A 72089-nucleotide genomic window follows, 5' to 3' on the forward strand; every position below is an offset into this window, starting at 1 on the left:
TAAAATGTGAAAACTTTGGCTATCAGTTAGCTTAGTACATTAAAAAAAGTCATAAAACTCTAAAAAATGAATGCTAAATTCCCACCTAGAACAGTCTGCCATCAAAGCCTTTGACTTTTACCACAATGCAACACCACTTTGCATTTTAAGGCAAAACTTATAAAGGTAATTAAAAAAATCTAAAGCCTTGAGAGGTTGACAAAGTTATCAGAAAGCTGGATAGAAACCTGATGATATCAAAAACTTACTGAGAAGAGAATACCTAGTATCTGCGACACTAGTGCTCTTTCCTCTTATTAAAACATAACCTGAAATGCCCCTGTGCCCACTGGAAAGCTAGCTAGATTCAAGACAGTGCCCAGCAGCTGCTGTGTCAGCATCAGCAGATCTGCCCTCACTGTGTCCTCATGTGGTACAGTTTGCAGGCCAACATCTCATATCTGCCTTTCGCCCAGTGCTGTTCTTAATTCCTGAAACACTCAAGCCTAGCAGCTCACACTGTACTTCTGCTTGCTTAGCTGAAAATGATGCCAATGCACCTGCTTAAAATAACAGACTGCTATGGACAGCAAAGACCACAACTCTCCAAATATTTACACTGAGTAGTGCAAACTGGTCCAACCACCATGGAGAGCTGTGTGGAGATTTCTTGACCTCCTAAACATAGAGCTCCCATATGATCCAGCAATTCCACTCCTAGGTATTTACCCAAAGGACACAGAAACATCAATTCCAAAGAGCACCTGCACCCCCATGTTTATAGCAGCACTATTTACAATAGCTAAGCTATGGAAACAACCTAAATGCCCAAAAATACATGACTGGATCAAGAAGATGTGGTACATATACACCATGGAATATCACTCAGCATTCAAAAAAGATAAACACATGCAATTTGCAGCAACATGGATGGAGCTGGAAGGGATCATGCTCAGTGAAATAAGCCAAAAAGAAAAATAAAATACAGGATGGTCTCACTCATAGCAGGAATCTAGAAAACTTAAATAAGGGACCGGGAAAAAGAATAACTATAAGAAAGAAAATACCAAAATCAACAAATAACTATGAACGAGAGACACTCTATGGAGGGTGGGGGGTGGGGAGGGGAGGGATTGGGGTCAAAATAAGGGGGTTGCAATTGTATGGGGAATATAAAAATAAAATTTAAATTAAAAAAGTAAATAAATAAGAACAGAGACTAGGTGACCAGGTGACTAGGTGACTAATTCAGACAATGATCACTTTAAAACACTTCGGTGACTTTGCTATCAATGTCCACACTACCCCCACATGCCCTTTCAATTTCACCCCTAGGTATCCACTCAAGGAATACAAAAACATGCATCTGAAGGGATTATATATGCCTCATTCATTGTAGCACTATTTAAAATAGCCGAGCTATGGAAACAACCTATGTTCCCAGGGAAACAAGCAGATTAGAAAGATCTAGTACGTACACACACACACACACACACACACACACACACACACACTTTCCATTTGTGAGAACAAGAATGGAACTGGAAATTATTTTGCCAAATGAAATAGATATAAGCCAAAAGGAGAAAGACAAATACTAGATGGTTTCACTCATATGTGGAATATAGAGAAGCAGAGCAAATGGTCAGATAAAACCAAACCAAAAACAAACACTAGAAATCTGACTGTAGATTTATCAGTACCAAAGGAAGAGAGAGAGGCTATCAGAGTGGAGGGGGGCACAATGGACTATCGTGGAGGAAGATGGGTCGCCTCGCGTTGGGTGTGATGTGGAAACATACACCTGAAGAGATTAGATCCTATTCCCCAGAATCATAGACAGTATTGCAAACCTTGTTAACTCTAAGTAAAAAAAAAAATAAATAAAATAAGTAAGAACAATGAATACAACTCAATCTCAACTTACTCCATGAAGCCTTCTCTTATTCCTCTACCATATAAAATAATATCTCATTTGAATTCTAGTAAGAACCTTTCCTATCTTCAACAACATCACCCTAAATTGCTGTTTGTCCTGATTTCTCCATCAAGATGGTAATCACAGAGCAAAGACTGCACTACAATATCCTATTATACTTTGGGCATAGTAAATTCTAAATATGTAGTAGACTCTAAAGTATTGCCCAGACTGAATTGAATTCTGATTTCATTGATTTGCCAATCTGGTTCCATCGCCAAGAATAGCATCTTACCCAATCAAATTTCTTTCTTGCTATTCTATTCAATGTGCTCTTCTACTCCAGCTAAATCCAACTCCTCTCTGGTCCTGTCCATTTCTTCTTTAATGACTTGCTGGTGTTGTCCTGGTTGGCATAAATAAGAAGAAATAAGAAGCAGCACAGAGCATATGTATAGAATTACTAGAGATATTGAATCCCTGTATTGAATTACTGCAGGAATAATCACCAAGCAGAAATGTAGAATTCCAGTGAGATTTTTTTCTATAATATTTTAATGAAATAAATAGCTCTCAAACATTTTTATACTAACATTTTCAATTCAGCAGGCATCGAATAATCCAGGTGTACAGCTCTGTGCCCAACACCACGATGAAAACCAGAGCAGGATTCAGCTCTAGGGTATCTAGAGTGCTCGCCATCACCCGGGGGGGGGCACCCCCACTCTCTCTGCATGATACCCCCAAGCATCATATAGGTAATTATTTAACACACATCAGAGTATGACCATGATAAACTAATCACAATTCTATTACCCATTGTTTAAATCATATACAACTCAGTTCTCTTACTGAATAGCAAATTGGGAAATAAACCTTTAGAAGGCATAGTCTTAAAGAGAAACTGAAGGACAGATTTGCAATTTTCTTTTCCTCTAAAACCTTTCCATTACTATTTTCTTAAAAAATAAAGATCAGCGAAGTTTGTGGAAAAATAAAATGAAAATAAGTGTAATTTGAAGATTTTCCAGTACTGTCCAGTTTATTCTAAATTATTTAACTCTCTCAATCTTTTTCTTCATGTTGCTATTTAATTTACATCTTAATTATATCTGAGTTACATGACATCATGTTTAGTAACCTTATCAGAAGAGATAATCTACACACACACACACACACACACACACACACATACACTTCACACTTTTTACTGGAGAATGATAATGCTCATAAATATTGTCAGAATTCTCCAGAAAACTGCTTCCCATTTTTTTAAAGAATAAAATTTTAATAACTACTATTTCTAATTTTTCAATCTGTTTCTCCTATCCTGATCCAAATATAAGACCAATATGTGAACTTTATAAAGGGGAGGTGTTGGGTAGGCAATTTCCATGGGCATTTACTCTGTGCCTGCTTTAGACCACAATGCTCATTTTACTCTATTTGCTCAGAAAGAGCTAGTCTGTCAGATTACTATTAAGTAATGAACAGTGACAACAATTCATGGTAAGAGAAAAACTGAATTCAAAGAAAATAAAATACATTCAACGCCTCTTGGGATCTTGGTGTAGATAATCACTCATTTTCATCTTCCCACTAACCCTTCTTTTCACTTCCTATTTCTTCTACACAGGATGTAAACCAAAAAAACTCTTTGTCCTCAACTTTTTGATTTGTGACCTCACTCTATGTACCCCATTGGGCCACACAAAGAGTCACAAACAAAATCATCTCAAGTTCCTCCCCTGAGTAATGATCTCTCTACATTGCTAAATACTTTCATAAAAGGATTAATACATTGGTCCCCTCCAACCCAATCCTTAAAAAATTAAGGAAACAACATAAAAATATATTTCAAACCATTCATTCTTCAAGCAATTCCAACTTTAAGTCCATTTTTTGTATGCATCAGGTGTCATAATTTGTTCTGTAAAATGAGGATTTAAGTATGCAAAGCAGTAGTAAGATTTTATATGGATATACTACATTTCAGAAAGTAGATTCTGAGACCATGTGAGATTTTTAAAAAACTGTTTGGAGGGGTTCCCTGGTGGTGCAAGGGGTTAAGTCTCAGCACTATGAAGCTATAGGCAGCCATTACAGCACAAGTTCAATCCCCAGCCAGGGAAATGACCCACATGGTGCAGCAGACCTCTCCTGTCTCGCCCACTGCTCCCCTCAGCAGTGTATTTCAGTCAATCTGCCTGTTCTGCTCCCCACTCTGTCTCTGCTAAATCCTCTCACTCCCTGTACCTCTGGCCCACATCCCAGCTCTTGTACATATAAATAAACCAAATAAATCTTTCAAAAACAAAATGAATTAAAAAATAAAAAAAAACTGTTTAAAATTTCCTCTACTTTTATAAATTATGGGGGTGATGAAGTTTATAGATATGGGTACACCTTGACTGATGGGGAAAATACTGCCAGACACATTTTCTACATCACAGGTTTTGAGACCTAAATGCAATTCACCCATAGTTCACATGAACTTCAAATATAAAGAGCAACATCTAGAGAAAAATTCAATACAAATTTTAAAAATGGTCAACATTTTGATTTGCATATTCATGGTCATCATGCTTTGTCCTAACTCTGCAGTAGCAGAGAAAGGTGACCTAGAACTTCTGTTATATTTACCACACTTATTTTCCATTCAGATTAGTGTTGACAAGTCCTACACATCATAGAAAATTAAATATTTATTCATTTGATTATGATGTGATTTTAGATTTCCTTGTGTTTGTTCAATGATATAGACATGCATCCCCCAATCAAATACTTTATGGAATATTACTGTACTTGTAATGAATATACTCTAGTTCTTGTTCAATATTGACTCAATAATGGTTTACCATTCCTAATCAATTTAAGTGGAAGGCAAAGGACAGGAGCTTCACTCACTTTCTGGCTTACATTTAAAGTTTAAGTACTTTTGTTTCTAGGTGACCAGATACCTTAACTCACATTTATTTTTGACTGACCTTGAGGAATATGGAAAAATAATTATATACTGTATTGGAAAGGCCTATCAGGAAAGGAAGGATCATATAAGGAATATTAGAATATGTCAGTCTTGTACATAGGGTTGATTTTTTTTTTACTATCATTCTTAAAGTCAGCTGAGACATAACAGAATCTAGAATTTTCATCAGTGGAGCCAAGATTTTATTAAAAATTAAGCTCAAAAATATGACAAGTGCTACATTCAGTGTATCACACCATATACTAAGCATACAAGAAAGGGTTTCAACTGAAAGGAATATAACAAAGTAGGACAATTGCATTATAAGTAATTTTGAAATCAGTGTCTCTTTCTTGGGTGGTAAATGGATCAGAGAAAAAATGAGAAATATTTTAGGATAGTTAGTTCTACATCCAAAGTGTTTTTAAGCATATGGTATACAACTGTTTTATGTAAATTGATGGTGGGAGACCCTGTATTGTATAGACCTTAAATAGTCTTTCTGGACTAAGCATTTATGCTGACTTATTTGCCTATTTATGCCTAGTTACTTTGATCCTTCTCACAGTTCTTTTGGCAAATGCTTATGGTTCCCTGTAGGTAAAATAAAGATAACCTTCTTACTTGTACCCTTACAATATATTTTTCTCCAACTGCTCTTTGTGATTTTTTTTTATACCATTCTGCATTGTAGAGTTGAATCAATTGTGGGGAATGTGCTGAATGTCCATCCATAAGGGAAGAAAGATTAATGACATCTAAATGTGAACAGACAAAAGCAATTTACAAGAGTGAGTGAGGGTCATATTTTATCATAGACAGGTAGCTTATTCCAACTTTGCAAACTGTTACCAAAAATAAACACCACCACAAATTTTTAGGCTTTCCATCCCCATGTAAAATCACTTTGTGTTCTAGACAAATGATGCCTACAATGCTTTAACCCTGAACTCAATCTCTGTATGTTAATGAAGACTGCAATAGATTGTTAAAGTACTTCTTGAAGCAGAAAGCAACAGAAAAAGCATTTTCTTTCCTAATCCACTCCACAGGTTCTGTACTTCACCCAGCACGAAAAGGAGTATCAAATTGTGTTTCTCACTGTGTAGAAAACCTTTAATGCATGGTCTAATAATTTTGCATTTTTTTAATTTTCTTTCACCTTGGACATTGTCCTGGTTCCATTGAACTGTGGCTTCTAATCAGTGTACCATATGGTGCTGGCTTTTATCTTTTGGTAGTCATAATAGAAGGTGTTAGAAAGTATGTCATATGGAAGGGCATTGGTAAAATCTTTCTAGCACAAATCAAAACACAAAAGCATGCATTCCTATGATATTGGATCTCTCCTCACTTTGCTGGTGAGACCTCTAGCATAAAGTCCATTCTAGCACCCACTAAATGACCTGGGTGAAATACTCTCCTTATGCATATTTGAGGTCAGGGCAGAACAGTTAGACATTTGGAATCAAGGTCAATGTATATAAGGATATCTACCACTGCATAGCTGATGATCTAAGATTTAGAGGGATTATCTATCTATCTATCTACCTATCTATCTATCTAATAGATATCTATTATCTATATCTGTAGATATATCTGAATATATAGATATAAATTACCTAGCGCTTGAAGGATTAGCAGTTTACAACAACATCAATTTATTATCTTTGTTTTTATGAGTGAGGAGTAAGTTCAGGCACAGAATGACTGGGTTCTGTGATAACTACAAGACCAACCTTATGGTACCAGCCAGGCTCTCTTCTCAATTAGAGCTTCAGATCCTTTTATAAAACTCATGTGATTGTAGTAGAATTAAGTTCCTTGCAGTAACATTGAGGTCACTATTGTTTTTCAGCCACCAGCTTTGACCTCTTTCAGCTCCTCAAGGTCATCCAGTTTCTTGGGCTGTGCCTTTCCATCTTCGAAGCCCACAAAAGAGATTCTTCCTTCTGCTTATTCCATTTTCCACATTTGTAATCTCTGTTGCCAGGATAAGTCTTCCCCTTTTAAGGGTTAACTTGATGAGGTAGACTCAATGAATATCATCTACTTTCTTAAAGTTAACTCTGAACCAAATAACAAAACTGAATTCTGGGAGGGATATTATACATCACATAATTTTCACAGGTGCCCCTCGGAGTCAAAAGGAGGATATCATACAAGGATGTGGGTCTCTGGGGGTCACCTAAGAATGCTGTCTATTGCATAAGGTTTAAAGGGATGGTAGTGTTGAGAGTCCCAAGAAACCTGGGTAATGAAATCACAGCACAAGACAACACAAGTAGGATATGCTCCAGGAAGAATGACCAGGAAAAGAAGGGATAGAGCATCTTTGGAAATATGGAAGTCCATGAGTATTGACTAAACCTTCATTAAGTTTTAAAACAGGATATTTGACCAGGAATGACAGAGAAAAATTATTCTAGTTCACAATATTTCAATAAATGTTAATATTTGGTTAACTGTAACTTATCATTTCCTTATCAAAAGATGCTAGTACAGCACCCTGTGAATTCGGTGACCAAGCTAGAGCCTGCCTGTTGGGCTAAAGCCAATTTATAAAATATGATCAAGGCTGAATAAATCTAAGACTTCTACACCATTAACATTATCCAAAGAAGCTTCTGGATATTTTTTCAAACTAATAGCCAAACGGAGATCTCCTCAAATAGAGATTACAGATTAAGAGGGATGAAACTAAGGTGGTAAATGATCTGGGTATGAATCTCAGCTCTGTAACTCACTAGCTACATGACCTTGGGCATGAAATTCAACTTCATTTTGCCTTGCATATTTTGGATGTAAATAAAAAAGTCAAAAGTTATCAGGATTATATGAGCAGGAATATATACATGCAAATGTGTGTATGTGAACACAGTTTTAAATGTCTGGAATAGTTAATATGCAGTAAAAATCTGTCATGGTTACCGCTGGTGGTTCATATTCTTCCTAATAATCTGTGGAACTAAAATGTGTGTACTGGTATCTCAAAGAGCAATGATTATGTCACTGTCATAGCACTTTGTAGTCATTTGCCTGCTTATCCACTGAATCTTCTGGATGGCGAGTTTTCCTAAGGAAAGACAGTCAAGCTCCTCATTGAGCTGCACTTCTAGGTCCACAATAGAAACTTTATAAATAAAAGTTGCTTGAATATCACACCTGTCTCAGCAGTAAATATCTTTGCATTTGGCACTTCTAGCTGCTGACTCAGTTTACATTTGCATGTCTTACTATCTGAACTTGAATTTGTTTGGGGAGCAAAGTGCCATGCTCATTGATCCCCCCTTCCTTGTGGTACAGTTCTGACCAACAGATGTAGAGGGAAAAAAAAAAACGGGACTTTACTGTCCAGAATGGGGACTTGAAGAAGGAGGAGGACAGCCATTTTGTGACTCTGAGGCACTGACTAGAAAGGAAAAGACACAAGCTTAAGATGGGGGTGTGGGAAGATGGGGATCTGGGGCACTGGGACCTTGGCCATCTGAAGCAACACTGGTCAGCCTACCCCAGGATTTCCTGATATGTGAGAAAAATAAAGGCCCATTTGGTTAAACTGCATCAGATTTGTGTTACATGCTGCCAGGCACAAACACTAACTGATACATCAGTTTATTCAGCAGCAAAGGCCAAAGATCACCAAAGAGCTTGCAGAATACAGTTAATCCATATTAATGGCATCCTTCTGCCACTCAATAATACATAATTGGATGTGGAGCCACTGTGCAAGTAACTTGAGTGGGGGTGAAAGGAAGCAAACAAAGAATAATGCCTAAGGAAACGTTTAAGCATAACTTCAAGCAATATGGAGTAATCATCCATTGCTGGGCAACAGAGAGAGGTTTCAATTTAGCATCTCATTTCGCATATGATGTGCTATATAATTCAATCAGGCTGCTACAGAAAGGGAACCGCAAACAAAAAAGTGTAAGTGTGGCCAGAGATCTCAAGGGAATAGTAGGGGAAGAGATATTCCTCATAGTCAAGATGCAATAGCTCCTTTATGCAAATACACACCTCACACATTTGTGTAATGCCTTGTGTGTTTGTATATCCCTGCACACATATTAAGTGGTTTGAAATTCAGAATATCAATGTATTAAGAACACAGAGCTAGAACAAATTGCCTGGGTTTAAAATTCCACCTCTGCAATTTACTAGCTGTGCGTTCTCTTTTTTTTGAGCCTCAATTTCCTTATCTGTGCAAGGTTTAGAATAAACTACCCACAGGACTAATATAAGCATAGTATGAGTACATAGGATAGGGCTTGGTGTAGTCGTGTATGTATTAGCCACCATTATTTTTGCAATGCCATAGAAGTAAAGATGCTTTCAGTAGTTCAGGTTCATCAGAGTGGGCTTATTAACATATCTGTTTTTATGTAGATAAATGGAAAATACACTATGCTGGAATGCTAGTTTACATGTAGCAAGTATTTATGATTTTTTAAAAGTATCAGCAGCATCCATAAAACAGCCACCACTTATTGAATATTTACTAGGTGCTAGGACTGCGCTGGACAATTCACTTGCATTATCTCATTTAATCCTCACAACATCCATATACTACATTACTATGAGCCCTAGAAAGAACAAGGAACTTGCCTGTGGTAACAAAACAAGTAAGGAGAGGAATCAGAATACAAATCTGGCAATCAGCTGAAGCAACACAGAATCAGAATACAAATCTAATTCTCAGTTTCCAGAACCTGAATGTTTGTGCTTATTTCTGTTATTTTCACCTTTCAAACTATTTATTTCACACTATTTATTATATGCCCCACCTGAAAGATCAAAGGTTCTCATTTAGGAAACTCAAATAATTTTCGATTAATACAGAGGAATATTCAAACTAATTTTTATGAGCAAATCTGTTATTTACCATTGATCTCTTTTATGTACAGAGAAAAGTCATGCCAGGGAAAGTCAGAAAACAAACAATAGCTAGGTTGAAAATGCAAAACCTATAGTATTTATGCAAACCAATATTGGATGAAAAACAGTTCTTATGCTTCACGGAAGGAACAGTCAGTTCACAATAATTGGGTACAATAAACTTTCTAATAAACTTCTTCATATACACACACTTTTCTCGAACCAAGAAGCCCTGAGTTGCCTTGCCTGTTATCTACTGAGCTTGCTCTTGTGCAGTGGCCAATATAATTGCCTTAATAATGTGTCTAAACCAATGACATTTACTCAAGAGTATGACCTGACATCCATTCCACACTCCATTCATTATGGAGTGAGTGTGTTTGGCCAGATCTATATGAGCCGTTAAGAAAGGGCTGATTTTTTTTTCTAATCAGTGTTAATGGTGATCTCTTTTAACAGTGGAGGTCCAGAATGGTGTTATTTTGTTCACCATGTATGTAATACCTAGGAAATACCTGGTGCATAGAAGGTGCTAAATAAGTGTTTGATTAAAACAAAGAACAAAAACAACCTGAATGGTTTGCTAAAAAAAGAAAGGGAAAAATGACTCCTCATTCTTCTCTCTTTTCCTTCGCTTTGCACAGTTTAGGGGTGATGCTCCTTCCTCGGTGACCTCACCCCAAATATCTACTCACTGTCAAGACAACGGAAGGCCCAGGCCTCATGTACTATTCCATCCAGAGTGCACAAGTAGACGTGTGCAGCATAACAAACCACGAGATTAGATCCCGTGTGAGCTCCCTTTTGCATAATAAAATCCCACATGTTAAAATGCGAATTTATTTTAAGCTCGGGAAGTGCTGACCATATGCCTCAGTGGCTGAGGAGATGGCTACTTAATAGATAATCTGCAATGCAAGCCAAAGAACTAATCACGGCCATCTGATCATCATGCCCCATCAAAAACCAGAAATGAGGTGCCAGGGACCAGAGCCAGAAACTGCCAACACAACTCCCAGGCAGGGAGAGACTAGGAGCCTCAAGGATGGGGTGATACAATGAGCATCTCCCCACCCTCACAATAATAATACAACAATAGCAATAATAATAAAGCTGCAGTAGGAAGAGCTTTCCATGAAACATACACTCCACTAAAGCTGTCATTGCTGCAATCGTATCAATATTTAATTCTCTCTTATTGGGGCAACTGATGAGGACATTGATTCCCTAGGACAGTATGATATTTTCCCAAATCTACATCCTGCACTGTGGGGCTTCTTCTTCTGTTCTGTTGATAGAGTCCAAGTTCGTGACTAATATCCTAGAGAAAATGGCACATGGCAGATGCTAAGCAATGCATGTGAATTGAATGACTGTGTGACAGAGAGGTCAAATATCTTCAAACATTTTACTTAAGATAGACAAGCAAAAGATAAATGTGGAAAACAAGGAAATCCTAGAACTATCGAGCACATTTTTTCAGAAGCAGACATTTAAAGACCTCACCAAACACATTATCATTTTACTTCTCTGGGCTGTCAGCTGATTGGTTATTTAACTTGAGGAATCTACCACATTATCTTAAGTAATGTGATCTGTGCCATGTTAAACACAGGAAGCCATAACAACCTCTGGTCTTTCAAGTGAATATCACATTATACATATCCTTTAATACAACATACTTTGGCCTTGGGGCAAGAGCTGAGGGGGACAGCAGAGGGTCATGACCTAGATTTTAGATGTGTCAATTTCCTCACTGTATTAAACCCATGACCTCTGCCACATGAAATAAGATACCTGGTCTAAGTCTTTTCTTGTGCTTTAGCACTTTGATGATTCCAGAAGTGTGTTCCAATAGGAAATGGGTAAGATAGGAAAAAACAATGCTCACTTCATAAATGCACCCTGTGAAAAAGACTGATTTAGTCAACACACCCCCTCAAGGTTTCTCAAGGTAATATGTATGATTTATAAGCAGTTGCTAAAGTAGTGAGTTGATTATTATATTATGCTCATGAATCTCACCTGAAAAACCATTTGAGAGAATTTAGATCTAGCTGACTTGCAATCAATTGAATAGTTTAATTTAATGAAGAGTCACTATAAGAAGTAGAATACAATCTACATACCTAACTCTTTATTTTCAGTGAAAAAAGTAGCAAAGATGTAACTAAAATGTTTTGAATGTAGTATTTTTTTTAAAAGAATGTTTTTTTTTTTTTTTTAAGAGGCATGTATTTTTATTTATTTATTTATTTGTTTGTTTGTTTGTACATGCACTGGGTATAGTCCGAAACGCGGAGGGTGAGAGAATTCACCAGAGCCAGAGTGGGGAACAGAGCAGGCAGAAGGACCAAAGTACACGGCTGAGGGGAGCAGCGGGCGGCAGGAGAGGTCTGCGCGCCATGTGGGACCCTCCTCTGGTGGCCGGGGAGCAGCCGGGGATCGAACCAGCACCGTAGAGGCCGCGGGCAGCCTCGCAACCCAGCGCTCAACCGCTGCGCCACCGGGGAGGCCCTGAATGTAGTATTTTAACATGAATATAAATAAAATAGGAAATTAATTAGCTAGACATTTTAGTCTGAGTTACTGACATGTATTGCAAATGACTTCTTAAAACAGATTAAAAATACTGCTGTCTTTAAATCAAATTTCAGATCCTTTGAAGCTGTAACATCTCATCAGTATTGTACACTAGAAACTAATTTTAATAACAGTTGTTATAAATAAAAGTTTAGTTTTTAAAATTATCTATCACTAGGTCTTATGAATACACCCACTTGGCTTGATAACTGAAGAAATATAAATGGGATTATCTAAAATATAATTCTCAAGAATAGGAAAGATAATGGCATATTCACATTCAAGCTATGATGATACCTCATGAAATGACATCCACAGACACTGAGGACTATTGAGAAAATGATAATCAGAAAAATTTTTTCAACAACCTATTTGTGTATCATTAGAATCACTGACTGATTGATTGATTCATTCTTCATTGATCAATTCATTCAATCAACAACTTTTATATGAATGCCTGTTATTCAACAGAGAAAAAAGGGTATCACAAGTCAAAACTCAAAAAATGCTAAGATCATACCTCCTCAGAAAGTCAGCTACATAAACAACTTTAACGCACATTATTGATTAACCAGAGGAGCTTATTAACTAGCCATCTGAGACAGAAGATAAGAATATCTATTTGTATATATGTATGTATATACATATGTGTGTGTATATATATATATACACACACACACACACACACACACACATATTAAATTACATGCACAATGGCCCTACTTTCCAAATAAGTTTATATTTTGAGGAAGTTGGATTAGAACATCAACATGGGAATGGGGGGTGCAGCAACTCAGTCTATGACAATTTCTTATATTTATATGTTTTTACATCTGCTTTCTGCAATTATTATTGTTCTGTATATTTTAGATTCTACTATATAATTTACTTCCTATTTAAAATAATTTCCATATTTAGAAGAATTTCAAATCAAGAAAAATATGTAACAGTTGATTTTCTATTGATCTACCCTATTGATCTTCAAAACTTTTGGAAATTTTCCTGAAGCTGTGAGATCATGAGGCCACTGAAGAAGATTATTTCGTGGAGCCCAGGAGGATTTCAGCAGCGGCCTGGTGTGCCCTACTCCTGACATTTGAGAAAAGGGAACTCACCAAAGGAAAGGGAACAATTACACTAGCATCCTGGACAGGTCAGAGTTTGTTCGAAGGATATTAGATTTTCCATCCACTCTCACTTGTTGAAGTTTTTTCTAACCAGAAGTCCAAGGAAGGTCTTTTCTAGAAACTGACTTCTATTTTCCAGTAGATAAAATCATAACCTTGATACTCATCTCTTGCATATAATATTCTCTTTCTCATTTGTATTGCACCTAATCTGTGAAACAGTTGTCACTAAATCCATCTTTCCCATTAGATCTTGGTGCTCAGAGTGACAAACCACACTAACCCCACATGACTAATACATCCCACATGATAGAAAATTCCAGATAAAACATCCTGCCTGTCCCCACGCCCCATCCTCCCTCTAGTCCACCACACTCAAGAGCATCTTCTTATTCTTGATACTCCATCTGATGTCCCTGTTGAGAGGTAAATAAAAAGCTGAAATAGAAATAAAATCAGATGCATAGTAACCATCAATCAGTGCCAGTAGGCAAAGGGAAAAATATTAAACAATTTCTGCATAAGAAATTACCAAAAGCTAGGCCTCACTGGCAGTGTGGGGGTTAAACTCTCATCATTATCAAGCTATCATCAGCCACTATGGCATGAGTTCAATCTCCAGTCAGGGAGTTAACCCCATGGTGCAGCAGACCTCTCTTGTCTCGCCCACTGCTCCCCTCAGCAGTATATTCAGTGGATCTGCCTGCTCTGCTACCCACTCTGTCTCTGGTGAATCCTCTCACCCCTGCACCTCTTGCCTATGCCACAGTTATGGTGTGCATAATAAAGAAAATAAATCTTAAAAAAAAAGAAATTACCAAAAGCTTTAATTACTAAAGGAGATAAAACAATGCCCTATGACTGGACAGAGTAAGGACAGTTCTTCAGGTGCCAAGGAGAGTTTCTGTACCTGGTTAGGATTGATACAATGCAAGCCAAGCCCTATACAGGCACTTTGGGAATAGAGCTGAGTCTAAAGCTCTCTTTCAAAAGCTAAGACCAACTTCTCTCACCAGCAGAGCAATGGACATTAGCCCGAGTATGGCTGTCTCTATTGTTTTAAACACTTGTCACCTTCATCCTGAAGTTAAAGAAACAGAACGCAGAGATGGGACTACCTTGAGATATTTCTGACTTCAGCAGCATATCAAAGGCATCAGGGAGATATTGACTTTTGTTTTATTTTTCATTAAAATCTTTCCAGTGACAGAAAAAGTATATCTTTTTTTCACTCTACCCAGTCATTTATTTTTATTCTTGCCCCTAAAACCTCTCCAAAGTTACCTGGTTTACTCTGTGAATATGGGTTGCTCTTATCAAAATCCACAAAAAATATTCTTCCCTACTCACTAATACCTGTGAATTAATTAAAAGTTGTCCACCAGCCTAGAAGGTGGGATACCATATATATAACGTGCCTACAAGTGGATTTGCTAAATAGCTCTGGGAAAGTGTCTCCTGTTATAAATGTAGCATTATGTAATCCACCCAAAATAATGATAATAGAACTGAAGCAGCATTAATTAGGACCAAATTTATCTACTTAGACCTCCTACGTAACATTATCTTCATGTAATTTTAGTTTGTGGTCTAAGATAATGGTTTCTATATAAAAAGTAATTGTAACAGCTTTGCAGTTATATGTGTTCACTCTTAAAGCCCACAGATCCCGTACACAGAACAAAGAGAAGGACTAAAATATTAACCAAAGAAAAGATTCAGGCTGATGCAGCATAGACAAATGTTTGTTACAATTTCTGTTTTCCAACAGGAAACCTAAACAGTACCTCTAATAATTTGGTCTAAGGGCTACTTGAAAAATAAATCAACTACAGAGTAGATAAATTTTACATTGATAATTTGAACTATATGAAAAAGAACAATATTGAGAACTTTTAGAAATGCTGCTGTGTAATATTTACCTATCCACAAAACGTTTCAGGACACTCTTAGTTAGGACAGGCAAGTGGGATGGGGTAAGACCCGAAAATGAGGACTACTGTAGGGATATCAGAGAAAAGAAAAGGCAATTCTTCTAGACAAGAATAAGAATGTCACGACAGGTTTTAAAATGGCAATGTAGCTCTTCAGTACTGGTTTCTAAATAGCTCTTATTTTGGGTCCCTTTTGAAGATACACATGGATGATGCTAAAATGCCTATGAAAGTGACTACAGCTTTCTTTTTTAAATACACTTATCTCAAACTGTATAGATTCAGAGTTCATCATAACCTCCTGACTATGGGACGCTGACCCTAGTCCACCAAGGGATGGGGAAGAGAGGGGAGTGGTGTGTAAGATATCGAGAATGTCATGATGGCTGATGCCCCTTGTCAATACAGAAGCCACCAGGAATTAAGCAAAAGCTGTTTTACTAATTTCCGAATGCCTCTGTGGCAGAGGACTGGCTCTGTAACTGGCTCGGGGAAGTGACTAATTGATCTAGCTCAGTTTTGAACTTGTGACCATGACCTTCTTGTAATCACCCCTCGTACCTTGGAGTTGGGTATAATACTCATTCATCTTGAAAGGTGATTTAGAACCCTCTCCTCTCCCTCTGAGCACTTCAGTGCATGCCTTGGGACTTCCAGGGACCTAGCAAAATCCAGAAAAGTCAGATACCTAAAACACCCAACCTCTGTGTTCTATAGACATTCTATGGCTTCTGAAATCTCAGTCTCACAACCTCACTCTTCTATTAGTAAGAAATCTAAGGCACAAGATGCAATGGCAGATCTTTTGAGTTTATGTCTATTGTTCTTGCTCACAGCTGCATCACAGTTCTGTGCTCTAGTTACATTTAAACTTGTCAGTAGGCCCAATCTGTCAAGAAAAAGCGAGAACAACCCAAAAACCCTCCACAACCTAGTACATAAACAGGGACTAAGGTGGGAGGAAACTGAGAAAGCATTTATCCCTACAATATATTGAAGCCAAGCAAATATTTCTATTTTTTTGCTATTTGAAATCTGGAAATGGCTGAGGGTGAGTGACAAAGACCCCCACATAGGCCTACCTAGGGAAATAGCATAGCAAACTCATTGAAAGTACAGACACTATGGCCAGAAACCTCAGTTTAACTTTCAGCTTTGTTATTTACTAGCTGTGTGACCTAGGCAGTTTACTTAATCCCTTGTGTCTCAGAGTTACACAAAACAGTCTAAAAATGGTAATTATAAGATAAATATAAGTCCTGTTCCTTTATCTAACCCTTCTACCTAAAACCCACTAAGCATTAATTTTTAAAATTTACCTACTGTGAAGACTGTACATTTCATAACTTTATTGCATTTTTTATGTTAACATTTTCATTTGCTTACAGATCTATTTTTAAAATTATTACAGGTCACAGTTTTTGTGGTCTTCTTTTATATTCCTTTAATTTTTAATATTCTAAGAGCCTGGAAAAAATGGACATGTCTTAACCCTTCTAGATCTTGGAAGGGCTGGAAGGGACTGAGGAATTCACAGAAGCTTAGCTTCTTCATCTATAGCACAGGATAACTTTTAATGTCTGCTATTAATGAACTTTTTAGTAGCAATTAAATAAATTAGTGCATATATAAAGCATCTGCCCAGGGTCTCACACAGAGAGGGCCCTCAATAAATTACTGTTCCTGTTATCCTTCCAAAAGGAAAAAACACACTTTAGTCCCAGTCCCCTGATTAACCAGCATATTCCCAAGTTCGGGGAAGGGATGGTAAGAGACAATTTTAAAAACTTATATCTACTTTCCGTGTCCAGAGTCTCTTCAGATAGGATAGGAAATGAGCTGTACATATGAACTTTACTTTCTTCTTGATAGTTAGGAATTGTGGCAAAGAACTCATAAAAGACAAAAATGGAGATTTAGAGATAAAATGGATGGCACTGAAAATATCATAGAAAGTGGCACTGACTTAGAGACCTAGGTCTTAAGTACAGTCACAATCTTGGAAAGAAGTCAGGAAAGGCTGAGGGTAGGCTCTACACTTATATTCAAATCACAGGCCCCCTTCTCTGTTAATAAATACATATTCTTGTAGAAGCTTATCAACATGAGTGCTAAAAACATGCCTTGATTTTAAGAAGAATTGCAAATGTTGAAATTTAAAATGAAGACATTTAAAAGGAAGCATCCATAAAATGAGGCCCACAGCCAGAGGACACTCCATACAATAAATTTCTTCCAGGAGCATCCATCAGTATTGTTTGCAATGGACATAAGGACATGTCATCCCTGTAACAATGTACCAGGACTCCAAACGATGCTGGATTCAGAAGACCCTCGGTTATAAAGTAACCACTGCCCAACTGCAGACTCATAAAGTTGGTTGACTATATCCCTTAAGGACTTTATCCTTCCCTTGGCTATAGGAGGAGTGCCTTCTGTTCTTTTGCCATTTTCAGTGACAGGTATCTCCTGCATAATGACATTTCAGTCAATGTCAGACCATTTTGATCTTGGCGGTGCCAGGATTTCTGAGGTAGTGAAGTAGTGCTGAGGTACTACCACCATGACAGGTACAACCTCTGCTTGCTATGTCTCCTCCAAGCATCCTCTCACTTGTGTTTGATTTACACTCGTATTGTCCTGATCTTCATGATCCTAAGGGTATAAAATCACTGCTAATGCTCTGTTTGCACAACCACCACATTGCCTAAAGACTCATTTCTCAAACAATATGCCTATCGTTAAGCAACACAGACTTTATGATGGACAGAGGACAGTAAAAATAATTTTAGTATCAGGTAGAGTAAAACATATGAAAGATAGGTTTATTAATTTCAAAATAAGCATTGATTATGATGTCTTGCTTTTGGGGGTTACCATTTTGCTTCTCTGATTGCACCTACGCTGCTGTGCTCCTGCCTAGCAAGATTATTTTATTCTTTTCAAACATTCTGTTGGTGCCAAAAGAAGATATTACCCTTGCAAGGGAATGCACAAAAATAAAAATGGTGTATATCTCATTTTTGTGACTTTTTTTAATATGCAAGCTCAAAGTGCTTAGTAAGTTAGCACCCCTTGTCTGATGCAGAGGACAGCCTGGTGATTAGACCTATAGTAGTTTGTCAATAATAACTTCTGTTTCCTTTCTGTCATCAATTGAGCTGGGCCTTTACTTCATTAGAGTCTTTTCAAATTCATCATTGCCACAGATCATCTCTCCACATTACTGTATCCATTATCTATACAGCAAGTTCATCCACTTTCCCCAGCAGTTTATGAGCAAAAAACGAAACAAATAAAAAAGGCTTACTTTTCCATACATCACTGTGATTTATGCTGATATAAGAGCCTAAGTATTTATATTTTCTTTGGTCTTTCTATTTGCTTAACATATGAAGGAGGAAAGTTAATATTCTCCTGAAAAAGTCTGTTCTGGTCTCTACTGATTTGAACATAAAGTTCAAAAGGAGATGGTATCTTATAAAGACTCTAAGCTTTCTGCATTAAATTAACAATACTAATCTCTGTGTTTCACATGGTTCTTACTCAGAGCAGTTTTATAGACATTAAGTGAAAATGCCAAAGCTGTCTTTTAGATGAAAGCAATAATGGATACTTCTTTAGACATCCCTTTAGGTCTTTTTAAAGGATACACTTCAACTAGTGGTGGAGAAAGTGGGGCAGGGGAGCTACAAACAGGGGAGATTCCTTTCTTTACTTCCCCTCAACTCCAAAGCTTTCTAAACCTCTCTTACATGGGAGAAACAAGAAGAGAAGAGAGAAGAGAGAAAATTAGAAGGAGTAAACACATGGACAACTATTGATAAAGGAACAAAAAATAAAAGATATAAAAAATAAGTCATCATTATCCTGGGAATTCAGGAAAGAAGACACCTGTATCATGAGACAATGCAGCTCTACAAGCTGGCCAGCCCCATTCCCACACAAATAATGACAAAGAAAAGAGACAAAATCAACAACTGGCCCAGACAACTGTGTATGTGAGAGGCAGAGGCAGTCTGACATGAAAGGGATTCTGAAATGAAGGGACAGAAATGTCCCTGATTCTGTAGACCTGTTTTAGTCTATTTGGCCCCAGTAATAAAATACCACAATGGGGGGTATGGGGGGAGCTGATAAATCACAAACATTTCTTTCCATTGGTTGGAAAAGCCAAGGTCATGGTGTTTGGCAGACGTGGTTGGTGACTTGTGAGGGCTGTTTCCTGGCTCACAGGCTGGCCTCAGTGAAGGGAGTCAGGGAGCTTGCTGAGGTCTCTTTTGTAAGAACATTAATCACATTCATGAAAGTTCTACCCTCATGACCTAACCACCGTCCAAAAGCCCTGCTTCCAGGGCCTCCCCTAGTGGCGCAGCAGTTGAGCGCTGGGCTGGGAAGCTGCCTGCAGTCTCTGCAGCGCAGGTTCGATCCCTGGCCACTGGTGAGTGTCCCACATGGCGTGGCAGATCTCTCTTGCCGCCCCCTGCTCCCCTCAGCAGTGTATTTTGTCAGTCTGTCTGCTCTGCTCCCTGCTCTAGCTCTGGTGAATCCTCTCACCCTCCCGCGCTTCTGATTGTATCCAGTGCTTGTATAAATAAATAAATAAATCTTAAAAAAAAAAAAAAAAAAAAAAGAAAAAGAAAGGTTAGAGTCAACACCAACTCACTGGGTACCATCTTAGGGTGGGGAGTTCAGGAAGGATGCTGGAGAAACACTGGGCTAGAAAATCACAGGCACAGTCTGTCCAGGGTACTGTGTAGTTCCATTTAATGGCAATGTACACCAAACTGACTGTATGTTTTTTTTTTTTTTTTATAGAGGCATGTTTTTTATTTATTTATTTATTATATTTGTTTGTTTTTTGTTTATACATGCACTGGGTACAGTCAGAAGCGCGGGAGGGTGAGAGAATTCACCAGAGCCAGAGCGGGGAGCAGAGCAGGCAGAAGGACCGAAGGACACTGCTGAGGGGAGCAGCGGGCGGCAGGAGAGGTCTGCGCACCATGTGGGATCCTCCTCCGGTGGCCGGGGAGCAGCCGGGGATCGAACCGGCGCCGCAGAGGCCGCGGGCAGCTTCGCAACCCAGCGCTCAACCGCTGCGCCACCGGGGAGGCCCTGACTGTATGTTTTTTAATTAAAATTTTAAATCCATGATGATGGCTGAGGCAGTCAGCAGATAAGTCTTTTGTCCACAAAAGAGATGAAACAATAATTACCACTTCTTTATTCCATAAATTGCTGAATGTGGGACAAGGTATGGGAGGAAAAATTCTCATAAGACATGGTAAATGATGTTTCTATTAACTTTTTAAGGAAAGAATCAAGTTGTACTCACACTGATTGTATGTGATGAAAGCACTGAAGTACCTGATAGGAAGAGAGAAAGTCCTGGTATAGCACGAGCTACATGCTGGGCACCATCAAATAGAGGTTCACACTCAACGTACTGTCACTTCCAGTTTGTGTGTGCTTGAATAGTTTGATTTATACTTTACACTATTCATTCTTATCCCATTCCTACTCACTCTCATAAAAGACAATAGAAATTAATGATCCATAAAGAGAAATCTTAAATTTCATATAATACTCACAAATTCACATTTATACTAGAACCTTAAGAGATGACTCTTCTACTTCATGGCAAGATCTTGCTTTCAGTCAGGTGGTAAGTACAGGAAACAATGATATACTCAGATCAGATGTGAGAGGGCCCTAAGTAATGTGAAATTATCAAGATGCTATCATGTATCAGATTATAGTCTATATTTTTTAAATGATATTCACCCTAGATCTAGTATGTGGACTTTTAATATCTTATGTATTAAGGCATGCATGAGAGGGGAAGTAAGTGCATTTTATGATTCAGCGAGCAGGAAGAATGATGTGCTTCTTCCATTTGGATGTGCATACGCATGGAATAATTTTTTCAACCATTAAATGCAAACATAAAACATACTAAATGTAGAACTAAGTTTGGAACTGAAGTAAACAAAATAAAACAAATAAAAAATTTAAGACTCAAAAATTTCAAAAGTATTCAGGAATGTATAATCATATTACTGTCACTAAAGTGACTGCAAATGTCTTTACTACATATGCAAAGAAATAATACTTCAGTATCATTCTAAAATTTAATGAATAAAAATGTATTACTTTAATAAAAATATTACATATTTACATCTATCTCAGTATATCATAAAATAATATTTTAGTAGTGAAGTTAGGTGTATCATTTAAAGATTCATAAACATGACAGGAGTATATGCTGTCTGTATTTTCATTTTTTTAACTAGTAAGGCAGGTAACTGACTACATGACATTCACTGCTATTGACTGTAGTAAACTAACTCCCATGTAAGTCAACATGTTTTTATTTTCATGTGGGAAAAGAAGAATGGGCTTGGGAATATATAATCATAAATGACTATTTGTAAATGGCCAGGAAGTTAAATATGTCATTTTATCCAAATATATCTAAAATTAATCAAAGGACAAGGCAGCTAAGAAGGATATTACATTTCAAGTTGAGCAATGCTAGTTCTAAAACAAAAAGTGGAAGCATTGTCTAAATAACTTTAACCTTTTCTCAGTCTGCTTCAGTCATGTAATCCCGAACAGCTGACGGAAAAATATTTCCTTGGCAAATAAAGCCATCTTGGAGGACAATGTCTGAGGAATGTTTATTAGGTTTGTTAATCTGGTTTGCCTTGGGAACGGGAGACAAAACTAAAACTAATGCGCTTTTGTGATCTGTATATACATACATATGCATGTCTTCCTTCTTCCTCTCTTCTCCTCACCCCCTTCTGTATCCTTATTGATGAATCACCTGTAATATGTCAGGTTCCCCATTTTTTTTTCAAGTCATCTCCTAAACATGAATCCCTTAACACTCACATAGCACTTACCATCAAGCCAATATTATTCAATGTGTTTTCTATGTGTGACTCATTTAACGTTCACGATAGTAGTATGAAATAAGGTTATTACTTTCTCCATTTTAGTTGAAGAAGTTGAGACATAGGAAGATTGAAAAATAAATCTGTTGGTTACCAAACCAGTTTTTAAATTAGATGGTCTGGTCCATGGTCCCAATACTCACCCTTTAAGCTTTTACTGAGGATGAAGCCAAGATTCAGAGAAGCCAAATTTCATGTGTATTTATATTTTATTTTTACTCGGGTACCATAATCCCAACACCATTCTTTTGTCCAACAAGGAACTGTTAATGCATATTAACCCCAAAGTTGAAAGACATTTGGGTAAGTTCTTCTGTCTCTTTTTGTTCTGTTACAGAAAGGGGTGTATTTGGAGAAAGATGGAGATTTTCAAAATAAAATGTATGTGCTATTAGTTTTTGTGAAAACTTTATTTTTTAGAACATATTCCACTTTTCATGACAATACTAATTTAAGTAATTATTAGTTGTTAAGTATTCTATTATTCCATTAATAGTATGTGTCTATGCAAAAGTATTTGTTATTTTGTGTGTAAAATCTCAATAACTGAAAAGATTCTGGTTCTTCCACTGGTAGATCAATACATTAGCTTTACTTAAGATTTGTTACCACGTTAACAAGTCATACATCTGAAATGGGATGAGACAGCGATACACCAAACGTTTCTTAAAGCTTAATATACCATTTTCATTCAACTTAGATTATAAAACCAATCATCTTAAACTCTGACCTCAACATTAACTGATAAAATTAGACAATGTAAATAAAAATGAGTAAAAAGTTGTTTTTTTTTTCAATTTTTAATATCTTGTATTTTTCATTGGTTTAATTATTCATTTTCTTTTAATGAAAATGGGTTACTCAGTGACATTTTGTTTCTACTTTGTTTCTTATAGGTCATATTCAGAGTTGATTGAGCGCTGGAAGTGTTCAATAGACTTTGATTTTATAGTTATCGCATGTCTCATTTAGAAACCTAGAAATGCGTCACTAAAATATTGAATTATGTACAGTCAGAGCTTATTGAAATCCCCCAATCTAACAAGAATGGTTGACTATGAATGCAAACAAATATTCTTCAAATGCAGCCAAACACACTTAAGAAATTCATAAAGGGATCTAGAAGATTCTGAACCGTCATGATTGACACTGTACCATTGTTTCAGAAGCCAGTAATTGGTTTTGAAGATTCATCCTTCTGCCTAGATGTCCAGTTTAACTCCCATCATAAAGTGACTTGGTTCTACTTTAGAATTATAATGGTGGCCAAGCAAATTTGGAGAAAATTCTCATCACTGGAGGGCCTCCCTGTGGCATAGGTGGTTGAACGCAGCACTGTGAATCTGTCCACAGCCTCTGCAGTGCCAGTTCGATCCCCGTCAGCTGTGGAGCAACCCTCATGGCGCGGCAGACCTCTTCTGTTTTGCCCACTGCTCCCCTCAGCAGTGTATGTCAGTCAATCTGCCTGTTCTGTTCCCCGCTCTGTCTCTGGTGAATACTCTTATCCGCACCCCCCCACCTCTGGCCTGTACACCAATTCTTATATAAATAAATCTTTTAAAAATAAACTAATTAATTAAAAAAATTCTCATCATTGGAACACTTAGAATTATTTTCTCCATGAACATCCTACCTATATTATCTCTGTTATATGGAATCTTCATCACATTGCAACTGTCAGCAAAAGCACTTTTCTCTTAACTCTAGTTCATCATTTTTCTCTTGCTATTGATGGATCTATATGATTTATGGAGCCTCCTCTGCTAGCCCTATTCAGAAGTGGGATGGTATGGTGTTTCCAGCTCTACACCAGCATACCAGCCTGAAACTAAGGATGCAATGCAATTTTGTGACAAAATTCTAGTAGCTTGTAAGAATGAAAGAATAAAAAGCCAATGATTCCCAGGAAGAAAGTTAGATATCTACAAAATTAAATTATACCCCAGCAATGCCCCTCTTACTCAAAGGTCAGACTTCAAGCAAACACATCTCTCTGGAGTCCAGTCTGAAGCTTGAAGTAAATGAAACAAATTCCCCTGAATGTACTAAGGTCCCTCAGTAAAGCTGTGTACTTCATACCCACTCACTTACAGGATGACTGATTACATACAAGCAATGATTTTATAATAAGACCTATCTGATGTAAGATACTAGTTCTATAGCATATTTAGGGTTGTCATTGTTCTTTAACCTCTGCTAATTTTGCTTTCCTTCTCTGAGAAGAGGTGAATAGCACCTACCCCAGGAGTTGTTGGTGCCTTTAATAGAGGCAACAAACTGACCATAATTTAATTACCACATAGCAAAACAAAAAAAGTCAAAGTTTAGTGTATACTAAATAAGTGTCTTATTTTCATGGCCTTGACATATTTCTAGGTTGTATGTAATTTTATCTGCTTTTGCCTAGTTCAGATACCATGAAAGCCTTCTTAGAAGAGGAGGCAAGTGATTCTTGATATAAAAAAGTACTAGTTATTTATTACTATATAATTAATGACCCTCAAATTTAGTGAAGTAAAATAGTAAACATCTCACGGTTTATATGAATCAGGAATTTGGAAGCAGTTTAGCTGTGTGCCTCTAGACCAGGATCTTTTGTGAGGTTGCAGTCAAGATGCTACAGGCATCTACAGGCCTGACAGGGTTGGAGAATCTGCTTCCAACATGATGCACTCATATGGCTGTTCATGGAAGGTCTCACTTCCTCATAAAGTGGGTTCCTCCAAAGACTGATCTCATGACATGGTCATTGGCTTCCCCAGAGGGATCTGACAGAGAGTGGCTATGATGAAATTTACAGTATTTTTTTATAATCTAACCTTAGAAGTGACATGTCAGCATGTCAGACAAATAATGATGTTCAAACAGATTGTCCTTTATACAGCATGGAAGGGAGATTCTATGGAGGACAACTCTATGAAGTATGAAACCAGAGAGTTTACAGTGCCTACCTATGGCCACAATTATTAAGAGCATATACTTAGAATCACTCAAAAATACATTACTTCACATTATTTTCTTTGTATTCTCTTGATTTTCTTAGTTGATCAAGATATGCTGACTTGTGATCTGATTAATTAGTCTTGAATAAATTACTGGTGGGATTGATTTTAATGACAAAGATATAAAAACACAATGTTTAATTATGATGACAAGAAGTTAATTCAATAGATTATGGCAGTAAGAATGGAAATTTTTTTTTAAATTGAAATTTAAAAAAGCGTCTCATGTAACAGTATTGGACTTATTCTAAATTCCACCTTTTAAATTCTAATTTAATTTATTCCTCTGGAAAAAAAACAAAAGAAGATGAATATGCAAATATATTACTCTAATATCTAGTCAGCAATTAGTATAACACTAATTCACAGTATATACTGCACTGTATTTCTATCTTATTCTGAGAAAGACAACTTTAAAAAGTTGTCAGGCAGACAAGATGGAATAGAGTATTCAATATTTTGCTAAAATCAGCTCCCCTCTTGGGCAGGCAGCTGATTCCATCATGTCTGCCTGCGTGTGGTAGTCATATTACTGAACAACTAGTTAAAGTTGACCTGAAAATTAACCAACAAATCACTGCACACCCATCTTTATATAAAGTTCCACAATTTCCAACTCATCATCAGATTCAAAGAAAGCAGCACATTTTTGTATGCCTTGCAGGGAATGTTTTAAAAACATAGATAAAAGTGTGTCCTATCAGCAGTCTTGATCTTTTAAAGACTATAGCATTAAAAACTCTCAAAACAAATTGAATTTAGAATGGAGAATATTAACAACCTGTCAGCAGAGTTAAAGCTCTGTTATATTTATTGCATTGCATCCTAGTCTAAATCTTTTCTTAGAGTACTAACTAGAAATTTGACCCTGACAGTCATAGAAGTTGACATCAGGCAGACATCATATGTAAGCACTTTTCTACTGAATCTGAGGGATCTTGGTATCAAAGGTATGGGATTTCCCTATATCTAATTCAAGTAAGTTACCCGGAGGCTTAAATTGATCTGTATGATCCTGGGTGAAAGTAACTTTGCTGAGATAATAGCATATGATTAGGGGTGATATTGCCCCTAGAGGTTAAGAGTGGGTAATGATCCTAAGTTGTTCTGAATATTACATCTTTAAGACAGTATTTTCACTTATACAAAGTTATCTTAGGACAGTAGAGCTAGTATACATTTAGCTGTTCCCAACTCTATTTTACTTCATTGTGTTTTTGAGAAACAAACTTGGATCGAATAGCCTTTTTTTTTTAAGGATTTATTTATTCATATAAGAACTGGGGTACAGGCCAGAGGTGCGGGTTTGGGGGTGAGAGGATTCACCAGAGACAGAGTGGGGAGCAGACCAGGCAGAATGACTGAAATACACTGCTGAGAGGAGCAGGAGGGGAGACAGGAGAGATCTGCTGTGCCATGTGGGTCAGCTCACCTGCCAGGGATCAAACTTGTGCTGCAGTGGCTGTGGATAACTTCATAGTGCTGAGACTTAACCCCTTGTACCACAAGGAAGGCTCCAGATTGAGTACCTTTACCCAACAAATCAAGAACTAGAACTGATCTTCTTGCTCTTTCCTGGAGGTTTTCACCCTATATGGGATCACTGGTGTCCCCAGATAAGATAGTCTTGGTACTGTCTACAGAAGTGTTTCCAGAACAGAGTTCACCCCATTTATGGTTGAGCCATATCTGTGGCCCACAATGTGTCTCTGTCATGAATTTTGCTTTATCTGTGTAACCTTTGGATTGACATTTTAAAAGTAAATCAGTTTTGGGTACACACATTCTAATAAAATAAAACAGTTCATTTTCATAAGTGAATTGTTATTTATTTATTATAGTAAGTGGAGGAAATCTAAAAAAAACCTTCTAAATGAAAAGTGGCCTAATTCCTAATGTCTTTAGAATGTAGATTTATCCCCTTTCCCTCAGTGAAGACTGAGCCTCAGATCTGCTCTCTTTTTAAAAGTTGAGTCACAGGGGGCCTCCCTGGTTAAGACACAACCTACAAATCTGTCGGCGTCCTCTGCAGCACAAGCTCAATCCCCTGGCCCACCAGGGAGCAACCCTCATGGCGCAGCAGACCTCCCCTGACTCATTCACTACTCCCTTCAGCAATGTGTTCAGTCAGCCTGTTCTGCTCCCCACTCTGTCTCTGGTGAATCTTCTAACCCCCCCATGCCTCTGGCCTGTACCTCAGCTCTTGTATGCATAATAAATAAATCTTAAAAAAAAAAAAAAGGTGAGTCACAAGTTTTTGAATGGTGTAGAGATTTATTTGCAGTAATTTGGAGATGCCTGTTGATGCTCTCCTGAGGCCAAAAGAGAACATACAAGTGAACGTTCCTTGTTATGTCACCCAGTTGCTTTTTAACACAGTCTAAGTGTCACGTACAACCAGCTTACAAAGCATCGTACACTTGGGGGCATGTAGTCTAGACTCTAGCAGAGAGAGAACGTCAAAGAACAGGGCTCTAGGCCAAGCATGAACTGTTCAGTAAATCTGGTCCAAAAAACAAAGTTGTACTGAGAAAACTATGCCAAGCATCATAGCATTCAATGAACTTGGCCTCCAGAGACCTCAAGTCCTTCTGCAAAATGGTGGGGACGGATTAGTCACTGACTCCCATTGCTAGAGAGTCACTGCCTTTCCAGCTCTTTTCATCAGCCACACTTATTTGTAACACCTTTTGCATTTTACTTCCCCAAACTAGGGAAGCTTTGAGGCAGAATCCCTCTTCTTTAAACAAAGATAAATCAGAAACTATGAGCGAATGTTACCATCACGCTATTAATCATCTTAATATAAACATTAAGAGTGGCATTTCCAAAGTTAAATCATAGCCTAGATAAGTTACCCTTAAAACTTGTCCAAAAATGACTCCTCCCTCGGAAATCCTACTGAGGATACTAAACGCCCCCCTCCATTCTCAGTGAAGAGTGATTATTTTCAGATGAACAGGAGATTCCTTTTCTCATTGTAGCCAAGGTATTTCATGTTCCTGTTAACTTGTCCAAATCCATAATACAGGTGTGTCTGAAAGATTTCTGTCTATAGAAATACATTCATTCAAGGAATGCTGTACCTTTTCATATAAGAGTAAATCAGTTCTGTGATTGAGATCTGTTTTATGCAATGTAACAATGTAACTCATTCTTTCTTAAAGACGTCATACAAGTTTTTAGCACACTATTCTGTATTTGGAGCGTTTTGTGTTTTAGCCGTATTTATCATCAATGGTGTTTGAAAAGATGTGACTCAACAAAATCAGAAAATAAGTATTTCAAAGGAAACCTATATAACTTTGAACAAGGTGTCTGGAATACTGAATATGTCTTTAAATACAGCAGATAAGATTACATAATTATTTGCAATCACACTATAACAACAAAGGACTGTTTTTAAGGAAAAAGCACAGTTTCATGGAAGAAGCATACAGTTCTCTGTGAAATGTATAATTGAGATGATTTAAAGAACACATAAAATTGAATTCAATGTCTTTTCAGCTGCCAATCTTAAAAAAATACATATTAGAAAATAAAATGACTCAAATATCTTAGCAAAGATGATGGCTATCTACAGCAGTACTTTGATACTGAAGTTTTAGGATCTGGATTATAAAAGTAGATCAAGGAACAAAACAGAAATGCCAAGTGAAAGCTTTTTGCTTTTCACCAACAAATGCTAATTAAATAAGCTGAAATCCAAATTGACTGCTCCTCAGGCCAGTTATGGATTATTGATGGTCTTTCTTCTGGGTTCCTAATTCCAATCATGCATTAAAAAAAAAAAAAAAAAAACTAAAAACAAACAAAAAAGCCTAAATTGTAAAATGCATCCAGCCTGATTCATTTAAAGAACTCTATTTTAACTCAAAGATATATATTTAGAATACTAGTATTCTAGCACTTCGAGATATTTTTAAACTTGTTTGAAAACTGCTATATTATCACAGACGGTTCCTCACTGACACAAAAAATAGAAAAGCGTCCCCATGTGTTTAGGGAGCTTTTGAGTCTACCTTATCATTGTCCTCTCTTCTCCATTTCCAGACTATCAGCCCCTCTAGACTTCCCCATTGTAGTCAGTCCCCTGCAGCCAATCTAAGTCAGTGGAGCTTCCTATAGCATTGCTATAATGCTGCACATCTCCCGCAAAGAGGCCAGAGGGATATCCCTTTTCACAGTAAAGCACATCCCAATCCCAATCCACATCACAATCCACATTCCCAAGCATTTCTCCCAATCCTCTGCTTCTCTAGCAAGGCTGTCCACTCCAGCATCCAGGGCCACCAGCAGGACGCTCTATCCTGACCTTCTCTAGTAGGCCAGAGAGCTGACCTGGTAAGGATCTGATAGCATCCATCATAGGCTTGGACCCCAACAGCTCCTCTTGCCACTAATTAACTCTGCCACTATAAGGCTGCAACTGCCCCAGGCACTATGTAAACATATAAGCATGGGTGATTCCACTAAAACTTTATTTGTGGATATCAGATTATCATTTCATATATTTTCCGTGTCATTTATGAAATACTCTTTAATCCCCCCATCAGTTAATAATGTAGAAATAATTCTTATTTAATGGATCATTTTTAAAAAAGGCACTGGGCTAGATCTGGCCTGAGGGTTAGAGTTTAGAGACTCGAGCTCCACAGCCCAGCTCAAAAGGGCAGCCAGTAAGTAACATGATTGAATTGTGGCTCCTGCTTAGATGCCTGCTGTGGCTCATAGTTTCACTCAAAGCAGATGCGCAGTTCTGAAAACCCTTCTGTATTCTGCTCCTTTTGCTTCTCTGCATTTATCTCCAATCCCTCATTCACTTTCCTTGGTCTTCTTCTGCACAGGCTAACTGGTTTCTTCCTTGAACAATCAAAACACAATTCTGTACTGAGGCCTCGCAGCATCCACATTCTCAGCTTGGAATTTGTTTACTTGTATATTTTCATAGCTTTCTTGCCTGCTTTAAGATTTTGATCCAATGTCATTATCTCAACTTCACCTGACAATTCTGCATAAATTGTAACTACTCTGTTATGGACTGATAGGGTCTTCCTAAAATGTATGTTGTAGGCATAGCCCCTAGTACCTCAGGCTAATTGTCAATGCAGATCACGTCTTCAAGGAAGTGATTCAGGTAAGTGAAGCCATTACAGGGGACCCTGATCTTATTTGACAGCTGTAACACATGGACAAATAAGAAGACACCAGAGAATGTCCCCATGTAACAAGGATGTGCGGACATTGGGAGAACACCACCATCTATAAGCCAGAGAGAAGTCTCAAAATAAACCACACCTGCCAGCATCTAGATCTTGGTCTTCTAGTCTGCAAAACTAGGAGATAAAATGAATCTGTGTTGCTGAAGCTATGTCTGTGTGACTTTTTTATGGCACCTCTAGCGAACTAACACACCCCACAATCTCCATAGTCCTCCTGAACCCACTTACCCTTTTCTATTTTTATCCACAGCACTTTTCACCTACTAAAATCCAATTTAATTTAGCCACTTAGTATAATTATTGTGCATCTTCCTGACTCATGAGGCCAATGATCTTCTGCCTACTGATGTATTGCTAGTTCCAGAATAGTGTCTGGTAAAGGGTAGGCATGGAACAAATATCTGCTGGAGAAATGAAATCCATCAATATGTTCATCTCCATAAATCTGTTCAAGTGCTCTTCCTTGGAGGTCCAGTCACCAACTTAGCATCTCTAAACACAGAGCTACTAAACCAGCTCAAATGTTAACATAATCAAGAATCGGTCTCTTACCAACCAAAGCAGACTCCCTCTTTGGATTCTATAACACATTATCTGTACTTCTATATTTACACTTAAAACACTGAAGTTTGCATTAAGTTTTATATGCATTTTAAGTCCCCTATTAAAAGTTAAGTTTCTTTATGATGCTGCTGTTGTCTCATAAATCTCCAAATCTTTCCCCATACCCTCTGAGTGTGGCAGATAAATCAGAGGCACAATCAATTTCTGATGAACTTATGAACATTAATATAAAATCATATACACTGCTGTGCATATAAATCATATGCATATACACATATACATATATTTGCATATGTAAAATACATGTGACTGTTGGTGAGGAATTGCATTGTATCTGACCCAGTCTTAAGTCTTCACATTACTTGCATGATTACAAAAGTCTTGAAAAGGGAACACTTGCATTACTCCTTTATATATGAAGTCATTGAGTCTAAGAGAGGAAAGTAACTTGCTCAAGGTTTAAGTGCTAGTGATTGTTGAAGCCAGATTTCAAAGCCAACCCTAGCATGCTACAGAAGTCAGGGTCTCGGCTGTACATTTTGCTAGTAAAATGGAAAAGAAATGCTTACCTTGAAAAAAAAATCATGTTAAATGGAACAAAAGAAGGAAGAACTAACTTGTACCTCAATTATATATAATTGAGGTATAAGTGTCATATAATGTTCTGTTAGATTCAGATGTACAACATAATGATTTAATATCAGCATCTATTGTGACATGCTCACCACAATAAGTCTAGTTGACTTATGTCACTTACAGTCACATTTTTTTTCTGTGTGGTGAGAAATTTTAAGATCTATTTTGATAGTAATTATTAGCTATTATTCATTTTAGAGGCTTGAATGCCTCTAAATTTGCAATAACTGCTTTTCTTGTTCTTGTTCTCAAGCCTAAGAGCAGAGTCATTGTGCATTGTTCAAATTTATACATGGACGCTGAAGTTTCAAAATTCATATTTCATAATAAAATACCTCTCTAAATTGACCTTATTGTATCAGTAATAACTGAGGTTTTAAAATAGAAAATAATGAAATGCATTAAATAAATTTGACTCTCCTGAACATAGTTATTCATTATCTACCTTTTATTTCCTTGCAATAATTCACAAAGAATTTTAGGAATCAGCAGGTTCTTAATATTGACTTCAAAAATAGATAAATTTAACTTTTTACTGTGTTTTTTTAATTCTATTATACTTTATATCCCAGGAAATAACTCAAATGAATTCAGTTATTAATCATGTCCTTTGATTTAAAAAAAAAAACTTTACATAATTACTAATTTAAAAATAAAACAGCTTAAGGACACACCAACTTTTACAAAAACATCTACATTGCTAATTTTAGAGCATTTTACTAGTTATCTGGCATTTTAGGTAAGAGGAATTTTGACAGAAGAGTATTAAAATATAATTATATCTGTTTAAGTAGACTTTAATTTTTATCATTCTGAGGGATATCTTTGAGTCAGGTTTTCCATTTTCTTCTTGATGATTTTAATTTTAAATTAGTATAAATTGAAATGTTGACTTGGTCTGAGGACTCTAAGCAATTTGATGATGTTGGTTGCTAGTCTTTGGACTGCTTTATCAGTATCCAAACCAGGACTACTTGAATTAGTATGAATCCCAAGCTACTATTCTTAAAAAATGCTGGCTTGAAAAAGTACAGGGTAACAGCTTGAATTGGGCTTATGTAATTTTTCTGATGAGGAAGCAAATATCAAGGAAAGAATGTAAACTTGTCCAAGGTTACCTGCTAGAATGAGATGGGGCTAAGATATCAGCTCCAGTCTTCTTTGTAAACAAGATTGTTTTTTTTCTATCAGACTGAGCTATCATGATAGGTATTTGTCACAGTTTAAGAATGAGAATGACATGCTTCTGTAACCAAAGATTAATGGAATAATAAGACTAACTGATTATCAGGACCTTAGTAAAATTACTTGAATAATTCAAACTTCAATGTTTTCTTCTGAAACAAAGACATCAGACCAAATGATCTTTAAGTGTCTTTGAGATTTGTGTATAATCTCATTCCACCCCATCTAATCTTTCCCTTCCTTTCCAACACAGCTTCTTATATAAATAACATGCTATGCACAGTGTTGCCTTTATTGTTACCACAATGTGCACGTCCACTAATTTGTATTTAAACAACCTTCTTATAACCTTAGAGATCAGGGACTCTCTTACTTGGAGAGAGGCTAAGAGGCATCATTGGCAGGTGCATTTGCATGTATTTGGGTAAATGCCCAGCAGTTGTCTGTATAGTTTTCCTTTGGGAACTTCAATAGACACAGTATAAAACTGATCTTTTATGTTCTAAAATCTTTTTATAGAACTGGCTTCATAGCTCTGTGAAGCTTTTTGATTTTTGTTTGGCTCAAGGAATTATGAGGTGTTTAGGAAACTTTTATGTATATTCTATAATAAAACAGGCTCTATGAATCTCAATGATGTATTATAGAGGAATGTGACTAATTTGACTGGTTTTAATCTTGTCTTAACCTAGTAATCTTGCTAAGTGGAGGTGGGCATACTGAGCTAGAGGGATTTATGACATTTACAATGTTATAAGCAAACTGGAGGAGAAATCTGCAGATGGAAAATGAATCAACTGAAATTTTGATTTTATATATGTAATATGTATGACATATTAACATATAACATGCATACTATATGTACATATTACATATATACATACTGCACATAATCTATATGTACAAATCTATAGATATGCAAAATCTACTGTAAATATACAGTACATCCAAGGTGGTATTGTTGCACTTTGTAACCAACCATCTTTGCAACCAAAGATGGTCAAAATAACCTATATTTTTTTTATTTTATAAACATTAAAATTCAGTCATCGTGCATAAAATATGTTTTGTAGATAAATGAGAAAACACAAATGCATATTATTTAGACTTAGATTGCCCATAAGGTATATGGCTTTTGAATCCAATGAACATGTATGCAACACCTACCCCCAATTTAAAATGAGCAGTCCCACCTACCCCTTGCACACCTAGAGAGAACTTAGACTTCCAGGCTCTGGCTTATGTACAATTGCGTCTCCAATGGGAATAAGTTTGAGGCAGAGATAAGAAAAAAGTAGGGATTAGAAAGAGTAACTGGTGTGACTGAGATCAGATACGATATAGAAAAATAATTAAAACCTACTAACTTTGGGGAAGATAGAGGGAGAAAGAGGAACAGATGATATATATAATTTTGTCCCCTGAAAAGGACTAATGTGCAATATGCTCACGCACCAATGACAATTACTAAACTTTTATTATGTGCTAGTAGTGGTGTAGGCACTGACATCAGTCATGAACAAAACAAACATGATCCTTTAAAAGTTTACATTTCAGTTTACTAGATACTTGTAAAAAATATCCTAAAATTATTTTTGATAGTATACATCCCAATTTGTCTGGGGCAGTCATTGTTTATGTCTGCTTTCTTGCTCTGATTATTAAGATTGATGCCTTTTACTCTCAAAAGTGACCATGTGTGCTCACTCTTTCTAGATAAAAGAAATTTCAAAAAGATAATATACAAGAAAGTCATTATGGGAGGGGTTATTTTGGATCGGTCAGAAAATTGCTTACTCAGATGCTATTTGAGCTGAGAATTGCAGGCAGCACAGCTCTTCAGAGGGAATGTGAGTTTGGGGAGAAAGAACTATACAAGACAACAAGGACACAGGTTGGATTCTTCCATATCCTAGATCTGACACTTTGGGAGAGGTTCCCTGCGGACGTTCGAGTGGCATAGCTTTAGTCTGACAGTGTGACTTAGCAAGGACCATATTTAATTACATGGAGAAAGAAACTGGTATTTATTAATGTTACCTTCCCAAAATACCATAAAGAATTGATCTGTATTTTTGAGCAGGTACTATATAATAAACACTATTTCAGGTTACAGCTAGAAAATTAAATATTTTTATACCTTTGAGAAGATTCCTACTTACTGGAGCTACAACAACAGGGTTGATGCTCTACAGTGTGGGATGGGCAGCTTACACTATGAGAGCTCAAAAGCAATGAAATCGATGCAGGTCAGAGGATGTAGAGGGTTCCCAGGGGTGGAGAAATTGTGTATGAGCAGGTGCTTAACTGATTAAAATGAACATTCACCACCTGAACACTCAGTAAGACACACAAGCATTTTTCTGAATAAGGAAGAGAACTTTCCGGTGGACTTAGCTAGTAGTTACTGCAGCAGTTTGTTGGTATGGGTAAAGGAGCTGTTTTAACAGACTTAAAAGCAAACAAACCAGTTCAAGCTTAGTAAGCTCACACCTGACACAGTCTTTCTCCTCCCACCCAAGCCACCTATTTAGTTCTGCTCTCTGAGTCACCCTCTCAGATTGTGGAAAATAAGGATGAGTTGGCCCTCCTCAGCCATTATTATATGTTGATCTGCTGCAGAGTCCTATGCCTTTACCTTTACAAAAGTGAACCCTGGCCCCAAATAAAGAAACATCTTGATGTTATTGCAATATCTCTATCTGCAGGAGAAATGGATAACATTAGGCATAGAGCCATCCCTTGCAGAGGCTTGATAAAAACTAGTTTGTTTTTCAAATTGTTTGGCATTCCCTGCACAAAGTCCATCAGTGCTGATGTATATCACGGGCAGTTGAACTTTGCTTTCTGCCCAAGAGTAGCTGTTCAGATCTTAATCCCCACCCCAACTCACAAATGTTGTGCAATGATGGCAAAGGAGCTTGCAGAGGAAATAAACTTATCAAAGAAAAGCCACCTTCGAACCTCGAAAACACAAACCACAGCCACACTGTACCTAGTTGCAAAGTCATCTTTCTATATGACAAATATTATTTTATGTATCCTTTCATTTGGTGGATTACACTGTTATCCCCTCAAAAGAGTCAATTTGTTTGATGATGTAGGTTTGCTTTACTTATAAAGTTTAAGAAATGCAGAGAAATTCTGGAAGGAAGGTATATGAACAGTCTGAGTAAAAGATAAACACTGATAGTGACAGACATGTAGGAAAGATGGGAATTTTATGAGTCACTGGATATGTGAAAGGTTGTTCATGCCTCTTTCAATGTCATTTGAGGGGAAGCAACAAGATCACTGTTAGTAATTTTAAACAAATAAAATATGGTCAGAGGTAATACTTGCGTTGGATGAAAATAATCAATAATCCAGCCTATTTCTCCTACTTACAATATTTTTCCCGCTGCCTCTAGATGGGTGTCAGCCAATGGAAGCACTGGCAAAACATCTGAATTCAGAAGGAAGGAGAAACCAGAATATTGTGGTTTTTTTTGTTTGTTTTTTTTTTTTTTTCTGAACTTCTTCTTGGCAGGTCTCCTTGGATTGACTATCTCCCTGCATGAAAATCCCTGGTTTTTGTCAAGCTCCCTTCCACGTGAGGTATCCCTCGTCACACTCCAAAAATGGCATCTACCTCTTGCTCTTTAGCTGCTGCTGTTTCTTGCTTGAAAGGACATATTATCCTTGGCTGACTTCCTTATAACCTGCCCATATCTACACTCCCTTTAGACAATTATTTTCTTAAATGTGAAATCTCTTTCCCACCAGGACTGTAATTGATACATAGCACCATCAATGCATAATGGCCTCAACAGTTTTTGCCCTATATTGCGAAACCTGAATCTCACATGAGGCACACATGAGGCTCTGAGATGGAATAGCTTAAGTTTCTGGTAACAGAAAGAAACATTCAAACTGTGTTCACCTTAACCAATAGGAGTAAATGTGGCTCATTCGCTTCTTCCTGTAGACCACATGCAGCATACTAATGAATTCCATCAATCAACACATGGGTTTTAAGCATTTCAGATGTCTAAGAGTATGAATCAGAGCGCTTACTATTTTGAAGTTTTCACAGTGATAGTTTTCTCTTTGGAAGCATCTTTAAGCCTACTTGTTTGCTGAGTATACTAATTATGTGATAAAGAACATAATATATAAGGTTATTAAACACTAACATGCAGGTTTCCCTCTGAAATGGCAAGTTATATACATATTTAGGTACTCCACCCTTTGAATTTAGAGACCCTCTAATCAGATTTGGCAGCAACAGCAGAATTTTGAGATTAGGCAAGATCCTAAAAACTCTCTAAAATATCCCTTAACTCCTGATTAAAAATGTAAATTCACGAAGAGAAGACAAAACAATTCTGATGAAATTTAAAATGCATGCTGGGACAAGCAACACAACAGCAATACATTCCTTAGTAGCCAAGTATAAACAACACATCCTCAAAGCACAAAAAATATAGCGTGTGACATTTTATGCACATTTCAATAATGCACATTTTACATGGTGCTGTAAGAAATCTAATCTCACTTTATCAGCAGAATTTGAGTAAATTTCAAATTAAAAATTTCATCAAGAAGAACATATTTTCAGAGTTGGCAGGTTAAGTGACTATAAACTGTCACATGCCAGGGTCACATAAACTGGGAAACAGCACTGCCTGCCATCTTTGCCAGGAATAAACCTGAGTTCTACGAATTTTAATTCTGTAAGGTCTTCAGGAACACATCCTTGGCATGAGGTGTATTTGTCTTGTGTTCATATATGGCAGGGATGGAGAATAGGAGAGGGAGTCAGCTGGGAATCAAAAACGGCATCCTGTGATTTGGAATGAGTGGGGTAAAGAAGACAGCAAAAGGAAGTGCATATGGCTAGAAACAAATTTTGTTAATATGCTGATTTTTCTATTTTTCTTCTCTCAATGCTTTAAACATGCAACTTAAAAATATATAAATCTTTATGTCATCAGCCTTGAGTAATGTCATGTCTGGAGATAACTCAATGCAAACCTGAGAAACAGGAAACTTTCTCTCTCTCTCTCTCTCTCTCTGTTTTCTACTGGATGAGATGATGCTGAATGCTTATTTATGCTTTTAATAACATAATTGCATTATCTTTAAAATACTTTAGCCCACTGGTTAAGCAGCAATTGAATTCTTAACAGGATTTTTTGGTTGAAATTGCTAGTGCTTCCTTTAAGTAGAGGAAGAAATTTGCCATACCTGTGGCTCACAGTCCTGGAGCCTGAACTATAGCTCCAGGCAATATCCACAACAGACATTTGTTTGGGGAATACTTGCTAATAGGAAAACGTTTCAGGTCTTGTTCTTCAAGAAGACCATGTATGAGAATTGATAAATGGCAAAACCATCTCCAAAGAAGAACCATAAAACATCTCAGTACTAAATTTCACACATAAAGAACAGTTAAATTTGATATCTTTGATGACATTCAACCTTTCTTAATGGAACAGCATGTACACGAGAAGGTGTTCCACGGGTCCGTTTGTATACAAATCCCCAACCATGCAGTAAGGGTCATATTAATCATATTACATTACAATCCTCATAAATCAGTTCCATTGATTTAGATGGACAAGACTATATTGGTTAGCATGAGCCACAACTTAGAATTAAATATAATATGGTGCATCAAGATCAGGTTTCAAATTGAGAAGGAATTTGAATAGATCACATATGGCTCCTCACTGGACTGAACACAGTATCCATTACTTTGTAATATTTGCATATGGATTTCTGAGACTTATCATATAACAAATTATTTTTAAAAGGTTTATAATTTCATGATAAGTAAAGTCAAGATGTGTTTGTAAAAGTGACTGGCCGTGATAAAAAAAAAAAGTAAAAATATTTGGTAAAATAAAATCTTATTTTATCTGGAAAAGTCCTTATTGCTGAATTTGTACCCATAAAAAAGATTATTTGAGGAAAAAAATCAGTAATTATTTATTTCTAAGCAATCTCAGACATTGAGAAAACTTACATGAAAAGCTCTCAGAAAAGAAAATTGTTTTCCTAGAAATTTGATAAGACTAATAAGACAAGAAAGAGGAGTATGTATCTATGAAAATTTCTTCACATCTCAAATTTTCTCTATTTGTGTAAAGGCATGGGCATTTTCGTATCCAATTAAAGGCAACTACCAATACAACTGATGTGAATTAGAAATTACCTGTTTTCAAATGTAAAACAGAATCACTATTTCCTCATATCACATATTTATTCAAAAAACTGAAATGAAAGGGTTTGTTGTAAAATGAAAAGTAAAATCACCCAATACATATTCACATTGCTTTAAATATTTCATAACTGCAAAGACATAGGCTGATTGTTCAGGATACAATTAGCAACTGCTTGTATAGCCAATCTTAAAGCAGATTTTTAAAACTAATTCAACTCTGCCTCCTACTTCTTCATTAATTACTAGCTAAGGGACTTGCAAGTGCCCTAATGAATTTTACATTAGGTTCTGCTATATGAACAGTATATATTATCACAGCATCTAGTAAATGCAAAAACTGGCTTTTCCAACTTGCATTTTGAACAGTTGTACAGATTCTGCCTGGATTTTGCTACATTTGGTACCAGAGACTGAGACGAAAAGAATTTTTATGAGAATCAATTGCTGTAGTCACATTTCCCAGGTCATAATAAATCTTACTATTTTCAAATCTTCAATCTGTCCTAGTTCCCAAAGTTCTTTTTTTTTTTTCGCCTATCTTTCAAAGAGAGAAGAAACAACTGCGCCTGCATTGATTTCTAAATTTTCATTATTGAATAAGAGTTTAAATATTGCTATTATACGTGCTTTCCATTAATGCCTTACTATACATACTAGCTAGTCATTACAAGAATACTGCATTTTGGATTCAGTACTTATGGTTTACAACTTCACAACCACTTATCAACTTCATAAAATTCTTTGAAAACAGAACTATAAAAAAATAGAAAAAGACTAAGCAAAAAAAAAAAAAAAAAGGCAGAGTACTGCATACTGGATCTAAATCCAGTTAAGACACAAGTAAAACAGTAAAACTGCTTACCAGAGAAGAAAATACAGATTCCTCTGAAAAGCTCAAGAAAAGCTTCCTTTTATGAGATGGTTATCTAATGCCATAGCAAGATAAAAGATGACAAACAAAGCATAGCCCAAGTAGATAAGGTATCACAAATAGTGCACCATCCTTAATTGAATGTTTAGAGCAAATACGGTAAGTAATGACTGATCACATTGCTATGATAAAGCAACAGCCCCATATTATTCTGTACAACTGTACCTATTTTAATAAAAGTATAAAACTGGGTAGAAGCTATAACAGAGCTCCAAGTTTACAAAAGTCACTTTCAGACTCTCAATGATTATTCTTTTTCACTGTTTGTTTATATCTACTTTTTACTCCAAACTATTAATTACCTTAGGGTTCTTGAAAGGTTCAAATTCACTACCATTCACACTGATTAAAAAAAGCACCTGATAATCTTATTAACATATATGAATATTTAATCATGTGCTCAGAAATCATTTGATTTTTATAGTTATTCACTCAAAACTGTTTTTCCTTATCAGGTTGTAAACATAATCAGATAAGGTGTTCTGCTATTAACCATAAAGCATTAACTTCCTAGAGAAAGCTCACACACGTATCTCTCAAACTCTGTAGTGTACAGGTTTCTTTACTAACGCTTTTATCTGATTGTTGAGATTAAAGAAGACAAATAAAGGTTAGAAAACTAGAGCTAAAGACAGTTCTTCATGGCCAAGATCAAAGTGTAGTATTATGTTAGCCTAGCATAGCCTCTCAGAAGTTTGATGGCCCATTAAAAATATCTGTTATTAGAGTCAAATAGTTTTGGAGCCACCTGTCACTGTCTTAAGGATGGCATTACCCAGACATTTTTCATGGTAGCCAAAACGCTGATGGAAGTTCATCATTTTGAAACCTTTCAAAAATATTTACTTGCTCTCAACACTTCAATTTAAATGGAGTTTCTATTTCAATTTTGCAAATGTTTAAACATTGAAATCCATAGCAATGAAACAAATATCAAAATCTCAGGCTATTTGACTCTTCAGCTGTCTTCACATTTTACAGAATTCAGAAATCCAAAGAAAAAAGAATATCCTTAACACTTTCACTGCCAAAGCTTAGTGAGCAAATACTGGAAATAATTTAGGGCTTAAAAAGATCAAAGAGTTCTAGAGAATTTCCAAATACCTGCAGAGAGAACAGCTATGTGTTTTTCTAGCAAACTGCAGCGAGCAGCAGAGAGGGGAAACCCCTCTAAAATAATGCATTTAAAAACCTTTCTACTCTGCAGACACAGCTTTGCTAGATTGAGGCACATTTAAATAACAACAGTACCAAGAAGGCAGAAAAGATCCACCCAGAGAATCCAGTTCTACCCCACACCAGAGCTGCACTGCACACATTTTGAAAAACGTGATTCTCAGCAAACATTCACCATGGTATTGGACTGACAACATCAACAATAAACACAACACAGAAAATAGTGAGCCTTTCCTGCCATTCAAGTTCATTACCACGCTCTAGCAGCCTTGCTTTAAAAAAAAAAAAAAAAAAAAAAAAAAGGCATTACCTGTATGAAGAGAACCTGTTAATAGCCTGAGAAGGTACTGGGCAAATTTCAATATTTCACGTTTACACCGTTTTCTACAGCCACTCATCTTAAACAACAAGGTATTCTTCTGAAGAGAGCCAGAAGTCTTTGCCAATAAAAAAGCACGACAGCCTCTGAGGGGAAACTTCTGTCTCAGTTTATGTCTCAGGCTGCTACAACTCCTGTGGAATTAGCTGGAAGTGCCTCAATCAGAAGTCCCTTTCCAAGCTAGAGGAGCTGCACAGAGAACCTTCCCTGGGTGGCGAGCAAGAGCTGCTGCCCCTGTGGCCACCAAGTTGTCTGTTGCAACAGATAGGCTGCGGGATCGCAGGAGTAGTAAGCTCAGCTGGCTCAGCATCCCTCTCCCGAGGAAGCAACTCGCAGACCAGCCCGGGAGGCGGGGCCTGCACTGCCAGCTCATCAATGAATCAGCAGGGAAGCAGGTGAGGGGACAGCTGACAGGGCACTGGGGCTGACACCCCGGGGTGCCAATCCAAGGAGCCTGCTGAGGGCTCCAGCCTGCTGGGGCAGGGATCTCAGGGTACCAGACTGTCTCCAAAATGATTTCCTAAAAAAGGGAAGTGGCAATGCATGCAGCTCAAGGTCAGACAACAGACAATTCCCTGATTCGGGTCCATCGGATTCTGAAAGGCTGAACAGTGACAAGGTTCCTCAGAGGCTGACCCTGATGCTGAACACACACAGTGGAAGATTTACCACCGGAGGGAGCCTTGTCACAGATAAATGGACCCCACTTCATGGGCACAGAGGTGGAAAATAAGCTGTTGGCTAAGTGCAACCGTGTGTTCTTCACTGGCTCAGTATTTGGGAATGAGGGCAAATCACTGTCTCTCTTAAAATAAAGTAGCCTGGAAACCTCAGACCTCTACTTTGCCTCCAGGCAACAAGGCTGCAAAACTAATTCCTGCATCATCCTCAGAGAAAGAGCTGCCTCAGTTTCTTTGTGCTTTTTTGCTGGTTTATTTTGTTTTTCCTTGTTTTCTTATTTATTTATTGGACTGAGATAACACTGGTTTCCAACACTGTATGTGACTTAGGGGAACAGGTTCACACCTCCACAGATGGATGTTACACACCACACCCACCACGGAAGCCCCCATAAAAGGCAAAGCGACTCACTAGCTCCCTACAGATTGATTTATTTTAAGTTAATAGTGAGAACAATTGCGAGTCTGCAATCTTCACAAAGTACTTTCCTACTCTCATTGGTGTTACAGAGGCAGGCAGTTGCTAGGAGGGCCAGGAAGCACAGGCTTGCTACTCTGAAGGTACAGGGGTTTTTCGCTGCTATTCTGAAGTGCCTTGGGCAGCTTCAAGGAAGTATCTACACTCTAATTTTGCTCCCTGGGTTTTTATCTGTTTGTTTTGTAGAAATATGAAAATTATCTGAGATTTAGTACCTGTGGAATGTACCTCTTCCATATTTTAATTACCTATACAGTTTTTATTTTTTGCTGACCTCTGTTGCCACAATTCTAGTTGAAACCAATATTCCCCAATATTAGTTGAAATGATGTTCTTTCATAATAATGAAAGAAGCACTCCTGAGGTGAGAGATGCAAACAGATTCAGCAGTAACTCACTCCTGCAGCTCTTTCACTTTCTCACAGGACTCAGTAGTATAATCTTTTGAATGGGATAAGGAAGCATGCTTTCCAGGATTATCTGGAACTCTAGCTGAAAGTGTCTGAGATAAAAATAGATTCATAGACAAAGGCTAGTCACATACTTGTTGAAGATTTTTCTCCTTCACATTTGCCATGAGTGGATGGTATCCCTTAAAGTAGGCACTAGAAATAATCACTTTCTTTTCTATGAAATGGATCAGAATATTTTTCATTTATTTGCTAGAGAATGAAATCAGATGAGGTATAGAAGACATGCACATAGCACTTTTATCTGTTTATGTAGACATTGTGCACTGAGCACCTGCTGTGTTCCTTACATGGCTACAGGGTGCTAGTGATACAGCAGAAGCTAAGAAAGGTCAATTAACAAAGGATAGATAAGAAAGTATCAACCATGAATAAGTATGATGGAGGCAATTAAACCAGGTTAATGCAACACAAAGTGAGTGGGTTGAGTGGCAGATAAGCTATTTCTAAGAACTAAGATAGTTATGCTGAAATTCAAATTACAATAGAACCAAACATCTACCATGAGCTGTTTAGGGGAAATAGCTTATGAAGTAGGAATAAAAGTTTGTGTAAAGACCCCAAGCTAGAATTGAGTCTGTCATTCTCAAAAAAAAGGAGAAGCTGAAGCATACTGAGCCAAAGGAAACTTACACATGATTTCATGAAGCAAGAAACAACTGCCTCAAAAGGCTTTGTAGCCAGGGCAAGGGATTTGGATTTTAGTTGGATTGTCCTAGAAAGTCACTCTAGGGAACAGGAGAATTATGTAATCTATCTGTTATAAAAAGAATAAATTGTAGGGGAACAAGAATGGAAGAAGGAACTCTTATGAGGAGGTATCACAGTAGTGTAGTGAGAAAAGATGGTGGCATGATCTGCAGTGGAAATGAGAGCTGGTTGATTTCTGAACATACTTTCAAACAGAATTTGGAGAGATGAGGAATGAGATGAATGAAGGCTGACTTAGCTTGGGGCCTGAACAATTAGAAGGATAAATTTAATGATGATGAAATAGGACACTGGGTAGGCTACATGGTTAAGAAAATCAAAAGCTTTATTAGCATATCAGAATTTAGTTATCTCTAATGTACTCAAAATATAAATTTAAAAAAAAAAGTTAACCAATTCATTTAAAAATACCTTTTAAATGGAGTATAGCAAAGGATAGATATCAAAGGATAATTAGAGAACACTATATACAATTCTACAGTCATACATTTGCCAGCTTAGATGCAATTTGACAACATGGTGAGATGAACCAATTTCTCAAAATAATAAAAATGAAAATAATCTACCAAACATGAAAAAGACAATTTGAACAACTCTATATCGGTAAGTCAATTAAATTTTAAATAAAATACTCTTAAAGACCATAGTGTCTCATTGGACAATTCTAGCAAGTGTGAAGTGAATTAACAATTCTTCACAAACTTCCAGTAAATAGAAGGAGGTAAAACTTCCTAACTCATTATATGGATCAAGAATTACTCTGATAGCAAAGCCTGATAAAGGCAATACATAGTTCAGTGGGACAGAATAAAAATCACAGAAGTAGATACACACAATTGTGCATGGCTGATTTTTGAAAAAGATGCCAACATAATTAAATGTAGGAAAGATGATATCTCAACAAGTAATGCTAGAACAAATGAACATATGCAGACGCAAATTAAACTTTGTCCAAGAGTGCATAATGAGTATAACTTACATGTAAGATTATAAAATATTTAAGGAAAAAAAATAGGAAAATATTCAGGATATTGGGATAGGCAAAGGGTTCTTAGACTCTACATAAAAAGCATGGTTCATAAAAGGAGAAATTAATAAGTGCACATTATCAAATTTAAAAAATTCTCACTCACCAAAGAGCCTGCTAGAGAATGGAAAAGTTAGCTAAAGCATGGAAGAAAATATTTTCAAACAACCTATCTAACAAAGGACTAGTATCCAGAATAGATGAGAACTTTGAAAACTCAACAGTGAATAGCACACAATCCAATTAAACGTGAAAATAGGGGCCTCCCTGGTGGCGCAAGGGGTTAAAACTCAGTACTATGAAGCTACCCACAGCCACTGCAGCATGAGTTCAATCCTTGACCAGGGAGGTGACCCACATGGCACAGCAGACCTCTCCTATATCGCCCGCTGCTCCCTTCAGCAGTGTATTTCAGTCAATCTGCCTGTTCTGCTCCCCACTCTGTCTCTTGTGAATCCTCTCATCCCCCCCCCAACACACACACATCTGGCCTATATCCCAGTTCTTGTATGCATAAATAAATAAATCTTTAAAAAAATAAAATACAAATTAAAGTACAATGAAACATCAATTACACATTTATCAGAAACTTTAAAATGGAAAAAAGTAATAGACCAAAGGCTGGTGAGGATGCAGACTGAAAGCAACATATATTGTGTGTAGAAATGTAAAATGGTACAACCACTTGGAAAAAACAGTCTGGTGCTTTTATTAAATTCTAAGCATACATCATATAACCAAACAGTTGCCTTCCTGGGAATTTATCCCAGAAAAATAAAAACATATGTTCAGGAAAAAAAAAAACTTATATAAATGCTTATAACATTTCTGTTTTTAATGTGCAAAACTAGAAACAACTAATATGTCCCTTAAGAGGTGAACAGTCAAACAAACCAAATCATGCTATAACTATACCATGGAATACGACACAGTTATATAAAAGGAATGAACTGTGGCTGTAACAACTTGGATGAATCTCAAGGGATTTATGATGAGTGAAAAGAAAATCTCAAGAAGTTACAGATATGATGATTCCAATTATATAACACTTTAAAATGACAAAATTATAAAAATAGAGGAAGGGCAGATTCATGGATGCAGATTCAGGGAGCAAACAGAAGTATATGCATGTGTGAAAGTACAAAGATGGATAGATCCGCTGTGTAGTGATGAAAATGCTCTGTATCCTGACTGTATCTATGTCAGTTTCCTACTTATGATAGTCTTCCATACTTTGACAAGGTATTACCATTGGGGTAAAACTAGATACATTTATCAGTTGATATCTTTTTTTAAAGATTTATTTTATTTATACAAGAACTGGGGTACAGGCCAGAGGTGCAGGAGGGTGAGAGGATTCACCAGAGACAGAGCGGGGAGCAGAACAGGCAGATCGACCAAAGACACTGCTGAGCGGAGCAGTGGGCAAGACAGGAGAGGTCTGCCATGCCATGTGGGCATCTCCCTGGCAGGCCAGGAATCAAGCTGGCGCTGCAGAGGCTGTGGACAGCTTCACGGTGCTGCGCTCAATCCATTTCACCACTGGGGAGGCCCTATTGGTTGATATAACTTGTGTAAATCTACAATTATTTCTATAAACAAGTTACTTAAATATATAAAATGAAATAAAATACCTTCTTAGCACCTACTACATGCTACTGTTTTAAATTCTAAATATGTGTAAGTGAACCAAAAAGACAAAACCAGTAATTGATGGAGCTAACCTCATCAGAGAAGGAAAGACACAAAAGGATAGGGCAAAGGAATTAAATGGAGGGAGGACATTGTGGTGCAAGTAAAATTGGATGATCAGAAAAGTCCTCATTGAGATGACATTGAAGGAAAACTTCAAGGAAGAGCAGGAATATGATATGTGCACACGTAGCACATACATATAGCAAGTTTCTCTATCCATACATTTTGCTATAACTGCTGGATGGTCAGTTAATAGAAATCATTCTGTATGAGAACTTTCTAGAAATCAGCCTTTAATAAAGACTGATTCTGTCTTAAAAGCCCAGACTCCCAATATAACCAGTGTTCTCTTTAGAGAAAGCAATTACAAATCACTAATTCTGTCAAAGAACCTATATTTATTGTTGATTAATATGTAGGGCAGATACCACTGTTTAATGGTATCCTCTGGAAAACATAAACATCATTAAGAAAAATATAAATGTCATAAAGTATTAGAAAAAGAAATATGCCCTTTTATTTGTTAATTTGAATTCATATGACCATTCATTCCAAAATAGCAATAATATTGATTGCATGCACAGAAAATAATGAGAAGTCCTTGATGTTTCATAAATGTTTGAGCAAAACTACTGTAATTCCCAGTGAAATGTAGGAGAACTTGACAACCACTCCCCTCCCCATGAGTTGAACAAAGCTCCAGGGTTTAACAAGAGTTAGCAATTTAGCACACGTGACAGACGTTATTAAAGTTTTTTGCAGTAAGATTACAGATAATTTAATTTAAAGGCAAACTGGAATATCAAGTAGTAAGGACCAGAGGCCATAGGGTGGGGGGTGACTCCAGAATAATGGGCCTTGTTAAGTAAGTTACAGAGGAAAAAAGGACAGGCTCATTCCAAGATGGATTTCTCCTAATTGTATTTTGGAAGATTTTATTGTTCTGGCCAGCTCTTTAAAAAGTCCAACTCCAAGAAAAATAAATCTTAAATACACTTGGATTACCCTCACTGTAAATTAGGCTGGACAAATAAACACAACTGACTGATTAAAGAAAGAAGTTTGGCTTCCCTTCAAGGAAGCAAGGATCAGTGACTCCTGATAAGACTTGTCACGATGGAATTTTGCCCAAAACGCTGTTCCTCTCAATACATCTCAGTGTATTCTGTGTGCCTCAGTTGGAACAGACATTGTGATGCTTTTCAAATTGTCACAAGTTGCAAAATTAAACATGTGCAGCTTAAAAATAGCACACCATGGGGCTGCAGAGAAAAGCAGAGCAAAGCCTTACGGCAAAGTCACAGGTTTTAAAAGTGGGTCTTGAAAAATATCAGACTAACTAGTGTCCATTACAAAGGAAAATCCCAATGCTTGTCTATTTCTACTCCAGAAACATTGCTATTTCCCACTTTCAATGAGTAAAGGTCATGCCAACATGAAAGTAATGTTTGCAACAACATCAGTAACAACTTTGTGAATAAAAAGCAAGTCAAAATGAAATCTACTGTGAGACGTCCTCTTTAAGGGAGTCTCTATATCAACCAAAAAAAATAGTATTCTAGATAATGGCTACACAATGCAATTACACAGGTCTTCTACCTTAATTTAATATCATCCTGTACTACTAAAACGATGGATGGATATCAGAATTGTGTATCCCATTAGTATGAAGAAGGTGAGACAAGATGGACAAATATTTACCTTTACACAGTTTCACAGAATTACCTATTTAAAACAAATTATGAAGTTTAAAAAAATTCTGGAGGGCTGGAGAAGTGATTTTTGTTCTCCCTAAAGGATACAGTTCTGGCTATCTTCTATGACATATGATACGAACTACAGTTTTTCTTCCAAGTGTTCAGAGATATGCAAAAAATATCTGTGACTTAAGTGTATGTTTTTGGGAATGATTTTATGGGAAGGAGCTGAAGGTTCTTCAGTGGGGCTCCCCCATCTGGAGCACTACCTCATGGCCCTATTCATGGTATGAGTCCTGGGGACAGATGCTTTTCACTGATGGAATGTCATGTTCTGTACGTAAAAGAAGACAAAAACCCACTGGAAGCCCTGGCAAGCAGACTCGTGGCTGAGACCATGGGCATGAGGACTGGTTTCCAAGTCATCACCCAGAACTTCCAGTGCTGTCCTTGAGATGATGCAGGTTCCAGTTGCCATTATCACATAGAGCTCCTCCTTGATTATGACCCAAACAGGTATCTGATAAGTCCCAGAACCCAAGTCTAAAAAAGGTGTCCTAAAGAAGCTTACATTAACTTATTTTTCTCTGTGAAAGAATTCCTCTCCATATTCTGGGAGCCATATGTAGAAAAAGAAACAGGGGTTCTAATTTAGTACTGAATTCAACGTGCTAGTATCACGTATGTAATAAAATGTCAGGTCATGTAACTTTACATACTCCTTTTACTCAGCTACTAGATAACTTTTCAATCTTTTGCATGAGAAAAGGTTGAGATTAATGGCAATATTACAGCAAATCCCACCATTACACAGCATTTTTTTATATTTCCATATGTATATTTTTTTTTTCTTTATTGAAACTCCTGGAGCTTATTCACTTCAATTTTATCTACACTCCTACCCAGTCTTTCTCAAAGTATGATCTTTGGCCTATTTGTATCAAAACTACCAGGAACACCTGCCAAAATGCCATTTCTCAAATAGTCTTCAACATGCAGACACAGAATCACTACGTAAGGGGCAAGGAAACTTAATTATCTCCAGAGTTCTCAAAAACACAGGGTCTTGGTAATCAAAGCGACCTGAGTCATCTTGGAATGAAAAATCAAAGAAAGTCCAAATTGCAATTTGAAGATGATGCAAAATTATGGTTCTCTAACAATAATCCACCTGACATTTCAGTCTAAAGCCACCTGCAATCTCCAGAGCACAGGGATGCAGTCTTAGAGATGCATCCTGTATTCCATTTCAAAATAAATCACAAGTGAGTCAAGGAAGCTGCATTTTCAGATTTATCAAAGGCACTCAAAGGGTAGGTTTAGAACAATCAGGTCACTCATTTGGCTTCAACGAAAGTCATTCACTAACAGTAAGCAGCCCTGCCATACCCATTCAAATCTCATGGACACACACAGACTTGGTGACATGGCTTTCTTACATTTTATTAGCAGGGCTAATGAATGTAAAAACAATCAGGCCCTCTACGCAACTTAAACTTCAGGCTTCAACCTGCTAATTCTTTTACCTCACTCTATTCCATATTTTGAAGACAAGTTTTTCTTTTTTCACTTATCATATTACCTATGCAGCTTGGGTAACAGGAGGAAGTCAAGCTTACCAATTCTGCCTGTGCTTTGTTTTGTAAGGAGAGGCACAGAACTTTCGGTCTCATTCTCTTATGAGGTATGATCTCAGAAAAGAGAATATAGAATCTAAGGTTATCTAAGTGATGGGCAGCATATAATAAAAAAGAATTAAGAGAAGCAATAAATATGTTAACCTTCCTACCCCCTACCTGACATATTACAGATAATGTGTTGACTCAGGAAATTTTTATTGAGTTCCTATTACTTATGAGGCAAAGGTTGGGAATTAAGTTTAGATAATATTAAGGTAGAGACTGAGCATCTGGAGATGCTGTTCTAGCATTCAGCAGGAAGGTCAAGTTTGAAGGTCACATGTAGAAGCCATCCGCGAAGACATGACAGTTGAAGTTGAATATGGATGAAACCCCTCAAGAAGATTGACATGACCTACAAGCTATTATACTGTCTCCGTTTAAATTACTTTGCTCTGTTTTTCTTTCAAGATCAACTATCTTGCACTATTTATCACAAGAGATTTTTTAAAAGCTGCAAACTTTATAAAAATCAAAGAAGTTGAAAGAAAAATAAACTCCGTAAGAAGTAACCATGATACTAAACCTGAATTACTCTCAATTTTTTCAACAACAAAAAAAGGATTTTCTAGCCATGTAAATAGCTGTAAGTATTAGACACACAATGGCATTAGATAATCACTGAAACATTCTATTTTTAAAGATTTATTTTATTTATACAAGAACCGGGGTACAGGCCAGATGCGCGGGAGGGTGAGAGGATTCACCAGAGACAGAGCGGGGAGCAGAACAGGCAGACTGATGAAATACACTGCTGAGGGGAGCAGTGGGCGAGACAGGAGAGGTCTGCTCACCATGTGGGTTGCTTTGAGGTCGGCGGGGATCAAACCAGTGCTGCAAAGGCTACGGACAGCTTCACAGCGCTCCACTCAACCGCCTGCGCCAACAGGAAGGCCCAATTACTGAAACATATTTACTCAGTGATATACATCAAGTTATGATTCTCTTTTGTGTGAATAATCCCTTTTGCAAAACTCTTGCTAAAGATTCCATTGATGCTTTGGTAACTGCACTAATGTCGTGGGCCAAATACCAAAAATTACATGTTCTAATCTTGCAGCTAAGAATCACGTCCATCCAACTATGATCACCAACACAGGCAACTTCCAGATTAAGCGGCACAGAAGCACACATGTGGGCATGTCATGCAGAAAAATGAAGCAATGTAACAGCAACAAAACGCAACTGCCTTTCTCCCCAAACAATGCATTTTTTTTAACTCATAAAGCAAAAATTAGATTATGCTGAAAATAAAGACTTCTTTGAGACTTTGCCTCACACTTCTCTATTCAGTTTCGACTAGCTAAAGGAGAAGAACTCCTCTGTGCCTTCTGAATGTCCTTGAGTGCACCCTAAGGATTCATTTCCAAACAGCAATCTGAGGACTGCACACTGCACACGCGCCCTAGGAGTCTGCTGCTTACCCCCTCATCAGAGCAGCCTGATTAAATATTCAGGATCCTGCCTTGGTGGTGCAGAGCAAAGTAATGCAGGGTTCTGACCTTCTCCAGGAAAATCAGTCAGGGAACAAATGTGTGACAACCGGTGACACAGACTACGTGCTGCAACCGACAACCACCTAGTACAGTTTCCATGTCACATCTCGCCAGCGTGGTAACACACTTTGAAGCTCTCACGCATGCTGTAAATTGAGACCCATCTATAGCTGAACCCTTGGCTCCAGGTGGTCTTGTAGCTAGTGTGCCAGGGGGAGGCTGTGGATTGAGGCCTGGATGGTGAGGCAGTATTGTCATCTGGCTCCCTTAAGGACCAAAGGTGTGCAAACTGTCTCCAGACTCAATTTTCCGACCTGTAAAATGAGGATATTGGATTAAACAACTCTTGCCTTCTTTTGGCAACTCTAACAAATTAATGTTGACACAAGGAGCTCTGAATGTATTTGTTTAAATGACCATATAATCACCCACAGTGTGGACGGGGTTCAGTTTATCCACCCATACACCTGCTGATTGGTGTTCAGGCTGGCTTCAGTCATCCTGCTGCCATCAACAACACTGCAGTGACTAGCCCATACATACATTCTGGTGAGATGGGACTTTGATTTCCACAGGTTTGTGTCATTTACTTGGAGGTGTGCTTACTACATATTGTTAAGTGAGAAAGCATGCTACAATGACATGCATATATTTTTGTGAAATAAAACATTCCCTGTATGTGCACATTTCATTTCCAAAAAATGGGAATCTACCTCATTGCAAGAAAATAACAGACGATTTGGGAAAAAGGTTACAGATGGCAAGGTTATGTAATGCTATATGCCCAAGACCTATATCACACTATCCACAATTATTCCTTCAATAAAATCATCAAGAGAGACTGCAACAAAATGGAATATCTGATAACACTAACATTTAGAACATAAAACTATAAAATTTATGAAAATATGGTAACTATGTATCTATGAGAAAAATATAAAAACTTAAAGAAAGCTTTAATTTCATCAAGGGATTGGAAATGTAGATAACTTTTTTACTAGAATTGCTTCTGCTACTTTCTTATCATTTTTGGAGAAAAGTAATATATAGACAAAAGGGAAAATATGAGTTAGTAATATTAATTCCTTAGGAGGGTCTATCTCTGTAAAAAATAAGTGACATCTAATTCTTGAACATTCTCTATGCCCAGAGGATCCTGGTGTTACTGAGTTATGTGATCCTTATAAGAACCTTTTGAAGTCTTCTTTTCCCCAAGGAAGGATGGCAAAATCTGTACTAAGAAAGGTGAACTAACTCTCCTAAATTTGTTGAGGTGTTAAAAGTCACATATTAAATCTAAGTTTGATTTATTCCTCAAGCTCCTAGAGAAAAAAAATGTTGATGACATAAATGATTTACCCCAATCTATCTAGTATAAACCATATTCATCCAGTATAATATTCTTGAGATGATTAACCCCTTGACTCTTAACATGCATGGATGGTAGTCAATTATGACTATGGTTTCAATAGCTCCTGGTGGCAATTTCTCACTCATAGAGATGAGGTGGTGTCCTCACCCTTCCAGGGCGTACTGACCTCTTTACAGTCTCCCATGGCACTTCCCCGCCCCCTTCCCACCCTCTGTTCTTTGTGAGACCTCAGCAGTGAGCCCTTCATTATACTGGCAGTCCAGGACATAGATGGAGATCACAGAAGGGAAGAGAGAGAGAATGAAGGAAAGGGAGGAAGCAAGGACAAATTAAGAAGTCATCCACAGGGACAGACAAGAGAGTTGGAGGAGATAAGGAGGGAAGGGTCAAGAAGTGTTTGGGGAATAAGGCAAGAAAATAAAATAGAAAGGCAAATGAGGAATAGAAGAGAGGAGGGGAAAGGGAGAAAAAGAAAGAGAAATCAGATTATGATTTGGTTGCTCTGGCACACCAATATGCAGGATTCTGAGAGATGTCTCTCCCAAACCCCTCAAGTTCCTTTCCCATTCTCAGTGCATTTTCTCTGAGATAAAGGAGAATTAACAGAGGACATTCTCTGACCTACAGCTTTTACTTGTTAACTTATTTTTTATAATTGTATTGCTGTAACATTGCACTATTAACACTGTAAATTTCATGTGTGCATCATTATAAATTGACATCCATATACACTACATTAACTTTACCAGTAAGAGTCCAATTAATATTACCTATGATTAATAATTCAAAATTACCTATAAAAGGTATAGTGAATTTTCATCATCTGTCCTTTTAACACGTTTTATTTTATAGTACTATGTGAGTGCTGCCTTATCTGTTGCCAAACTATATTTTAGGAGAATGGATAAAAGGCTAGCATTCTTCTTAGTGAACTGGAACGAAATCATTTCTATTCCATTTTTGCTCTTTTGTCTTGATACAACTTGAGATGGTGTATCTTTGCCATTTCTGCTACAAGATAAATTATTTTCAATTCAGTTTAATAAATGTGAACTGGAGTCTTGTGGCTTTCCTTATATCAAGACCAAGAAGTAAAAGAATTATGCCTGATCTCAAATTTGTATAGGACTACAAATGCCAAGGGTGAGGAGCATCATCAAAAAAGTACTAACTGGAAAAATTATTCCATAAACATTTGCTTTCTCTTGAAAAGATCTACCATTTGCATGAGATGGTTTTCTTTTTTTTTTTTTTGATACCATAATTGCAAAATATTCCACTTGACTATGACATTATTCATTCATTCATTCAAACATTTATTAAGGAAGGAACTATAAAATCAGGTTACTTTGATACAACATATCTGATTTCTTTTAGTTCTGCATTAAACTAAAGACACCTGGGGTCTATGTAACTGGACGGCATTAGTGTGAAACACTTATTCATACAGCCGTGTGAAAGGTTCTTCTGTAATAATCTCAGCTTTCTGAGAAGGATCGAAAGCAGAAACTAAGTCAAATCATCCTAAGTCAGCATTGTCAGTCATGGAGATACTGATTTTATTTAATATCAAAAATAGTTCAGTCTATATATGGAGGCAATAGAAGGATCTTGAACTTCTAATAAGAGACAGAAACTGCTGCTTCCTTGAAGCCCTATACGGAGTCATATTAGAATAGTGAGTCAATTGTGCATCACATCTGCCACCTCCCAGTCTTTTTAACATTTAAATTCCTTCACCTCTAACATTGGTCCTGACTCACCCATGCAATCCTTAAATAGCTTTGTTAATGAAGCAAAGGGATCATGATGAGGCATTTCTTTTTTTTAAGATTTATCTGTTTATGCATACAAGCACTGGGGTGCAGGCCAAATGTGCAGGGGGTGAGAGAATTCACCAGAGGCAGAATGGGGAGCAGAACAGGCAGATCTACTGAAATACACTGCTGAGGGGAGCAGCGGGCACAAAAGGAGAGGTCTGCTCTGCCATGTGGGTAGCTCGCTGGCGAGGGATGGAACTCCTGATGCAGAAGCTGGTGACAGCTTGATAGAACCGAAACTTTAACCTCTGTGCCACCAGAAAGGCACCTGATGGGACATTTCTGCATCTCAGCTACTACAGTGATTTGTCTCTCTGGTGTGAACTATATGCACTATTTAAAGTACAATGTTAATATACATCTTTTTTTCTATTTGAAACATCATTTTTGTATTTAAATATATATACACATCATTTTCTATTTGACAAAAAAAGTTTGGTACAAAGAAAATTAGAAGAATTGTTTAAGAAGTCTCCTCTCCAATCCACTACAGGTGGTAAGGGAAGTTCTTGTAATGGGGCAATTTGTCTACTGTCTTTCCAAATGTAAAACTACCACACTGGAGGGCCTCCCCAGTGGCGCAGCAGTTGAGCGCTGGGCTGCGAAGCCGCCCACAGCCTCTGCAGCGCCGGTTCGCTCCCCGGCCGCCAGCAAGGGTTCTACATGGCGCGCAGACCTCTCCTGCCGTGCCCGCTGCTCCCCTCAGCAGTGTATTTCATCGGTCTGCCTGTTCTGTTCCTCGCTCTGGCTCTGGTGAATTCTCTCACCCTCCAGTGCTTCTGACTGTACCCAGTGCTTGTATAAATAAATAAATAAATCTTAAAAAAAAAGAGAGAGAGAAAGCCAGAGATGAGAAGGAAAGAAAGCCAGAGGGAAACCTAATTATATTAGATAACCAGGAACGCTGAAACGAGCTCCATTTATCTCAGAAGAACATAAAGAAATCTAAGGGAGTCAATTTAAATATATTATCTGCCTGCTGCTGTTTCACCTGTTGCTAACAGATGCTCCATACAGAGCCTGTAGTGAGAAAAGGACCATTACATGTTCTCCTTTCAGGAACATGGGGTAATGGTATTGAGGGTGAAAGAAAATATAAAAATATGGCATTTCATCAGGGCTGGGTTTTTGTGTTACTAGCTAAATGGGCTAGGCAGAGCAAAAGTTCAGCAAACATTTGTTGAATAAATAATATGAGTAAGCCTAAACCTTTTAGAAATCTATGGCTCAACAGAGGCTACTATAACCATGACGGCTCAATAGCAGTAGAGGAGAGAAGTAGTGTGAGGCCGGTTACTGGAAACCTTCTCTGCATTTTTTTCCACCAGTTTTTCCACCAAGTGGTTGCATTTACCTTTCATGCACCAGCAACATGCATTCGGCCAGCGACTTTTCATGTCTTATCACGCATTTTCCATATAGTTCATGTTTCTCACATTTCTCCACGTAGAATGTAAGTAAATAAAAAAAAAGGATTAAGGGAATAAAAGAAAACATTCAACCTTCCAAAGACAAACAACCCTCCTAGCTGACGGATGTCAAGAAAATGTAACCTAGATTCTACTAACTTGCTCAAAAGTTTCTTTCTTGAAGCTTTTGTTTGCTGTTTTAGTTTGGGGACTCTGTGATTACCAAGCTGTTCTCACAAATTTAGATCACCAAGTTTCACAATAAAAGGGAGTGATTCAAAGGCACAATGTAACTTCAAAGCCTTAATTCAAAGTTTAAACTGTTTAGTGAGCAACTGCAATGTTTATATATAAAAACTTGGTAGGAGAAAGCAGGATAGAGTAAATCTGTACCAACAGATTATGTGTGACATTTGGGGGGAATCTGTAGTAATTTATATCCCTCATTAATTTGAATTTTATCTATTTTTTCATCTTCTATGATCCTAATCATTGTTAGACTAGAAAGAAATTCTAGAAAGAAATTCGAATTGATTATAAGAAATTAAGTAAGAAGGAAGCATTAGATTAGGAACTACCTTTAGTACCATATTTTACAAAGTTCAATGTCTTTTATAATCAACAGTCTCCATCTTTTAATCATTCAGGTAAGTGACTCATTTTTTGAACCAAATAATTTCTATGCTGCAAATACATATCAGAGTTGAATTTCTTGATCAACTGGCTAAAAATACCACATAAAATTCACCCACTATCATTATCAAACACTTCTTGGTTTTCATCATTATGGTATTGAGTTCTAGCCTACATAGAATATTCTAACACATCCAGAAACACATTTGCTGCCATGCTGATAAAGCATGATTGCAAACTCAACAGTTATCATTCACAATTCTTCTTCCATAATAATAAACCAACACAGTCACTCTCATGACCATGCAATATCCTACAAATTATAAGCCATATTCATAAGACATGACTTAGCATTTAGACAGTGCTTATCATTTTAGGTTTTCTAAATGCTGCCTATGTGTATTATTTATGCAAGTACATGACTGGTGTAAAAAGAGACAGATTTCTTCTTCCAAAGATAGCCATTTTCTGAATTGCACTGAAAACTTAGAGTCCTTAAGATTATAAACACCATATTTCAGTCAAATTACTATTGTGTTGAGCTCACTAGTCAGTCTGTCACAAGTAAAAACAAGAAGCTATTTTATGAAAACACATGCATTTACTCAATGTACTATTAGATGCTGAAGACAAGTGTAAAAATGAATCCAAATCAGCCCTGAATTTTTGGCTCTCACAGGCCAGTGGAGAAGAGAGACATGAATACAATCTGGCGTATCATAGACCTATTATACCCAAACTTTGGGTGTGTGAAGGGTGCAAAGAGACAGAAGGGAAAAAATGTTCAGGATCAGAGTTACAAAAGAGTTTGCATTGTGTGTTCAGAAAGAGTAGGTTTTTTGCAAGTGGCTAGGGAGACAGAGCAAGGTAGCCCCACCTTCTAAGCTGACACAGCAACACCTGAGTTACACTGAGGCTTGAATGAGCCTGAAGAGGGAGAAAATTTCATGACAAACTTTACTGTTTTTAGTTAAAATTGCAGACTTAATTCCACACACCATTTGAACCAGCACCAGCATTTTTAATTGAGAGCAGAGAAATCCCAAGCCAATTCAAATTATAAAAGCAAGCCTGGCAAGATTGCTGGTGGCTGCTGCTCTGTTTCCCTGACTCCAGAGAAGGGATGGACTTCTGCCCTCCTCGCTCCCCATGCACCTGTTATAGCGCTGTGAGATTGCACTAAGATGAGTTATTGATGCCATTTGACTGTTTCTGCTTCCTGTGCTAATATTCCTGTGCCACTCTAAGATTAAGAAAAATTTTAATTATTGTGACTCTATTTGGCAGTGCATTTAATGTTCAATAGTGTAGACTGTGAAAAGACTCCCAGTGTTAGCAATGGGGTAAGGGTAGCAGTTTCTTGGAAGAAAAGACAGAAATTCCACAAGGGTTCAGATTACTCATTTTATCCAGCCAGTTTGCCAGCCAGCCAGCCAGCCACCCAACTATCATCTATGTTTCTATCATATATCAATCATCTCCATCTTTCTATCATCTATATCAATTTATCATCAATCTGTTATCGATCACCTTTGACTCTAACTAACCACCTACTTTCCCACCGACTTACGTGATTTACACATATATTTCATATAATAAAAATGAACAATATAGAAGTATCTAAGAGGTCACTGGCTGCCTTAGTTCCCAATCCCATTTATTTTCCATAGGATGTGATTTCATGTGCATGGCATAAGTTGTTGAGGCTTACAAGTCTTAAGTCAACACTTTACTATAAAACATAACAACAGGGGCCTCCCTAGTGGCACAGGGGGTTAAGCACTGAACTATGAAGCAGTCCGCAGCCTCTGCAGCACAAGTTCAATGCCCAGCAGATCAGGGAGAAACCCACATGGTGCAGCAGACCTCTCCTGACTCACCTGCTGCTCCCCTCAGCAGTGTACTTCGGTCAATCTGCCTGTTCTGTTCCCTGCTCTGTCTCTGGTGGACCTTCTCACCTCTTACATCTCTGGCCTATATCCCAGCTCTTGTATGCATAAATAAATAAATCTTCAAAAAAATAAAAACACAACAACAGACAAAAATGCTTAAATTGTTCCATGCTGTTAAAACTCATCTGTTTCCCAAATTTTAAGACTCTCCTCTGTGTTTACAGGATCCAAATTAGCGGACTAGAGCTTCTTAAAATGCCTGTGCTAACTATCACTGCTGCTTCTCTTTTCTCTCTGGTAACCTCACATTTGGTAAGTTGCCAAATCAACATCTGGTTAAATCAAATGTTAGACTTCAACCTGATGTGTTTATGCCTCATCTCTTTCCAGTAATGGAAAAACCCTCCTGATACAATGTGTAGAAGAAATATTGAAGTTGGGAAGTGGCTTGTTGGAAAATGTAGGAGATGAGGTTAACAAAGCACAAAGAACTTAAATGGTTCAAGGAAAGAATGCTTAGTTTCTACAGGAGTTCTACAGGAGTCACACACAGTTAAAAAATGTATACACGGAAACACACACAATCTTACCCTCCAAGATAAGTGCAAAATGAATTAAATTTTTGCAGCTAGCATTCAGGTTTATATTCATTTAGTAAATTTGTGAACCTTCCACGTAACTTTTCATAGTATTTTCACTCTGGATTAAAGAGATGATGGAGATGTTCAGACATCATTAAATATATGTGAATGAATAAATAAATAAATGGTGCTCAAAGAATTAAATAAGGCAAATAAGGGTTTTTAAGAGATCAAAGGAATGCATGACAACCTCCTCTATCAGAGACGTCAATATATGCTGAATATCAGTCACATCAGAAACAGAAGCTGGAAGATTTTCTGCTCTGATATTATTTCCCCTACAATATCTTCTGTGCTTCTTCTAGCCTTTTCATACTCTTTCCTTTCTGGAGTTGCTTTGTGAACATTTTAGCATCACAGCACTTCCTGTGAGATGTCAAAATATTCCCACTCTGTATTTACTCTGCCTGAGTCAGTGTCTAAACCTAATACATCTCAGGTATCATTTGTTTGACACTTCAACCTTCACTACACAATGGTTCCTAATATTATTATTAAGAAATGGCAGGTTTCTTTTAAGTCAATACTAATTCATCAAAACACAAAAACAGAAAATCAGATGACTTAGTAAATATTTCAGAACTACATATATAAAATATCCCAGCTCTTTTTCCTGGACTTCCTGTCATAACATTCATACCATTTATGAATAATAGTCCAGAGCTGGTGTTTTGGAGTAGGGCTGAAAAACCGGCTATCTTAGACTCACATTTTAAAGGTATCTACGTAGTACTCAACATAAAAAGACTTGAGCTACAATTTTGGCAAAATGAAATGAGCCAACTACCATTAAGTCACTTAGAGTCGAGATATTACAAGTTACAATTGCTCCCTCTGAAGGGTCTCACGCTGACCGAGACATCAACCTTCAACCTTTGCAGAGAAGTGGAGGATTATAGCTGCGAACACGACCCTGTGGTCTATGCAGTATCAGAAGTAAATAGATTATAGGCATATTGAAACAAATGACCTCATTTTGATATCTTCTATCTCATCATCTCTGTAGGTGAAAGTAGAGAACTTCAAACTTTTGTAATGTTTCTTACTTCTCCATATGGGTCTATCTCTCCCTAAAAGCTGTTCAGTGTTCATCAGGTCTGACAAAGATTGTGTTTGACCTAACTAGTTGATTTCCAGTTTACAAAATACCTGTGACTTCACAATAATGGGCATGGAATTAATATACTAAATAATCAGGGAACTTTTGTACTAAAAGGAAGATTGTACTTTCTCAGGATGAAAATAATTTTTAATTGAACATTTCCAGATAGAATAAAATAAAATCTATCAAGAGGTTTGTAGTAGAGCTTTTGCAGTGCTTTGGCAATATGTTTTCTTAACCTAGAGCAAACAAATGCTATGAGGTTAAAAGTATGCATATGGAAATAGCTTCATTCCCCATCAAGTTCATTTGCATAAAATCTGCAAACTATACATTTGGGAGTCAATGGAGAACAATGTTACCTCTCATAATTTCCTTAGTTTTGATGTTTAGTAGCAAAGCAGCCAGGATATCAGTGTACTATTAGCCTGGAGATGTTTACTTCTCCTTTCAGACTCCTGATATTAACAGAATATACCACTGCAATGACTTCTGTCTAGAGTAAGCAATGAAGCAGTTGCTTCCTCAATAGCCAGACTCAACACCCTTGACATTGTTTTAAAGGAGCCTGTCTTATTTTTTCAACATTTAAAAGTTATTAACACATTATCAATTTTTAATCAATGATAAATGATAAAGTCCCTATATGCACAATATTTTAATATATGACAACATATGAAATATAATTACTAGATAATATATACATTAAGTAGTTAGTAGTGTCTGGCACTATCATCATAATCATTATTTCTACTGATACTACTATTACTTCTATTAAAAGAATAAGTATATAGACTAAGGTGACTCATGGAAACATTAAGTGAAAATAAAGTTATTTCTAGACCCTATATCCCTGATATGAACACCAGTAGTTCCCTATGTTTTTACAAACAAATAACAGATTATACTGAGATGGCTTATTCAATGGTCTCTTCCCAAATTCTTGCTTGCTGAGTGATTCTCTTTTCACCACTGTTCAGATGGTGGGCACAAAGTATCTAACATCGAGCGGATAATGTATATTCAACCAGTGAGAGAAGCATACCTGATTTGTGTCAATCTATGTTAGAAAACTGCTGGACAGTTCTAAGGTCTCTTGGCAGTCTGAAGAAAATCAATTCTTTCATTACATGGAAATAGAGTAAAACTCCTTCAAAGTGGGGTCTTACTCTGTAGGGAAGGAGGAATCTACCTATGATGTTTGGTGCTTCCTAGTGCAAAGAATACAGTAAGCTGATAATTGTTATTTCTCAGACTTGTTTTTGCACTATATGCTGTAAGTTTGAAGCACATAAGATGACTCCCATGCTATGTTAACAAAGGTCACTTCCTATGGTCAGCGTGCTTTGCAGAAAGCAGCCTGCACACAAGCCCATCCAGGGACTGAACTAAGGAGGAACACCAGCATATCATGCATTCTCTTCTCCCTCCCATAGGGGTCTCCTGTTTTGCTCAAGTTCAAGTCCACAACTTCTCAAACCTCTTCTCCTCTGTCTATACATCCTTTCCAGGTACTCTAATCCAAGTCAATGTGGACAATTTCCAAACAAATCTTGAGGCTGAGTCTCTTCCCTGAACTCAAGACTCATAACCAACAGGGCTAATTAGAGGTATAATGGTTAACCAAACACTTGAAAGTAACCAAAACCAAACTCCAAATCTTCCTTTGCCTCAAAACTGTTTCAGACAGAGTCTTTTGCTCCTCTCCACATGGCATCATCATTCTTCCAGGGGCTCAAGTTAAAACCAAAGCAAACCCAACCTTCCCCTTCCACTACACATCTAATCCTTCAGCAAATGGTGTTGGCTCAATGTTCAAAACTGGACAACATCCTATCATGGCCATGCCTACATCCTTGGCCCAGGATGTGCCTGGGCATGAGTGCCTATTGAGTGCCTATTTACTGCAATGGCTTCTGAACTGGCAAGTCTCCACCTGCCCTGCTACCATCTATTCTCAAGGCAGCAACCAGTGATCCTTTTTATGTGAAATCCACATCACCTTACGCCTTTCCTCAAATCTCTCCCATGACCACAATCCCATGCAGAGTCAGGGCAAAGCTCACAAACCTCCCATTACATTTGTCTCCAATTCCTGTCTGACTCTCTTACCCGTGGGCCTCTGCTCTCTCTGGTTCACACAGAAGTAATGCTTTTTTATAAGAACTAACTTATCTTGCCTTGGGATTCTGTCCTTCCTATTTCCTCTGCTGGAATCCATTTTTTTAGAGACACCTCTATGTTTTGCACTCTCATCTGCCTCAGGTATCTACTCCAGTTAACTTTTCAAGATGGCTCTCTCAAACCTTCCTGTTAAAATTAAAATTTCCCACACTTTCTATCCCCTTTGTTACTTTATTTTATTCCATGGTTTATTGACTATGACACCAGCAAGCACACACATGCACACACTTGTTTCTAGAATCTGTTCATTTGCTTTTGTTTCTCTCATCTAGAACTGACACACTTTTATTTTTAAAAGATTTATTTATTTATGCATACAAGAACTGGGGTATAGGCCAGAGGTGCTTGGGGTAAGAGGATCCACCAGAGACAGAGTGGGGAGCAGAACAGGTGGACTGACTGAAATACACTGCTGAGGTGAGCAGCAGGAGTGACAGGACAGGTCTGCTGTGCCATGTGGGTCAGCTCCCTGGCCGGGGATTGAACTCATGCTGCAGTGGCTGCGAACAGCTTCATAATGCTGATGCTTAACCCTTTGTGCCACCAGGGAGACTCCTAGATTTAACACACTTTTATCTTTGTGCTTAGAGTTCTAGTCTAGGCTCCTCATACAGTGCTGGACCCATATGAGGCCCTAGATAAATATTTTTTAAAGTAAACTAATAATTGCAGATCTCTATCTAGGTAGGATTCATTTGGGGACTTCATTGCCTTTCCCATAGTAAATTATTTTCAACCAACAGTATCTGAGCAGACACACAATAATTTTATGTCATTATTAGATAACACGTCTGCATTAAATTTTCCAGGTTTAACAGAAATTAAAAAGGAACAAGTAAAACACCAGTGACTATTTAGAAGATATGTTGTTATAAGTCTTTTGATCTCAGTACTAATCTAGGAAATAGAATTTACTGGAAGCATATTATTATTCCACATGCAATTCTTATGGGCAAAAGGCAAGATTTCTGTGGTAAGAATTCCACCATGTCCCCTCACATTAATGAAAAGATTTTTTTTGTTCTATTCCATGAAACCACAAGTGCAACTTTATCGATAGATATAAATTAATAATTATTTTAATGAATGGTTGAAATAAATATTAATACTGTCATAAATGAAGATAATAGAAAAAAATTGAAACAAAGAATCCCTAAGATCCATTCTACTAAAAATTGCCTGAATACAAAGTATGCAAAGAAATCAGAAGACTTGGCAAACTTTGATCTTAACCAAAAAACTATGTTAAATGATGGCAGTTTTATTTTTAAATGAAATCTATATTTCACATCTAATAATTTCTATGCTCATTTGAATGTTATGAAACAGTTAAATGCAGAGCCCTATGTGCATAGTATATGTAAAAGTTAAGTGTTGCTTGAAAAGTAATGCTGAAGGGTTTACACATCATAAATCAAACACAATGTAGGCTCATTAATGCACTTGTTTCAGCCAACTTTCCCTGCTGCAGCCATTGCTAGCTTGTCCCACCCCTCAGGATCACTGCCCTTCACAGTCTGATTCCCAAACTTTGCAGTTATTTGTTTTTCACTTGTTTCAGATGAGAACTCAATAATTCCATGTTACTCCATCTTTCCTGGCAGCAGATGTCAAAATTTTCAATGTACAACTAAATTTGGCAGAAGGGGGGTTCAAACCTGCAGTCTAGATCTTAAATACCATAATATTTTGTTCCTAAACTTTTCATGAACAGTTACAGTATCACATGCACTGTGTCAAATTTGAATCATTTTCTTGATTAAACTGCAAACTCCTCAAAGGAAAAAAAAAATTTATTGATTTTATTTTATGACCACAAAGCACAGCACTGGTCCCAGCTGACCCTCCATGCAAACTTTAGAAGGAAGACGGTGAATGTACAGCTTGTTAGATGAATTCAGGTCAAGCACCAACCACACCAGCGACAGTAGTGAAAGCACCAGGATGTTTATGAGTATCTGGGGTCTTTGCAAAGAAGGTTTTCATGATTAGAGCTATTAACAGCCCAAGGGAAATAAGTTTCACAGAATAATATGGAATGTGTACGTGGAGTGTAACTATTTCAACTAACTGCCAAAGACTTTCTCTAGTTACCTGCTTAGCTGACACTGTATTTTGATTCTGACTTGCTTGGAAATGAACATCTGTTCACCATCACACTTGTTAAGGTGGAAGTTACAACATAAGTCACCCGGCTCTTTTTTCTGCTCATTTGAGGACTTCATGCTGGGGGATGTATATTAAACCTTGACTGAATCCTCCAAGTTGGAGGACTCGAGTAGGTGGTAGGTGTTGCTGAGAGAAGCTGACTTACTGTTACAGTGAGAAAATATTTCCATAGATCTTTGTTATAGTATAATCCAGCTTCATGATGTTAGCATTCTCTCTCTCTCTCTCTCTCTCTCACACACACACACACACACACACACACACACACACACACACACACACACGAGATAGAGCAGATCCCTGATAGTATGTTTAGACATAGAAATATGCTTTAAACAGGGTGGAGGATAAGAGAAGTGGAAGGAAGGGGCAGTGAAAAGAATTGAAGGTAAAATATTTATATGAAAAATAGCTGACTGTTCACCACACTACATCACAGAAGGACAGGGAAGTCCTACAAGTAAATGGCAAAAAGAATGGACTGAAAGGCCAAAGTCATTCTCTCTTCCATGTTATTCTTGAACCAAGACATTTTTTATTGCCCTGCTGATTCCTCATCCTGACATCCTAAGGGATAAAAATCTTAAAAACTTGAACCTTCCAAACCCAAAGATGTGCACTATTAGGTCTTTATGATAACAAGAATTTAATTAGCAAAGCTTTGCATAGTCTTCTGAAATGCAGTACATGCCATGCTTGATTTATCACAATATTATCATCTTATTCTATCAAAAAACAAATTATTTTTTTCCTCTTGCTCTAAGTGTTCAAAGCACCAGACATTCTTGCTGGATAGAGATATAAACTGCCACAAAAATCAGAACAGAGAAGATTGAGCTGTACTAGTGCCCTCCAGAGGCAGGGCTGATCGTAGAACCCAACAACAACAACAAAAAAACCCAGAATTAAGAGTTGATTTGTATTCCTTATTTCTTCTATGTCTTCTTTCTTATATATCATATATATTCATATATATTTAAATATCCATTGCTACAATATTCTAATTATTGCCCATAGAGTAAAACATTTTGTATATTGCATATATATTTATATTTAATTGAATAAACTTGATTATGTAATCTGTGATTAGCTCTTATTTACAAAATAATTTGGTCACCTATTTCTTTGGTTTACCACTTTATAATATATGTAAAATGGGTGTAATATTGTAATATACCAGGAAATAAGATTGCTTGGAAAATCCACTTTTGAATATAAGTATTTTACATTTAACTCAGCTGTGATTATTAATCAGATTATGCTTGAAGACATTTCCAGTGTCACATTCTAAGATGAATGGTGTGTAATGCAGAAATAGAGTAAAGCTTATCAAAACTATAGCCCCAGATCTTAAAATATAGTTCACAGTGACAGTTCTTTCTCTCCTTAATTGCTGGGCCTCCCCTGGTGGTGCAGCGGTTGAGTGCTGGGTGCGAAGCTGCCGGCAGCCTCTGCAGTGCCAGTTCTATTCCCAGCCACTGGGTGAGGGTCCCACATGGCGTGCAGACCTCTCCTGCCTCCCGCTGCTCCCCTCAGCAGTAGCAGTGTACTTCGTCACTCTGCCTGCTCTGCTCCCCGCTCTGGCTCTGGTGAATTCTCTCACCCTCCGGTGCCTCTGACTGTACCCAGTGCTTGTATAAATAAATAAACAAACAAACAAATAAATAATAAATAAATAAATAAAGTTGCTAAGTTCAGTTCTAGAGAAACAAGACTAGTGATTCCTTTTGTGTTGTTTCTGGCTACTTGAAAAGTCTACAACTTTAATGTATCCCATACAATAACTCTAAAATATTTCATCTTGGGCCTCCCTGGTGGTACAAGGGGTTAAATCTCAGCACTATCAAGTTATCTGCAGCCACTTCAGCACAAATTCGATCCCAGGCCAGGGAGCTGACCCACATGGCACAGCAGACCTCTCCTGTCTCCCTGCTGCTCCCCTCAGCAGTGAATTTCAGTCAGTCTGCCTGTTTTGCTCCCCACTTTGTCTCTGGTGAATCCTCTTACCCCCTGCACCTCTGGCCTACACCCCAGCTCTTGTATGCATAAATAAATAAAATAAATCTTTAAAACAAACAAAAAACTAAAATATTTCATCTTGCCCAAAGTCAGCCTAGTTTTGCCAGAGCAGGCAGGAACCCCACCCAGAGTTGCATGCAAAGCCAAGCTGAGTGGTCCCAGCCATGCTTCTACCTCAACTCCCCTGTATCTATACCAACAGCAACCTGAGGCCTTTTCTTGTCTCAACAATTATTGCCTCAATATATTCACCCCTTAAAGTGGAGTCAGAGTGATAGTGGGTCTCTCAGAACTTGCTCAGACACCAAGTTTCATCAGTAACGGATAAAATGAGAAATTAAGTGAAATGAACTAAAGTTTTGAACCTATTCTAATCCCCAAATACTGCCCTTTAATTTCTACACAATTCACTTAACTGCAAGTGCTAAAAAGTATACTGATATTAAAGATAGTAAATGGTTAACTTCCAACAACTGAGCGCTCTCCAACAATATCCAAAGCTCATTTCTGGGAGCCAGGATGAAGCTCTCTTCAGGCACAACTCATCTCCAGGGGCAACAGCAACTTCTTATCTCTGCAACATCTATATCCTTTATAGTTCTTTCTATGTTTTTTTTTTCCCCAGCCAATCCTGATTTCTACTTCAATCCTGCTATCATAAATAATTCTTTATATTAAAATTCCCTTGTTCAAATCACTACATGGTTGAGTGGACCTGACTGATAATACACAGTGAACAGAACTTAGGAAACAGAAGATTCAAGAAACACACACACACACACAATCACATTCTTACGGGAAGGTTTCTCACATATGTGAGTATGTGTTACAAATTTAAAAGATAAATACATCAAATTTCACAAATTTAGATGAATCTAGATTCACCTCCCTGGTTCCCACAAATACCATTCCCCAAGATCAGTGCGCTTTATAATTTTTTAAAGGATTTATTTATTTCTGCATGCAAGAACTGGGGTACAAGCCAGAGGTGCAGGAGTTGAGAGGATTCAAAGAGACAGGGTAGGGAACAGAACAGGTGGATTGACTGAAATGCACTGCTGAGGGGAGCAGCGGGTGAGACAGGAGAGGTCTGCTGCGCCATGTATTAATCAGCTCCCCGGCTGGGGATCGAACTCACGCTGCAGAGGCTATGGATAGCTTCATAGTCTGAGACTTAACCCCTTGTGCCACCAGAAAGGCCCTAAGATCATGTTCTGTGGGGTATTTATTAGGCACAGATGTGTAACCCATAGTATAACTGAATTCTACCTGGTAGGAATCAGAAACCAGTACATGTTGATGGGGAATATCTTGTACAATCCCTTCAAGTCAATGCTTTTTCTTTTTTATTCTTTTCACAAAAGGAGCTATGGAATAATATTTGCAATGTTTTCCTGTCCTTGAGCATCTGAGTCAACACCTGCTCATGAATAACCATGGACTTCAAAAGCAGGGAAAGCAGGAATACTTGGTTGGAAAAAGGAGGCAGGACTGTGATCCCAGAGGGTGTAGCAGTACCTTGGAGGGAGGAGAAAGGTGGAGAACACTTTCTCCTTTGAGAGATTCTATTTCATATTCTCTATTTGATCATTCCTAGTTGAGAACATTTGGGCTTTCCCAAAAATGTCTATGACATTCATGGAAAGTTACAGACCTAATCTGATTTTTGACTCTTTGCAGCTTCAGACAATATTGTTGGGAAAAGACCTCGCAGAGGCTTCTGCTTTCAGAAATATATGACTTAAGTAATAAGTGTCAGACGCTATCAAAATCTGGGGCCATGACATGCTGCAGGACAGAGCACTGGTAGAAGCTATTATTACCTTTTATGTCCATTCACCAATGTTGTTAAGGAAATGTAATTACCGAGAGGGAGGTTCATTTATCCAAATTATTCTGTGCTACCAAAGAAACCTGACATGTAAACAATTTAGATAAGGATTCTAATATTCTAGCCATACTGAGTATCTGCAATTTGTCATGTGTCTGTTCATTCTGACATGGAAAAAAAGTCTGCGGCCTTGAGTGCTGTTTCAGCTGAATATACTTTGTGAAGACAATTTTTAGTCATTGTCAAGATACTGAGTTTTAATCAAGTTAAAAAAAAACAAGCAAAACAAAACAAAAAATGCACGATGCAATGAGATTTCCTCCTACTAATTTCAAAATAGAATGCAATGGCATTCTTTTAATAAATTCCTAGCTAGCTCATTAAAATGGAAAATACAGAAGATATGTTAGACACTTCAGAAAATCCTGGATTTATATTATAACTGGTATTATATTTGGGGTAGAAAGAGAGCAATTTTAATTTCACTAAGTCACTATGAAATAACCAAGAGGGTGCTAGGCAAATGGGATATGATTGAAGGGTAAAACACAAATGTTTTCACTAGCTTATCTCATTTGGGCAACAGTTTTTCAATGGTTGTATTTAGATACAAGAAAATATAATAATAAAATAATAAACTTCAAAGGAACAACGGAATTTTCTAATGTTACAGACTAGGTACTGCGTGCACATTACCTAGAGATGTTCTCTAGGGAAATTAGCATTCGCCCAAGGAACTAAGTCAGGCTCTAAGACTTTTTTTTTTGAACAGATGAATATTTACAGGTAGGGAGAACTTAACATAAGATCAACTGCCTGGAGTTGTTTTTTATAGAATGCAATGATTTGGCCTTATAAATAAGGATCTGTGAAGAGAGACACCACTAACTCACTTATTTCATGAAAAATACATTTTCATTAACTCATTATCTCAACTGTTTTTGCTGACCTTCTCTGGTGTTTGAAACACCATGTCAAGCACTGAAGAATTCAACTGTAAAACCATGCGCTTTTCCTTGAGAAGCTCATAGTCCAGCAGAGAAGACAGATGAGCCAATGAATAATTAAAATAAAATTTGATAAGAGCAATAAAAGAAACAAGCACAGAGTACTGTGGGGATGCAGAGAAAGAGAGACACCAGCAGTGTGCTGGATTAATCCTGTGAGAATGTATGCCAGACAACTGCTAATTCCCAGGAACTTGTTGAGCTAGTCACTGAATACCACCATTATTAAAAATCAAATTAGACAAAGTTACAATTAAATAAATTAGATTTAAAGCAAAGATTACAATTACTGAAACTCCATCACTTCTGAATTGTTTTATTGCATTTTACTATTATCTATAGACTCCAGGTTATTTATAATTTAGTGTACACAGATGCTAGAATGTCATGAAATTGTCATGTATCTCCCATAATGCTGTGCTACTCTGCATCCATTTCCATCTCTGTTCAGTGACATGTGGGTGCAGTCTCCTAGTATTTTGGAGGCTTAATGGAATTAAGTAATAACAAAGATAAGTATATTATCAAAGGAAGTACTACTAGTGACTGATCAAGAATTTTAACCTATATTAGTCTGGATCAAAAGTGTCATTCTCAGCCACTATACAACTACTCTTCTGGGTTTGCAATGTACTTTTTCACATGCTCTTGATTCCTCAAAATTTTAATTTGTTCTAAAATTTATCTTAAATATACTTAGTATAATAATAAACATGTGTGTAATTGTCCATGGTAAAATATAAACTTATGTTTGTAAAGAAAATGTTGATAAAATTTTATCAGTGTTTCAAAAAGGACAAGTTTTCTAGTGTACAACTCTTTGATAGCTTCACCTCTATTTTTCCCAAAATATTTTAGGCTGAATTATTTTCAGATAGTTTCAAAATGACTATTTTTTGAGGAAGTATCAAGAAATTTTATATGAAGAAAATTCTTGCCAGAGATATATATGAGAGCTTATAATTGTTTCAAATGAATTTCTATGTCATAAAAGAAGTATTGTTTTTATGAAATGAGACATATTTGCATTGAAAAATCCCAATGCTACTCACATCAATATGGCTTGGGGGAAAATTATACATGTTAAAATACAGTTGTGTCCAAAAATATTTTTCTGGTTGTCCTGAATAGCTCCTTTGTAGTAAATCCTTTATGTCACAGCCAATTTTCTGATTTACTCATTAAAATCTAACTAGCAATATGCCAAAGGAACAAAAATGAATAAACAAAGGTATCCAATGGTTGATTCAAAGCAAAACCAAAAATGATATCTACAAGGAAGCAGGGACTTCTGATTTAATTTGCTTTCATAGTCATTCAATCATTATAGAAATGGTTTAATATCTGTATATGGGCTTAACCGAAATGTGTTTCATAACTATGGATGACAGTGCAAACATTCAAGTAAACATAGCTAACCAAATTTTCAAGGATGTATATGTATACATATACATACATTTGCATACATATATACACACATATGTATAATATATACAGAGACCTGCACATATATATATATATATACACACACATACACATGCATATCAAGCATATATATACACACAAATATACACAGATACAGTGATGCTTTTCAATAATGTACATGTATATACAAAGCAAGTAAATAAATTTGCTTTAGTATATAGAAGAGATGTTTGGCCTATTGGAAGGAAAACACTTTCAAAGACTTTAGCTTCCCATCTGCCCTCATTCTATTTTCTATGAATATCTTCTGCTTTACTTCCACAAACATTTATTAATAATATCATATACACTGGGAACTGGGAAGTATGGAATGTCCAGTGATGAGTCTTTAGAGAAGGACCTTACATTCATAGAGCTTGAACTGCACTGGGTATAAATTTGTTGAAACATGAAAATCATAGGATTTTAAACCAGAAAAACATACATGCATACCATGGTGACAAGACATATATTTTCCAGAAATTATTTGACTTCCCTAAGTTTCCATTTTCTTAAAAAGAAAATGGCAATAATTTTAATTGCATCATATATCTCACAGATTAGCTATATTAATGAAAAGAAAGATCCCCAGTGAAGAATCTGACAGAAAATGAATGTTCAATAAAATCTACATACATTTAAACTACAACTTGCTGGTAAATCAGAACTTCTCTGTTGGAAGTATACAGATGTCAAGAAAAGCAATAGGCCCAGGGTTGTACATTGCTCTAAAATATTTTACTCAGAAGAGATAGTTAATGTATACTGGTTGGAAAACATATTGGTGATTACTAAAAAGAGAGGAAATTTGAGAGGCAATGACACAGAGAGTGGAAAAATAAATAAGTAAGCCACTGGTAAGTTATCAATTTTACATTCCAGGTGCCTGTATTTCTATCTTGAGCATGTAAGTGGCACCATTTTATTATACTGACTTGTAGCATTGGCAATCCCGATTTTATCT

At 37.1% G+C, this 72089-nt stretch overlaps 1 long non-coding RNA gene across 1 annotated transcript; it reads right to left on the bottom strand.

Moving 5' to 3' along the window:
* Positions 1-2003: 2003 nt before the first annotated feature.
* LOC119261383 (uncharacterized) lies at positions 2004-56207 on the bottom strand. Its single transcript, XR_005128997.1, has 3 exons — positions 56129-56207; positions 51511-51896; positions 2004-2303 (listed from the first exon to the last, which is right to left on the bottom strand). It is a non-coding gene; the product is annotated as an uncharacterized LOC119261383 (long non-coding RNA).
* Positions 56208-72089: the final 15882 nt, after the last annotated feature.

Source organism: Talpa occidentalis, unplaced genomic scaffold (assembly GCF_014898055.3).
Source record: "Talpa occidentalis isolate TD23 unplaced genomic scaffold, MPIMG_talOcc4v2.1 talOcc4.6, whole genome shotgun sequence".
Classification (NCBI taxonomy): Eukaryota; Metazoa; Chordata; class Mammalia; order Eulipotyphla; family Talpidae; genus Talpa; species Talpa occidentalis.